The 72,089-nt window shown below is 38.8% G+C and overlaps 1 protein-coding gene across 1 annotated transcript; it reads right to left on the bottom strand.

Moving 5' to 3' along the window:
- Positions 1–15,130: 15,130 nt before the first annotated feature.
- On the bottom strand, positions 15,131–50,565 carry COL1A2 (collagen type I alpha 2 chain). The gene is made up of 52 exons (XM_082661524.1): positions 50,372–50,565; positions 47,860–47,870; positions 47,245–47,259; positions 46,563–46,598; positions 45,338–45,430; positions 43,979–44,032; positions 41,130–41,174; positions 40,987–41,040; positions 40,842–40,895; positions 40,472–40,525; positions 39,998–40,051; positions 39,413–39,466; positions 37,744–37,788; positions 37,397–37,450; positions 37,252–37,296; positions 36,535–36,588; positions 35,925–36,023; positions 35,755–35,799; positions 35,549–35,647; positions 35,075–35,128; positions 34,808–34,915; positions 34,385–34,438; positions 34,185–34,283; positions 33,209–33,262; positions 32,661–32,759; positions 32,228–32,281; positions 31,681–31,734; positions 31,473–31,526; positions 31,150–31,203; positions 30,129–30,173; positions 28,855–28,953; positions 27,560–27,667; positions 26,845–26,898; positions 25,862–25,915; positions 25,082–25,135; positions 24,931–24,984; positions 24,727–24,834; positions 24,297–24,350; positions 23,378–23,431; positions 22,223–22,384; positions 21,376–21,483; positions 20,598–20,705; positions 20,194–20,247; positions 19,998–20,105; positions 19,799–19,852; positions 19,318–19,425; positions 18,800–18,853; positions 18,571–18,678; positions 17,984–18,242; positions 17,382–17,566; positions 16,429–16,671; positions 15,131–15,587 (listed from the first exon to the last, which is right to left on the bottom strand). Exons 1-52 carry the CDS (start codon positions 50,439–50,441, stop codon positions 15,441–15,443), a joined length of 4,101 nt encoding a protein of 1,366 aa, XP_082517650.1. The 5' UTR covers positions 50,442–50,565; the 3' UTR covers positions 15,131–15,440.
- Positions 50,566–72,089: the final 21,524 nt, after the last annotated feature.

Raw genomic sequence — 72,089 nt, 5'->3', positions numbered from 1 at the left:
TTGTTATGTTTCAATGGTAATGATTTTGCTTGCCATAATAATGAGCTCTGTTATAATAGGCATTTGCCTTGCATCTCACCTATTCATTCATTAGAATGAAGTTTTATTTTATTCTCTTTTAAAAAGTAAATACACAATAAGATCAAATAAATTTTGATGATTGCCAGCAGATGGTGAGGGGTTCAAACTCAGACCATCTGATCTTTCGCTTTTCAATTCTTTCCGGCTGTTCTTTCTACTTAATTACCTTCCCCTCACTTCCTAATCCCTTCCATGTAATTTTACACCAAGATGGGGTCTAGCACTATCTATTAATTTTCCACAGCCTATACTGCTTTCTGATAAGATATTCGGTCTTTGTAGCTGTGTTGCTAATGTATCTAACAGTCTGGTTTTAGCAGAACCTTTCAATCCTACTTGAACCGTGTCTTTGCTCAATTTATTAATTCAATTTAATGTTGAGAATTTAAAACTTACTGTTTGATCTCATTTCACATCTGACACAATGGATCAACCACCAGTAATTTTACGTAATCAAAGAACTATTTTAATTGACCTGTCTTTTAAATCCTTATCATATGAGTCATTTATTTTTTTCAGTCACTGAAACAGCCTTACTAGAGTGATATATGTGTTTCACTGAGAAATTTCCTTTATTACATGAGTGCATCTATGCATCTTTTATGAATGAAGGAGAGAAAGTATTGCTGTAATAGGTGTTTTAATGATATTTTAGGGAAACGCATAAAGGATAGGAATTTATGGAAGCTCAGAAGGCACCTCCTAAGGTAATTTACTGTAGACTATGAATATTTATATAATCCATGTCTAGATAGAACCCTTCTTTTCTTTTGACAGGTACGTTTGAATGTCCAGTTCAACATAGGAGGCTGTTGTATAGTTCTGTTCAATAGTCCCTAATAGCACTGCTTTACTGAGGTGAACTAATAGAATTCTGTTTGTTGATTGAAATTCCTGAATTATAAATGTGTTCTTCTGTTTCTGTCATGTTCAGCAGTAGTTTGTTTAACCAAATCCTTGTTCTTTGGATACAGAAATTGCACACCAAAAACTACATATTGTTAAGCATTTGTAATAAAATAAGGCTTAGTTTTAAAGACATCATCTATGTTTTTTGAGTATCATTTAAAAATAATCAGTTTTCTTCTGATAATGGAAATATTAAATATTCATTTACATTTTTTTGAAAAATTCAGAAAGAGAAAGGAAAGAAACCTGACAATACTCAGGTCTCATTAAGGGTGATGGCTATTAAGATGTTTACATATATCCTTTCTGGATTTTTTATGCATGTCTTTATAAAATGAAAAATTTTAAACAAACTTGGACTTATATAATGATTTATGTAGATAGTCACTACTTTTTAAAAAAGTATTTATTTATTTGGTTGCACCAGGTCTTAGTTGCGGCAGGCAGGCTCCTTAGTTGCAGCTCGCCAGCTCCTTAGTTGCAGCTTGCGGGCTCCTTAGTTGTGGCATGTGAACTCTTAGTTGCGACATGCATGTGGGGTCTAGTTCCCTGACCAGGGATCGAACCCGGGTCCCCTTGCATTGGGAGTGCGGAGTCTTAACCACTGTGCCACCAGGGAAGTCCCACTACTTTTAACTTATGTGAATTTTAGTCTGCCTGTGTGAGAGAGAGAACAATTTAAATAGATTTTTTAAATTTCCTGTTCATTTTGTTCATGAGTGTATGCCCTGGAATAAGCATGAGATAGGGGATAGGAATTTGCTATTTCCTCATTCATTCTCAATTTCTCTGTCTCTTATAGTATGTGCATCTTGCTACACTGACTATGATTCTAATGGTAAAAATACACATTTTTCTACAATGTGGTCAAAACTTAAGCCAACTGCTTTGATGCTCAATCGCAGAAACAATTATCTATTCTGATACTAAAAAGAAAAACTGTGTTGAAGTTATAGTATTTGGTGTCCAAACTGGAGATTTTCAAGGGTAGTCTTAACCACATGAGATTTTTTTTATCATGTGCTGATTTAAAACCTATCTCCTGTATGAGATGCAACTTCACTGTAATCTACTTGTTTTAGTATATGGTTATTCATTTTTTCTCATATCATTAAGTATTCTTTGAGAACATTTTAAATAACTGCAATGCAATCCATTATATGGATGTGCCATATCTACTTTAGCCAATCCACTATTTTTTAGATATTTGATTACTTTCCAATGTTTTGCTGTAAATAAGGCTATGATGACTGTTGCACCCAAGATATGATGTGATGGTCAGTCATTATTTTTGCACATGTACCTACTGCTGTTGTAGTGTCTTTCCTTCAGGCATTTTTAACACTTTCATGCTGGTGAGATATAGAAGCTAGGGGAATGTGACTTTACAATAGTCAATTGGAGATTGCCTCCAATGGAAGAGGGGGCAATAAAACATACATTTTAAATACAATCTTTGGTATTGTGGAGGCTTCTTGCCATGACACCTCCTGTTCAGAGGATTGGATTAGCGCTTAGTCACATGAGCCAGTTCAAAGAGTGTATTTGCTGTGGCTTTTTTGAGAGCTGCAGTGTTCCAGTTCTTTCTGTTGGCTTCATTCTTCAGATGAAGAAGGACACGGCATTTCTCAAAGACTTCTGTGATTCATGTGCTTGTCCTTCAGACTGGCATAGCTCTCCTTCAAAGCTTAGGTTGCTCTGAACAGCTGCATTGAAGGATAGCTGAGCGTTGCTCTGACTTGCACAGTAGAAAGAAAACCAGGGTCTCACAGCTTTATGAGAAACTCTTCATGTGGACTCTCCTTGTCCAAAAATCTTTAGAAAAATCAAGGATTCATTTCCTAGGATACATTCCTAGATGTAGAATAATGACTTGTCAAGTGTAAACATTTTTAAGGCTTTTGATACATACTAATAAACTGCTCTCCAGAAATTTTGTACCAATTTATATATGAGACTATATATGTCATAGTCATATCATGTCACTATATATATCACTGTATATATCATGTCAACTATATATGAGGCTGATCTTTTGGCTAAAACATTATTATTTTCAAAAGAAGCCTAGCCATAGACCAGGTGAGGTTTTACTTTTTATTTCTTTAATTGCTAGAGGAATTGAACAGTCTTTTTGCATGTTTAATGACCTTTAGTCGTTTATTTTTTAACTCACATTCTTTGTCCCCTCTCTCACAAGGTTTCTGGTGTAAGCATTTTTAAATAAAAACTAATATGTAAGAACACTTAGTATTAAAAATAATACTCAAACCACATGAAATATAATATACATATTTTTCAAGAGAAAGAAGTGATAGGAAGAGGGTGAGAAGGATAGATAGGCAACATACGCTCAAGTAGAATGGCCTTTCATGCGCTCACCCCCTTTAAAAATTGCCCCACCCATGGCTTCTGGTGCCTAGGTGGTCACCTGTTATACCACATGACTTTAAAGATCATAGTTGATGGGATGTCTACTCAAAGGTCACAAGTTAATAGGCTGCCAAGGGATATATGAACTGCACTGGAATGTCTCCCTAGGGAATTAGAATAGCAAGTTTTTTAAAAAAAGATTGCCAATTAATAGCAGATCTGAAAGGACAAACATGCAGAATATGAATGAGCCAGATTAGTGGTGGAGCTGTAGAGAAAAGAGTCAAATTCCTGCTCCTGAGATCTCTAAAGCTACCTTAAACAGCCACATTCCAGCTCCAGTTTCAGCAGAGCTGTTTACCTTTCCTGCTCTTATTCCTCTATGCATCACCCTGTCTCTTAAACTTCCTTGAGTGGACCTCTATTATTTACATCTAAGTGAACCTGAAGAAACAGAATGATTCTGAGGAAAAGTACCTATTATACAGATTTAAAACTATCTTATTTACTACAGCTCTATACATAGCCCAGCAGAGTTATTTTAATAGTCAATAATTCTTTCATTTAATAATTTGTTCAACATAAAATCATTGAGCATGCAGTCTGTATTAGGTATTGGGCTAGGTGGTAAAGGAGATACAGAGATGAATCAAACAATCTCTGTCATCTAGAAGCATATAGTTCAATCACACTTTTCTACATAGCATGGTCTTTCATTACTGCAGATTGTCAGATCAATGGTGACCAACTAGTTGCTAGGCAACTTGAAATATGGGAATACAGAACTGATGCACCTTCATTATGATATGAATTCTTCTTTGAAATGTTTGTCAAGAATTGTGAAGGGTCTGAAATTTTCTCTCCTTTAAGGCTACAATGTGAGCCTGCCACGGTTTAATAGATGCTGGCAGAAGACGTGTGACTTCTGGGTCAGAGACAAAGGACTTTATTACTCATGGCAAGGCAAGCAACATGATTTTTATGTTTACTTCTGGTCCTCTTGACCCCAAGTCCCATGGGGGCATGCAGGGCAACTTGATGAATGTGTCACAACTGAGGAACACCAAGCATAGGGAACCCAAATCTTTTAAGCAAACCTGCCTGACATTTGCCCTGTAGGAAAACATCTTTATTATACTGGATAGTAACTTGCCCTCCACTCTGGAGGGAGACACTACCTCTGTCTTCCAAGGCTGTTCACTATCACTATATAAGCATCCTTGAAAAGATAGTCCAAAACAAAGATAGTCAGTGCTTTTGCAAGACATTTTGCAGAAACACCATAAACCCTTAGAGAATTGTATTCCAACAGTGTTCTTTCTCTGGATACTTTCTAAAACCATTCAAATGTTTGATTCTTATTTCTATTAACTCTAAGTATCTACTTAGAATAAGTAAGATTGTCCCATATTCCCCCATTTTTACCGTATTCTTTTTACTAGGTGTGTTAATCAAAACTGGTTTTTTGGTTTGTTTGTTTTACATAACAGAAACCAATTTTCTCTAACTTAAGCAAAAAAGAAAGTTTGTGGAAGGATACTGGATTATTTCATAATTCAAAGAACAACCCCACACTAGTACAGCTCTGGGACCTCATCAGCAGAAGTACATAGTTGTCTCTGGAGTATTGTCATTAGCATGCCTCAACTTCAGTGGCTGTCAGTCTCTGTCATTCTCCACTCCAAGTTTTAAATCCTCAGAGGAGAGGAGTGGAATGGCCCACCTTGGCTAAGCCTCTGCCTCTATCTTTTAAATTATGTCCAAGGGGGAGGGGCCATAAAAGCACACAGACCTAGTAAATCTTGGCTGTTCCCAAATTAGGAGAGAGTTTCTTGGCAGCTTTGGAAGCCTTCCGATTGCCTTCTGCTATATCTGGATTTGTTTGGATTGATATTCCACTGCTCCTAGAGAAATACAGTTATTGTCTTGTGCATTATTCTATTTTTTTAATAAATTAAATACAGCTTTGCTTTATGTGTTGTTTTCTTGGCCATCTTGTGCCATTTCTCAGTTTTGGGGGGGAGTCATTATGTGAACTGATCTAAGCCAGTTTAGTGATTCAAGAGTTTGGGGTAAATATAGGTAGCCTCTGGTGGTTGAAAATAGATTGGACTATTTGTCTTTTCTTGACAATCTTGCTATTAAGTGTTATGTTATAAGCAGAGTAAGGCTTAGCCCAAATTTTGTTAATATTAAATGTTTATTAGCTAGTCAAAATAGCTTCAAGACCATTTTGTCAACAATGAAAATTTATTTTTAACATCCTTTATGCTAATTAACATATCCTCTGGTATAGATTTCAATAATGCTATTTGAAATACCAGAGTAGCCACCTCTAAAGCTGTGGATTTTCATAATTAGGGTATTTCCAAGATTACAAAATCAGTCCTGGAATGTGAGATATATGCACATATATACATGAGACCTCCTATGGAATTATTATTATTATTTTTTTTTTGCGGTATGCGGGCCTCTCACTGTTGTGGCCTCTCCCGTTGTGGAGCACAGGCTCCGGACGCGCAGGCTCAGCGGCCATGGCTCACGGGCCCAGCCGCTCCACGGCATGTGGGATCTTCCCGGACCGGGGCACGAACCCGTGTCCCCTGCATCGGCAGGCGGACTCTCAACCACTGCGCCACCAGGGAAGCCCCTATGGAATTACTTTTTAAATAAATTACCAGACAGACAATATAATAGGTCAAAATATAGGCATTTAGTCAAGCACTCATGCTAATTTCCAAACTCCTTTGTAATTAACATTCCTCCTGACTGGATTAATTGGGTTTGCAATAAGTAAGCACATTTATAATGCTGCAACTGCTCCCAAATTAACTGCTCATGTGTTCAATGAGCCATTACATGTTCTCATTTAAAGCAGCTTAGAGAGCCCATGATTTTAGAGCTGTGGTCCTAATAGTTTTTGGGGAAAGGGGCACAGAATCATCCAAGAATATGTCAATAATATGATGACAGCAATAAACCAATGGTGCCCAAACTTTGGGAGTACATGAGAATCACCTCACTACTCATTGAAAATACCAGATGCCTTGGCTCCACCCCCAGCAGTTCTGATTAGGTAGATATTATGTGTGGTCTGGAAGAACTTTGAGAAGTATTGCACACTTTCTTCCTAGAAAAAGGCACATATTCACATACTTCCAACTTTACCAGTGATTTTACTGTGGCTTTAGTCTAGTACAATTTTTCTCATGACTGGCTGCATATCACAATCACCAAGGGAGTTTTAAAACAATATTTCAGACCAATTAAATCATAATACAAGTGGTATAGGGTGACTAAACTGTCTGCATGTTTCTTTCCCCAACCTAGAATGGAGACTAGAGATTTCTCCCAACGTATCAATTTATTTTACTGAATTAGACTCACTTGACAGATACCTAGCAGAAATGATAATAAAAAGAGCTCAGTTACCCTATAAATCTTATAAAATACACACTTTAATTTGTGTATTGGTGAGAAGGCACATCAGTTTTGGCATTGATTTGTCTTTCTCTCTTCAAAGGTTCAAAGGATTTAGTGGACTTTGTACTCTGTTTGATAGATAGCCTTCCCAAGCTTGAGAGAAGAAAAGCACGGCTCTTTTTATAATTTATGATGGCAAGGTGAGTGTTTATTGTAATAGTTTAGTTGAAGAAAATCTAAGAAAACATACGGCACTTCAGATTGACCGTAAGTTCACTCTATTTTAATAGCATGCCCAGCAATAAGTAAAAGTAAATATCTGTTGTGAATAATCCAGAAAAATGGTTAAATGGGCAATTTTCTAGATGTTATCTGAAGAAGGTCTTTTTACCTTTTTTGATTAGGAACATATCATGATGAGCAAAGTAGTAGATGGAAAGTTTAATTTAGTTACATTGATAAAGTTTTTGAAATTATTTTAGACTTCTGTATTATAAAGGAAAGGAGGCTTATAATCAGTGATAGAAAAACCATGTTGGAAATAGCTATAATCAGAGCTTCTTTTATGTTTCCTTGAAGTGGATCCACTTATAATATTACTCATATAGACATTCAAAGCACTGGCAATAATAGGTGATTTAATGATGTTAAAACCCTTGAGTAAATTTATATAGGCCAAGAAATTTCCCTGAGGACATGAATTTAATAATTATGATCATCTCTTGTGCTGATAACTCTTGAGTTAGGATTTCCACTGCCAGAGACAAAGTTTTAGAAAATCAACTTGTGAAAATTAAGTGTCAGAAGTTTGGATAATTCAACATGTATGAGTTATAGCTGATTTGTGTAGAAAAGCTGGCTTCCGAATGAGCAAAAGGGCCATTTCTATGCTCAGAAACTTTCTCTCAAAAATTGGAAGAACCTAATGGCATAGGGCAGAGACCAATTAAATGCAAGTTTGTTCTATTTGTCAGAAATTTTACTTCTTTTATTTTTTTAACTGTCAGAGTGAAACTATTATTATTTTGTTGTTGTTGTTATAAAAAATTGAAAAGATTTTCAAGCTTTTGATAAAAGTACTTTAAAAAATTGGATTGTGGAGAAGTATTCACCAAAAGTTGTGAGGGTTTGGAAGTTTGCTAGAATCTATTTGTGGTAGAAAAAATTGAAGTGTAGTTGAATTGTAGATGTGTTGCCGTTTTAGGCCACTGCTGTCAGAGAAGATAGTACCTGTAGAAAGGTGATTACTTTTCTTAGCAATGTAGTTAAAGGTTTTCAGGGAAGGATTTGGTTCAAGATGGTGGAGTAGAAGGAGGTGCATTCACTCCCTCTTGTGAGAGCACCAGAATCACAACTAACTGCTGAGCAATCATCCACAGGAAGACATGGGAACTCACCAAAACAGATACCCCACATCCAAAGACAAAGGAGAAGCCACAGTGAGATGGTAGGAGGGGTGCAATCACAGTAAAATCAAATCCCATAACTGCTGGGTGGGCGACTCACAAACTGGAGAACACTTATACCACAGAAGTCCACCCGCTGGAGTGAAGGTTCTGAGCCCCACGTCAGGCTTACCAACGTGGGGGTCTGGAAATGGGGGGAGGAATTCCTAGAGAATCAGACGTTGAAGGCTAACGGGATTTGATTGCAGGACTTCGACAGGACTGGGGGAAACAGAGACTCCACTCTTGGAGGGCACACACAAAGTAGTGTGTGCATCAGGACCCAGGGGAAGGAGCAATGACCCCATAGGAGACTGAACCAGACCTACCTGCTAGTGTTGGAGAGTCTCCTGCAGAGGCGGGGGCTGGCAGTGTCTCACTGTGAGGACAAGGACACTGGCAGCGTAAGTTCTGGGAAGTACTCCTTGGTGTGAGCCCTCTCAGAGTTCACCATTAGCCCCACCACAGAGCCCAGGTAGGTTCCAGTGTTGGGTCGCCTGAGGCCAAACAACAAACAGGGAGGGAACCCAATGCCACCCATCAATGCCCATTGACAGACGAATGGATAAAGAAGATGTGGTACACATATACAGTGGAATATTACTCAGCCATAAAAAGGAGCAAAATTGGGTCATTTGTAGAGACGTGCATGGATTTAGAGACTGTCATAAAGAGTGAAGTAAGTCAGAAAGAGAAAAACAAATATCATATATTAACGCATATATGTGGAACCTAGGAGAATGGTACAGATGAACCAGTTTGCAGGGCAGAAACTGAGACACAGATGTAGAGAACAAACGTATGGACACCAAGGGGGGAAAGTGGCGGGGGCTGGTGGTGGTGTGTTGAATTGGGAGATTGGGATTGACATTTATACACTAATATGTATAAAATGGATAACTAATAAGAACCTGCTGTATAAAAATATAAATAAAATAAAATTCAAAAAAAAGGGGGGGGGCTTTCACGAAGATCCAGCCTTGTAGGGATAATGATAACAGTGGTGCTGGGTACTTTCTCTACACCAACCTCACAAGCTGCTATGCATTCCTGCTTCCGATCCTAACAGTCCGATGGGTAGTGCCATCGTTATCACCATTTTATGGATGATGAAATGGTGGAGACAGGATTTAAATCCAGATAGCTCGGCTTACTAAGCTCCTGTTCTTTCTGGCACATCCTCTTCTCTCTGTTCCGTATAATCCTTAAAACCTCTTGCTTAAATCCTGAAGGATTACTCACGGTATTTGGGGGCAACATTTGCAGCATTGGGCAGCACTGCTCACCCAAAAGGCCATTCTCCTTTTGAGCTTTATGTTTTTCTCCTTGGGACTTCCATTTATTAGCTCTATGAGAGAGATATTAAGGATAGATTAGAGAGGGTAAGTTAAAAAAAGGGAGCATTGAGGACATAAGGTAGACCACTATGGACACTATCTCTCCATCTGGAAAGAAGGCTGTGTGTCTGGGGCAGACAGGAAATAAGCACAGGAAACTGTTCTATTTTCTCCTCCTAAATCCGAGTTTTCATTCTCTGATGTTGTGCATGTGGCAGTGTTAAAAGACTGGGGTGTTCTATTATCCAGTCAGCAGGGGGAGCAGTGAACTTGAAGTGACATCCAGTAGGGAGAGAAAGGCCATCCACTCAGCACAGTGGTTTGTGAGTGAGTGTTCTTATCCTGCCTGGCATTAATAGATTCCATGAAAAAAAAAAATCGTTTCTGTTTTTTTTCCATGCTGTTTATGGTTAATTATTCAGTGGACACCAACAGCAATGCTGCAGCAGAAAAATATTTACTTTAGCAGAAAAGTACATTTAGTGTTTATGATTAGTAATAATAAAGTACATCTTTAAATATGTAGTGAATTGTAGTTTTAAAGATACCTTTCTAGCATCCATTAGGATTGCTAATTCTGGCCAAGATTACTCTTACACCTTGGACTCAGAATAATAGCTCTGCTTGGGAGCAGCCAGATGAAGAGGAGACATTTTGGTTCTAAGAGGTGATTTGAGGGTCCCTGAAAAACATGTTCCTATTACTGTCCTTACAACCTCTAATAGTGCCCAGATTTTTAATCCCTTTTAGGTTAAAACTTCTTTTTTTCAAAAAAAAATATATAACTTACATTTGCATATTTTACCTAAAAGGCATAACTCATTAATTGATCTCCATTATTGACTTTGTTCTCATTTGAAGAAGTTCTGTGGACAGGTGCATTTTGATGTTGCAGAGTATAAGGCTGGGTCATAAAGCATGTGCGAAGACTTGTTAAAGCATAGGATAGAGGTCTATAGCAGCGAAGTGAAAGAATGAATGACAAACCTCTATTTTAATTTGGGCCATTGTTGGTTCATTCTCTTGGGTCTTAGGATAGGAGAAGCAGCGTGTTGAGTATGAGACCCAAGGTGAGCTATGAAAGTCTAGTTCAGAAAAGTCCAGGTTTAATGAAGTGGGTAGTACTTCTTTTGGTTATTGGTTTATAACATCTTTTTTGGTCATGTACCCCTTGGCTTAGCTGAAGAAAGTTGTGGACCCTTTTCCAATAAATATGCACACACACACAAAATTTAGCACTCTATTTCAGGAGTTCACTGATGTCCTGTTCTCCCCTGGAGCCCACCATGAGTCCTGTTTAGAGCAATAGTCTCTGAAATGGGGGTGGGTAGGTGATACATGCCAAGGTGTGTGCCAAATGATCCAACGGAGTGTGGAATTTTCTATTTGTATTTATTTTCTGTCTTTTAACATTTTTTTCCATGTAGGTTTTATATTGCACATAATACATTAGTGCAACAGTACACATATAGCATTTACATATAAATAGATTAACAGAATTAGTTGTAAGAGCTCACATTTTTACTGATAGGGAGGCACAACTCAAAATTGATAGACTACCAGTTCGAGAATGGTGCTAATTAAATTTAAATTCTAGTCTCTCCTCTCCCTAAACTGGAGGGCCAGGGATAGGAACTTAAATCAAGAGGAAATTACAAGTGACTGGAAGTTTTAGACCTAATGATGACAGGTAACATTTGCCTACACTTCATTAAGCACTTTCACATATGCCCCACTTAGTCCTCCCAGTGGTTCTGTGAGATAGGCACAGTAGGTATGCTGATGGAAATCTCTTGAGAGCAGATATGTTAACCAAATTCTCAGAAAACTTAAGAGACTTTCCCAAGGGCCCGTGGCTAGTCGGTGGTGGAGCTGGTGCGCATAACCTTGGCTGCCAACCACAAATTATATGCTCATTTCATTGAACTGCAGGGATAAGTCAATCATTATGGGCTGTCTATGGCCCCATTGTTGCAGTTGCTGGTGCTCCCCCCAGGCCACTGAGTTGTTGAATCCCTGGCTGATCCAGGCACAGGGATAGAAAACATATTTAGCTCCTTGATCAGAGGGCCAGGAAGCTGAGCTAACAATTGAGCATTAGCTCTCTCCTGTTGGTACTGTAATACCAACATATTTCAAAACAGATAGAGGGCTCTGGAAGGGTTTAGATACATCTATGTACAAAAAAGATTTACAATGGGTTATTAAATGGGAGTTTTGAGGCTGGCTTCATGGGAAGTGCCAACCACTGCTTCTCCCAAATTTCCCCTGGTGCCACTGTCAAAGGCAAAGTACTTATCTAGATGGATTGTTGTTCTGACCCAAAATGACATTTCCAACTTTTCTTACATATAATCCAATTTCTGAACTTCCTTTTCAGTGATATTAAGTGGAATAGCATAAAAAAGTCTTTTGGCATTAAACATAATAAATGTGTTCAGCATTGCTCAGGTGTCTTTGCTCTTTGCCAGTGCATTAGCTGTATTGACTTTAGAATTTTAAATGACCCTTTTTACCAGACTTCATTAATATCTCTTCCCCTCATCTTGGCTACCTAGCTCCTTCAACTCTCTCATGTGCAATCTTCTTCCCTCTCACAGTAACACAAGTTAGAGGCAGCTGACCTTCACATGACCAAGGGTCGGGAGATGTTATGAGGAGGTTCCCTTGAGTCTGGTGATTAGCCTCTGAAGAGGGGACCTGCCGTTCAAAGGCCAAGACTTCAGGACATTGCCCAGGCCCTGGAAACACTAACAGTGGACCTCCTGTCTTGGTAAGTACCAGACTGTTCTAATATGTGGCTTCTGGAAAAGAAACATTTAGCCAGACAGAAGGCTAGAAGGTGATATGAGATCTCTGGCAAGAGCTGGCCAGCTCAATCCAAATATCACTGTTACTGCATGAGGCTAAGGTCAATTTCCTGGGATTCCATCTCCTTAATTAATAGTGTCCTCTGCTATCCTCAGAGGACACTTCGTTTAAAATTGTGTTCAGGCATTATTTTATTCTCTCTCTGCAACTGAGCTGCGAGATCCCTGAGGATGCTGCTGCCTGGTATGGCTTTGTACACCCCTCCCCAGTGTCCCCCAGAGTGGCTGGGACATGGTGAATGATGACTCTTAGGTTAGGATTTTCCTTCTCTTTCAGAAAGTGGGTGGGCAGGAGGGTGACCACCCTTCCCCTGGAGTTGGTCACTCCTCAACCAGGATTGTTTTCACTTGTGACTGCTTATTTCTTTTCATGATATTTTAAGAGTAAATTTGTTGTAAATGATAAAAGTAATATAACTACATTATAGCAGATTTGGATAATTAAGACATAAAAATCATTTCTATCATTACTACATAAATGTACCTACTCAGTATTTTTACATTGCATTTAAAATATTTTTAATGACAGTGTGCTTGAATATTATATTTTAAAGATTGTAACATTCTATTACATTTTTTCTTTTAATTATCCTCGTAAATGTTATTGAGATACAAAAATTTATTTCACTATTTTCCTATTATTATCTGTTAGATATATCATTATTTTTTCCTCATTAGTATTTATTAGATATTCTATCATTTATTTCCTTATTGTTATCTATCAGATATATCATTATTTAACTATTTTCCTATACTATCTCATAAGGATGATTAAATGATTATTAAGTGACTGCTTGCTTAGGAAATCTGCCTATTTGGATACAGTTTGACAAAAGTCATTACTAACATGTAGCATAGTTTTGGCTCGTAGTTGGTACTCAATAAATGTTGGTTTTCTTCCTTCTCTTTCTCCCTTCCTTATACCAACTTTATCAACTTTATGGTTTGTTCTTGTACTGCGAGCCTGAGGGCATAGCATATGCTTTATCCAGAGATTTCTAACTGGTTATTATGTAAGTTTGTCTTGGCTGTTTCAATTAGTAATTTGTGGGGAGTACTAGTACTCTGATCCCAGAGGTTCAGTTTTATGTTGCTTGGTTAGGTATATTGATTTGTTCTTGCCAGACATAAAATGTTAAAACTACAAAGGATTGTTGAAATCACCTTATCCAGTGGTTTCCCAATTGGTGCATGTCAGAATTTTTCAAGGTGCTTAAAAGGATACTGATTCCTTACTAAATCTTAATTTGGTGGTTGAGGATTGGGAATCTGCATTTTAATAAGCATTCTAGTGTTCTGATTTAGTGGTGGAAGGACCACAATTTGAAGTTACCATTTGGTTAGCAGACCTTGCTAACTTTTTTAGAGTTAATTTTAGATTTTTATCATGTTCAGTCTTTTGCTTTAAAAACTAATTGAATCTCGAGATGACTTATAACAGGAGGCAAATATTACAATCACAATTATGTTCTGTAACAGGAAATAAGCTCTAAATGAATCTTAAGATTATACTTGACACATTACTATGTTTAAGTGTATTAAAGATGTCATTGAAAGGTGCAGGGGGGAAAATGAACTTGATTTGACAGGTAGGTGTTCGTGGTACTATTATCCACAACTGTCTGTGCTGATTGACAGCACACACATTACCTCTTAACAGGCATTGTACTCAGTTGCATCAGATTTAAGTGTATGGCATTTTTACTGAATATTTGAAACTGTTTTAGTTAATAGTATTAATTGTGCATAGACCAACTTTCAGCCACTGTTTCAAAGTGCTTAATGGATAATAAACCAAAAAGTTCTATGGACCTCTACTTAGAATAAACTTAGGTCAACAATTGCCACGTTGCTTAGGTATTATGTATTTTGAGTAGGGCAAATGTTTAACAGTTCAGAGAAGGAATCTTCCCCCATGTTATAGATAAACTGAAACTCAGAAAGGTAAAGCACTCAAGGTCATTTAGCCAGAAGGAGCTGAGCCAGAATTGGAGCTCAGATCTCCAGGGTCCTTGTTCTCCGCTCTTTCTACCATACCAAACTGCCCTTTTTGCATAGTTCCTATCTAATGAGAAATACTTGGTCTAATGGCTGGTTAGAGATGCTATAATCCATATTTATACTGCAAAGAGCATTGAAGCAAGGAATTCTACTCAATATTTTCTTTGGAAAACCAAACATGCTTTATTTCATTTTTTGCACAATTTATTTAAACATCTCACATATACAAAATAGGTACAATTTAATTTTTCTGCTTGTCCGAGAAACAAGGCTTCTTTGGAACCATGGGAGAGGATGAAAATGAGACTGGCAAAGAACAAATGCTGAATTTAAAGAAGAGGACAATGTTGGGCAAACGATCCACTTACTTTTATTCGGGAATAAGATGTAAAGTACTGATGTTAAATCAAATGAAAAAAAAAATACACAATATAACTCAACACAGAGGAGTATTTCTTCTCAAATTCTCCTAGCACCATCAACATTCTTCAAGTATCTGAAATACTATTAGTTAGCACCTTTGTATTTTGAACAAAAAACAGATACCTCAGCTCAACTCTGTCTAGGTCAGCACCTAATGGTGTGGATCACACTCACAGGAAAGTGTTTTGAGGTAGTTTACACCTTTGGAAGTTTGGGTTTTAAACTTCCCTCTGTGGAAGATATTCAAAAGCCACAAGTGGTGCAAATGTTCATGGTTTTTATTTTTCAATTTTTATTTTGGTTTTCTTACAAAGGTTGACATTTTCCACAACAAGTTTAAGACTGTTGAAAAAAAAAATTCCAGATTTTTGGAGAGGGGGAAAGGGAAAGGGAATTAATTAAATCGTATTGCACAATGCTCTGATCAATCCTTCTTCTTCTCTTTTGCCCACAATTTAAGCAAGTAGATGTGCAGAAGAAATGGAAGGATTCAGCTTTCAGTTAAGAAAGAAGAAAAAGAAATGGCCAAGAGAGAAATTTTTCAGATTTCCTTTTTCTTTAATTTAGGTTGAGTTCATTTATTTGAAACAGACTGGGCCAATGTTCAATCTGATTTCTTGGTCAGCGCCACCGATGTCCAAAGGTGCAATATCAAGGATGGGCAGGCGAGATGGCTTATTTGTTTTATATTCAATGATTGTCTTTCTCCATTCATTTATCTTTTTCTGTTTAAAAAGAGAAGAAAAATATACATAAAGCAGCACTATTACGGAACCTAACCATCTTGTATAATATTATATAATTATATATTGCATACAATTGTATTATATAATATATAATTATACAGAACATATATTTATATATAATTATATAATATATTAGATAATATTTATATATAATTATATGTTATATAATATTATATACTAGATATTATAATAACCACTTTTTGGCTTATGTCCTTCTGAAGATGTGTGTCTCAGATCAACAAGTGTATCTTTGAAACAGTAGCATCAGGGCTGTCTTTACAGGGAGAGGTTTCCTACCAGTCTAATTTTATAAAAAAAACCGTTCCAATGCATATTCCAAGCGGCTTATTTCTACAGTATCTTTTCAGGATGTGTGTGGTAGGGTGGCTATGCAGTACTACTATTAGTGAATTTAAATTTTCTTCAATTTATAGTATATTATAGAGAAGGCATAAAGAAAAATTAAATATAGGTCATACTAATAAATAAAATAAAATACATATAACTATAAATTACAGTTTGGGCCCTTTTAACCTCAAGTAATTTTAAGTTATGGGTATACATCATCATTTAAGAAACTCATGTTAGAAGACAAATAACTAATACATGGAACAGAGTATATATTTCAGTATTTCAGAAAATTTCAGAAGGCAAGATCTGATAAGAATATTCTGAATTTACCATCTGAAGTTAAACAAATACATTTATGAAAGAGAAATCAAATAAGTTTGGTCTCTCATTCATCTGTTCATTTAATGGTCTATGCTCCACTATCCCACTTCCCAAATAAATGTTATTCCCATACTTCACTATTACTTACAGAGCAGCCATCTACAAGAACAGTGTAAGTGAATCTGCTGTTGCCCTCAGCAACAAGTTCAACATCATTGGATCCTTGCAGAATGACAGCCTTTTTCAGGTTGCCAGTCTCCTCATCCATGTATGCAATGCTGTTCTTGCAATGGTAGGTGATGTTTTGAGAGGCATGGTTGGCCAGCAGGCGCATGAAGGCAAGTTGGGTAGCCATTTCCTTGGTAGTTACTCCTTCAACATTATATTCAAACTACAGAGAATAAGATGGGCATTCCAGTTAAATGAAGAAGGGCTCAGATACTAAGAGTCAAATTTAAAAAAACAGTCTGGTATAGAGAGGAATAATGGACTCAGATCTGAACTTGTACTTTTAAAGGAAACTCAATTCACTTGTCTTTGAAATATAAGCTACCTAGAAGGAACATAAGAACTACCAAGCTGAGGCAAGTCATCTCAAAAAGGGACCTGTTTCAGATAAAGCCCAGATACACACACACGCACACGCACACGCACACACACACATATATACGTGTTTCTTTTTTTAAAATAAGAGAGCAAGGATCTAGAGATTCAGACCCCTTTAGTTTTCTATAATTCCCACCAATAAAGTTGATGAAAACTTTTAATTAGAAATTCAGAAAAGCTCATATCTTGAAAATACATGTGGCATGAGTACTGGACTACATGCTGGCCAGTACTCCTTCACACTTAATGACATTAGTCAGTTTCTCCAGCGATTATCAATTAAGTCACATTTGAATAATTATTTTTGAATTATATGGATATGTCTAATCAATCCATCTTTAATGTGCAATCTAGGATATAACCAAACCCAAGAACAGAGCAGGTTCTTTTAAAAAGCCCATTTTGGTAAAGGGCTAAAATGTAGATAATTAAAAAACGAATAATCCGAACAAGATATTATTTAGTAGGAGAAGGAATGTTTGTAGGATTCCTTACCTGGGTACCACCATTGATAGTTTCTCCTACCCAGACGTGCTTCTTGGCCTTGGAACTTCTGTACCAGTTCTTGACTGGGATGTTTTCAGGCTGAGCCCGGATGCAGGTTTCGCCAGTAGAGAAATCACAGTATACTTTGATAGCATCCATAGTACATCCTTGGTTAGGGTCAACCCAGTAGTAACCTTTTAGAAAAAACAAGACCCAGATCATAAAACCTCTCATTGAGTAGCATATAGGTTCTAATAATTACTAGTCAAAGATTCTGATTCCCATAAGTAACAGTTCTGATTGTACTGTTATATTGTCTACTCCACATTAACAGGAAGAGGGTGGCTATTTTCTAAATTAGACAGTTCCTCCTCTCCCCTCCATGAAAATCAAATCAGGGTACATAATACCATGAAAAGGGCAAAAACAGATATCAAGACAATCTTGAAAATGGGTGCTGGTTGGGAGAAGAAAATGTTTTATTAAGTGGGTATGATTTCACATAATGCAGTTTTTACCCAAATACCTTTTTCCTCTAAATATCAGTGGGAACTGATTTTGAAAAGCCTAACTTGTGAGAAGGGTCATTCTGGTTGGACATCTCAACCTACCACTGCTCCATTCTGGGTGGCTGAGTCTCAAGTCACGGCATGTGCGCGCTGGGTTCTTCCTAGAGCCTTCTGGAGTAAGAAGAGTCTCAATCTGGTTGTTGAGAGATTTCAGAGTAGCATCAACTTCATAATCCTTGGGTCTGAGAGATGGTGGTGAGCGAGGCTGGTCAGCCCTGTAGAAGTCTCCATCAAAACCGAAGTCATAACCACCACCACTGGGGCCAGGAGGGCCAGGAGGGCCAGGAGGACCAGGAGGGCCCTGCAGAGTGTAAGTAAGAAAGAGGAGGCTTTGTATTTGGTTACAGTGAGAGAGAATGAGAGCAGGTTTTCCGTCGAGATTCACACAAAAGCATGTTCTAATAAGTAAAAAAGAATCAAGTTCATGTAAATAACAACTTGCTCCCAGGCATACTTGCAGGGATGGGTTTATAGAGCTCATTGCATACAGACAATTTTTATATATTTTAGAAAACATACAGAAATGGGGGACTACTTTAATGTGTTGTTGTAATTGTCTTGGTTTAGTCTAAAGAAGATATTCCCTTAGGTCAGTGATGCCCTTTATTATTTCCCTAAATCATACTTACAGAAGGACCTTGGCTACCCTGAGAGCCACGAATGCCAGCAGGTCCGACTGCACCAGGATGTCCAGTGCGACCATCCTTGCCAGAAGGGCCAGAAGGACCAGAAGGGCCCTAGGGAAGAAGGAAACCAAGTCTGTGTGAGCCAGCAAAAACCCCAGAAGCGAGAAGAGGTCTGGGGCTCACTGCCTGCCATAGGCTCCTTTCAGAGATGAACGTCTCTTAGTTGACCTACCCTAGGACCAGCAGGACCCACAGTGCCAGGAGCACCTTGATCGCCATGATGACCCTTTAAAGAGAGAATAGGAAAATCACACTTTCAGAACATGTGTCGATACACAGATTTCAAAAAACTGAATGGAAAACTTTAGTTTCAATGGACTCTGGATTGAGAAAATTGAAAATGTAAAATGGGGCTCTTTTCTCTCATTATGTCTATTATATTCAGTTATTTTTTTCTACAAGCCACTTCAGAAGTGCAATATTAGTCATTCCTCTGATTATATTTATTTTAAGTGGGGTTGAAGGACATTGTTGCCAGGAGATTTTAATATACGTATATTTCTATCTCCCCTAACGCTCACCTTTTCATGTTGGGATGAAATAGCATTACCTCTGAGCTATGGAGTTAGAGAATGGGAAGTGAATATGATGTAGGACATTTTAGAACAATAGCAGTGAAATTGTGAGGAAGTTCATTCTGTGTTGAAGGACTTTAAGATCTGTGTACATGGATGTCCACACTGTACTTACAGCAAGACCAGGAAGACCCTGCAATCCATTGTGTCCCTTTAAGCCAGGAAGACCTCTGGGCCCCTTATCACCAGGCTCTCCCTTATCACCTCGAATACCCTGTGGGCCCTATAAAGAAAAAGGACAGATAGGACATTTACCTTTGAAAGATGACACTCAACTCTCCACAAATATTGTTCAATCTGTTTACAAAGATAATTCAAGACATGCAAAGGTCTACAAGCCATGTGGGTGCTACTCCCAACTCTTAATCTGCTTTAGTTGAGCTGTCTGTAAAGTGGCTAAGCGTTGTGATAATTTAATACAAATAAGAATAGATTTGAAATATAAGAGATTAAAAGGTATTTGTAGCAACTCTCCACATGGACTAAATTTTCAAAAAATATATAAAATCCAGTCTATGTATTATTTATCTTTTTTAATGTACAGTGTGGACTGATCCTCCCTAACTGTTGTACAGAAATCTTCACCATGTACATACACTAGGACCTCTTGGACCAACAGCACCGGCCAGACCAATGGGACCAGAAGGACCCTGTGAATTAGAAAAGAAAAACACAATTTATCAGCCAAGCCCAAGATCCTCCTCCCTAGGCCACCACAGTTCCCAGGTGTGGGGAGGTCAGAGGTAAAGCCTGCTGAGGATGACAGCATTAAGGGACTGGTATTTATAAACTTACAGGTTCACCGCGGTGTCCATGTTTGCCAGTTGGACCCACAGGGCCTTGAGGACCAGGTGCACCCACAGTACCAGTGGGACCAGCGTTACCAGGGTAACCACGATCCCCCTGCCGAAGGCAGAAATGAAGCTTAGCATCAATCTGGCCTGTAGTTTAGTCCCTTTTAAGTTAGAGAACAATGGTGAGGTGTACTGACCTTGTGTCCAGCTTGACCATCGCGGCCTGGGGGACCATCATTCCCAGGGTTGCCCTGTGAAGACACCATGCCAATTAAGGTGCTTAGGGAGGCTCTGTAGCTCACTGACCCCTACAGTTCAGCTATCTGCCTTCATTACTCCCAGTGCCCAATGGAGAACCTGCTCTTCAGGCTGTTAAAAATAGGAACAAGAACTTGCCAACCTAGATTTTTATAGAATTTTCTTTTTAATATGTTGGCCAACTTGAAGTATGCTACTTAAAGACTCATTCCCTAGCCCAAGTTATTTTCAGGATTGTCAATACTGAGAGTGGTGAGTACATGTAGACCTCAGCTCAGGATACAAAGTTACACACAAGGAAGTACTGCTAGGTTACATTTTACAAACCAAATGTTGGACTCACATCACGACCAGCTTCACCAGGAGCACCATTGACTCCAGGATTACCCACAGCACCAGGGGGACCACGGGCCCCAGTTGGGCCTGCAATGCCGAGAGGGCCAGGTTCACCCTAAAGAGGCAGAGAAGACAAAATTCCTCTCATTGGATTGAGTGCCACTCCCATTCTCCCAAAACAACGTTAGCCAGGGGATTCCAGGTTTAAGCGAGAAGGTAGATTGAAAGTGAGTGGGCCACATAATGGTAAGAAGTGTCATTAGTGTCATCTTTGCCCTTCTCCTACACACTTAGATGGTCAGCTTTATGTACTTTTGGAATGTTGCTCTGTACAAGGTGAGTCTAGTTTCATCTGATTTTCCAAATAAAATGAATTCATAAAGTTGAGAGAGTTTATGGAGATTAGATGGTTCCTAGTTGCTGTCATGTATTAGGTTTAATAGAATGATTCAGAACTTCTGGAGTTTCATTCTTCCTACAGGATAGATGATGCTAGCATTTCATACTGCAGAGGAGTAAATGCAATTAGAGCTTATATTGTTTTTAAGCATGTAAAAAGAACAAAAATTGTTCTGCATAATGTTAAGCTGTGTTTTTATAGCATGTGTCTAAGTAAGGTGGTATTAAAGCTTCTTAGATAAGTGACATGTGATCTGTATAAAGAAAATGCTATGAATAAAAAATCTTAAGTGGAGTTATTCACTGATCAATCTGTCACAGTTGAAGTGGCAGCTTTTAAATCTTTTCTTATGTTAATGAGAATAAGAATGGTGTCAAACACTCACCACAGATCCAGCAACACCTGGTAGACCACGTTCACCTCTAGAGCCTGGGAGACCCAGAAAACCAGGAGCACCAAGAAGACCTTGAGGACCTGGGGTGCCAGGAGATCCCTAAACAACAGTAAAAATACTGAGTATTACTGTAAGACCCTAGGAGACAACACAGGTTGGCTTGACGCTTCTGAGAATGAGTTTATCCTCAGTTTAGAAAAAGGCTAATGACCTCCTATTAGTAGAACATATCTTTGGCTGTCTTTTCTCTAGTGAAGACAATGAGTTTACATCTTGGCATGTTTATTTCTTTGTACCTGGTTCCTCCTTGAGACCAATGGAACAACATTTAAAAATATGTGGTTGGGATTAATGAAGCCATCTTGGAGTGAGGGAACAGAGTTCTTATAGAATTTATGCTGGGAAGCAAATTTTGACCTTGGCCTCTAACTGCACCAGGTCTAGTAAAGTCACATTTCAGAGTAGCAATAATACTGCACATTGCATGTTTAAAAAATTGGTAGCTTACTGATATTGATTAATTTACAGTAGAGTGACCACAGCAATGGGATGCTGTTCTAATCCCAGTACCAGTGAGGTACTCTCACAACAGCTTAAAAGGCTGTATTGATAAAACAGTGAGTTCCCTCACTCATTGTCATCTCCATCTAGTGCCTTCTGAGCATCTGCTGAAGCCATGACACCTCAATATCTGTTGGATAGATTTCCTGGCTCAACTGAGCTCTACTTGAGAGCCCGCAATACTCATCAACAAATATATGCCACCTGAAGATTTTTACAAGGGATTTATATTAATTCAACACAAGGTATTAAGAAAGAGGAGTTTGAAATCACTTACAGCAGTACCAGGCTCTCCAGAGGGACCCTTCTCACCAACAAAGCCAGGGGGGCCAGAAGCACCTGTTTCTCCAGTTCGACCAACTGGACCTTGGTCACCACGAGGCCCACGAAGTCCTTCTTTACCAGCAGGACCAGGGGGACCAGGGGGGCCAGTGATACCCTGTGAGCAAATACATGAGGTCATTTACTTTCTGTTAATCATCACAGATGGGAGAGAGCAGCTGAGGTTCTAAATATTAAGATGCAAACAACTTGAAGCAACAAAATAATATCCTGGTCACTTTGGAGAAATGTTTAGAAGTCTTAACAGTCTTTCTTGTAGAAAGAAGCAACTTTCATCTTCCTCTCCTGGGGCTGTAATAAAGTGAACAACCGAGGCAGAAGCTATGGCAAATGTCTGTGAGAAAAAGCAATGTGGTGCCACCAGCCACCTGGCATACTGGAATCAGAACTACGTCGAATTATAAGAGCTAGCTGTAAATGAATGGGAATTTGGGTTTTGGAGGACTCTGCTTGTTTCTTTTTGAAGAAAGCCAATACAGGCATTTTGCTCATAATTGAGGAATCACATATGCTCTCAACTAGGTTTAATTAAATGCCTACAGGGAATGAAGATTTTTCTGTTATGAACCTGTGAAAGGATTCCAAGAAATCAACATCTTCGCTATTTTTTTTCCCTGAAACCTTAACCAGAAGACTTAATCCTTTGTAATTAATTAAATTCTCTTGAGTCCTGACAGGAGAGTCTGAATCAGAATTAAATTAGAGGCCAAACCACCTTTAAATTCAGGAACAATTATACTTTAACAACGGAGGCAGAATGTTGGCCATAAAGGGTAATTAGATATAGAAATATCTGATATGTGACTAAAACTGTTCTGTTTTTTATTTTTAACAAAGAGACCATGCCCCTAAAAGGGGACAAGGGGACTTATGTTCACATGAATAAAAGCCTCTTAAACTGATATTTCTAATATAATTTCTGATGATTTTGCCTTAATGATTCAGAAAAACTGATTTCAGATTAGGAAAGTAATAGCAAAATATTAGTAGCATGTTTTTCATAGGGAGTTTCTTACCAGTTTCTTACTAGAGGCTAGGGATTTTGGCTAGAGTAAATAAATGCAGACACATTTTGAAGTGATTTACTTACAGAGGGTCCAGGAGGACCAGTCCTTCCAGCAGCACCAGGGAAACCCGTAGCACCCTAAGAACCAAGCACATTAAAATTCCACAGTCAGCACCAACTCCAGGAATTTGGGTAAGATGGAAATTTCTCCCTTGGAAAATCCTCAGTACACGTGACCAAGGATGGACCAAAGAGTAGGCAGTGACAGCCTCAGGTAGGGTATTATGTTAAATATACCCAGGACCCCGAAGACCCTCCATCTCTACACAGCTTCCTGACCAGCATGCCCCCAGTTGCAATGCCTATATTTTGCATTAAGGCTCTGATAGTTCTTTTTTGAAATGCTAACATTTTGCCTGATGGTTGTAAAAGCAAGAAGACAAGACACTATACTATTATTATATATGATCTGTATATATTAATAACTTAACCACCTGGCTGGCTGCTAAGGGAATGGACACTAAGTAATTTTGTTTACAGAAGAAGGTATAATAAAAGACCAAGTGTATTAATTGCTGTCCAATGAGAGGAGGAAGAAGTCAGTGGAGTTGATTCCTGGGGAGCTTTGGGTCTCTAGGAAGTCAGTGTGATAGCACTGGACACCAAGGGAAGGGACCTAATCAGGCAGAAGAAGGGGGGCATCAACAAAATGATAAAAGGTACCAAAGAAATATTTTACCCATTTCACAAACTACTTGGGGTTAACTTTGGTTATCACTACCTCAAGTGAAGTGGCAGCAACATACAGTGCACTGAGTTCCAGCTGGGATTAAGTTAACATTCCATGAATCTGATCTTGACTTCATTATCAGAATTTCTTTAGTTAGCTTGACTCTCAAGACTCTCATTATAGTCCAAATTACCAAAAATTTCCAAACTTTCAAGTTGTCCCTAATAGATTCTGAAGAAAGAAAAATTATCAGAATACACTGTAAATACTCACAGGGGGGCCTCCATCACCACGACTTCCAGCAGGACCAGGGGGACCATTTGGACCCTAAATGGAAACAAGAAAAGATGGTCAAATCAGAAAACAATCTTTATAAATGTTACTCTTTTCTTCAAATGGATCATTCCCATGTCTATTAGAATCAAATCTAGAAATGTAAAATGATTATCTGTGTTATATAAAATAAATGTCCTTACTTCAATATTACCACCTTTATGGGTAATCAAAGAAGTGAGATAAAACAATATTTATGAAACTTTTATAATGTGTAAAGTGGTATGCAAATGTTAACTCTTATTTTAAAATTGTCTTCTATCTGGTATGTTTCCTGATGTATAGCAGGTACTTGATTGATTTATGTTGAGTTATAAGATTTCATGGGTAACTGCAGAGGCTGTGTTTACCATCAGTGAATTCAACTTACAGCTGGGCCAGCAGCTCCAACGGGGCCTGTGGGACCAGTAGGGCCATTTTCACCCTTGGGTCCTTTGGTTCCTCTCTCTCCTTTAGCACCAGGTTGACCAGCAGCGCCCTGTTGGAAAGGAACAGTTATAGTTCAGGTGTTCCAACTTACTCTACTTGCTAACTTGGAATGTTTTCAGATTAACCTGTGTCACATGATACTCACAGCAGGACCAGCAAATCCATTGGGGCCAGCGGGACCAACCTCACCACGTTCACCCTAGGTGGGAAAAGGGATTTTAAAATGTCTTAGCAATCTTAGATTCATGAGTGTCTAGAAGTTATGAGTGTCTAAAACGACCCAGGTTTTTACTTACAGGGCTTCCACGAGGACCAGCAGGACCGGCGGGACCAGCAGGACCAGCTTCACCCTATAAGGGGGCCAGAAATGAGTTTGTCAGTGTTCCTCACACAAATGCTCAAAGAGGTAGGAGGCAGAGGGAACAGGCGTAGACAGTGGGCTCTTGCCAGAGTTTGCAATTGCATCCAAAGAGATAACTAATTCACATCTCACAGAGAAAAGTGAAATGGATTCTTACTCTGCATAATATTGTATTAATTTTGGAGGGTGAAATGGTATTGGTCATACACTTGCCAAAACACTATAAATCAGTGCCCACAATACCAGGAGGAGGACATTTTAATTTTTAGATGGACACAGGGCTGATCTATTTGCTGCAATTTGTGCTATACAATAAATAAGGTCTATTTTAAGTGGACTGTTCAATGTGAAATGGGCACACTATGTATTTTATTGATTTTTTTTTTTTTTTTACAATGAAGGCTTCAAGAAGGCTCAGTGCATTAGGATATTGTTAATGGGCAACCCCAAAAGACTTTAAAAGACTTTAAAACAAATGATAGGGATTGAAGTATAGATCAGATACCTGGCACGTGTACAGGAAGGGAAAGAGAACTTTCAACACACAGCGTTTGTTTCTTGCTGCCCCATACTAATGGATAAGTTTTTAAATCAATGGGCTTTAGACCAAGCCATAAAAATGAATTGCCAGGGCCCTTTGGGGCCAGGGTGGCAGGGAATTTTAGATACCGCCATTGGCTCAGAGAGCTGCAACTCAGTGAAAATGCATGCTTACCCGGTCCCCGTTGGCTCCAGCAGGACCAGGGGCACCTACAGCACCAGGAGCACCCTAGTACCAAAAAGAAAACAAGTCTTGTTAATAACACCCCCATACCGTCAGAAGTGACCCTTGCTGTTTCCCCTTGCTGTGCTTATACAGTGACTGAACACTCTGGGTGGACATCAAGAAAGCCTTTGAAGCATTTCAGTTCTAATTATCAAGACTATTAGAAGCCACTCTCAGGAGGGGAGTACCCTAGTGGTGAAGGTTATGGAACTAAGTCATGGGCAGGTTAGGAACAATGGGGAGATCTGAACTCTCTGCTCTTGTAAAATTCCCTGGAGAGTAGCAAATGACTAGCCTTGCTAAGAACTGTGAGGACTGTGTGAGTTGGAGAAAGGATATGATGAATGTGCCACAGGGAGTTATCAGGCCTGAGGGAGAGGTGAGAAAAGCCCAAGTGGCTTATGGCCTGGAAGAGCCATGATATCAACACTCTAGGTGAGATTATTATACCTTTATGGGATTATCATTGGCATCTCCATGGCATTAACAGTTAATCTTTGGAGCTGCTCTTTGAGTGATAAATTCTTAGGGTATACATTTGAATAAATAGGACCTTATTAGAGGTTCTGGCTTCCTAAAATGTAAGAATTATTGTTTTTTCTAAAGCCCTATGATAAACAATCATTTAATGTTCTATTAAACCTAGAGATTTTGGACTGTAGTTTGTACTTGGTATAGTTAACACTAAGGAAGGTAGAAAATTCAGGCTATGATTTTCAAGGGGAAAAGTCCTCATTTGAATTTTTCTTTTGGAACATGTAAACTGATATTATTAGTCATAGGTCCAGGAAGGAATGGAATACTCTTTTACAAGACTTGAATCCCTCTTTTGTCAGTTCAGTTTTGGAAAGCTTCTCAACTCAAATTGAGTGAAATGTAAAACAAAACAAAACAGAACAAAACAATCTGAGTACCAACAGAATTCTACTCACACGAGCACCATCTCTGCCGTGGCTACCAGTATCACCTCTGAGACCAGTTTCACCCTGAAAGTAAAAAGCAAGAGCAAATGTTTGTTTTCTGACCAAATTTTTGAATCAAAATTAATCCACAGTGTTTTTACAGAAGATGCTATAATACTTTTATTTATTTAAGATCTTTAGTAATGTTTTGATTCCCTACCATTCTATAAAATATTGAATGAGGAAAAAATAATTCAAGGCCCTTTCCAAGTTAGTGTTAAATATTCTTTTCTAATTTCCATACACCCTCCTGAAGCGTAATCAAGCAAGGTACAAATTCATGTGGACAGAATTATAAGGCAACATCACAATGGGCTTCAGTGCCTGATCACTCTTATGGCATAACTAATGCAGCAGCACGGTTGACAGCTGTTCAATATAGCTTCTTCCCATTAATTAGGGCAGGCTGAGGCATTATTGTTAGTGGCATTAAAATGAGCCTCATGTATTACTCAACACCATCTGTTTGCGTGAAATTCCATGGTAGCAAGGAATTTTGCCAGATTAGTGAGTTTAGCAATGCGTAGGTGCTAGGTGGCAGAGGGAAACGTATATAGATAGATATCAAAATGCTACCAGACCACCTGCCAAGAACTGTAAAAAAAAAAAAAAAGTTGACCTTGCACAGCCTTCTTTGTGAGAGTTCATCAACAATATGTATTGAGGTCAAACACTGAGAGGCTACCTTTTCTCCCTTGCCTCCAGGTATGCCAGCAGCACCCCTTTCTCCTGGGAGTCCATTAGGACCAGATGGACCAGCAGAGCCTGGAGCACCAACCACACCAGGTTCGCCCTTGAATCAAACACATGTGAAATCAGTTATTTCTGTGGTACAAGAAGAAAATGAAGAGCCAAACTCTTGAAGCATTCCAATTTAAACATTTAATGGATAGCATGCTCGCCTGCTTAGACACAAAGGAGGCCTACTGAAAGGAGGGAGAATATAACCGAGGAAGCTGCTGTTAATGACACAGTGACTAAAGAGAAGAGGGTAGTAGGATGGGTGCCTGTGATTTTTCTATAACCTGCTCCCAGTCCTCTTAAGGGAGTCAGGCATGGGAGAGAAGAGGGTACGACAATGGAAGGCAGAGAGTGAAAAATGCCCACAAACGTTTTTCAAGGTGAAGTCTCTTAGCTCAGACAGGAAATGTGGAAAGAGACCTCATCAACGGGGGAGATGTTTACATTCTAATCTTCTTAAGAGTGTGGACTATAGCTTACATTTTTTTATAAAACCTTACAATTCCACATACTTAAAACCTGTTGACTAGCTCCTGAGATAAAACCCTTTGAAAGTACTTTCTCACAGAACCAATATTTCCTTTCTTACTTCCTCTCTCCCTCTTACCTTATTTTATTTTTTCCAATATCCTTCCATATACCAAAATAGCCTTTTATAGCAAATCTTTACCCCTTAAAGGTAAGAATCAGAAGTAATATGTTACCTTCTCTTTATTGTGGTTGAAGTAATCTGTTTTTCAGAAATGTGTAATTCCATCTATTTTAAGATCTAAACCACAGATTCTATTTTGAAACACAAGTTTTCAGGCTTATGTTTTGGGGATGAATGTACTGTCCAGTTAATTTTTATCATCATAAAATTATCTTATTAAAATTTAGATTACTTTTTGAAATTTTACTTTATGAAGTAGGACGTTGGGGAGGTAAAAGTTCATTCTCTAAAAATAGTGTTCAAATGTATATGATGTTTCTAGATTAAGACAAAAGTATAAATAGTGTGATGAGAAAAGAGTGAAAACCCATACTAATTCATTTATGTGTGTAGAACACTGAGGTTTTGCCTCTTTTGGAATAATTCAGGTCAGTTGGAATCAGATTGTTATTTACTGAGGTGGAAATCATCACAGAACTGGAAATAAGTTAAAAAAAAATCTGAGAAACAATTCATTTACTACTGTAAAGGATTTACTTATTCTAGAGCACACTGGGCCAAACCAGCAATATGTAACAAAGTTTTACCTTGTTCCCATCAGGCCCTGCAGGTCCAGAAGGACCTCGGCTTCCAACAGGACCAGTAGGACCAGCAGCACCACTTTCACCTGGGGGACCACGCTCCCCCTGTGAAAAGGGGATTAGAAGAAGTGTTACACTGTTCATCATTTTCAGAAATACCATTTTACACATTAGAGTTCACACTTGTTTAGCTTTTGAATCCTAGTTCTGCCAAATGTCTAGTTTACTAGCAAATTATAATTATTTTTCCCTTAATTTCTCTACTAGTAAAATGAAGGGATGGGATGAGATAATCTCTAATGTCTCATTCAGCTCTAATGTTCTATGGCTACAACTCCAAAATTTGTTGCTTTTAGAGTGTAATATTCAACTTTTGGAATTCATTTCCTTTTTTTGTGATAGGTCCATAGGTAAAAATAGATGCCAGTTATGCACAGTACCATCATTTTAGGTGAATAGCAATGCCAGATGTAAATAAGATTAGATATTTCATATCTATGCTCTCTTTATACAATTGCATGCAATAGTGATGTAACAGCTATAATATAGTTAACAGAGAATACATGTATGAAAATGTGTGTATTTGTATGTGTGTCTATCTTTCTATCTATCTATCTAAATATTTCCCAATTTGCATGTAAATATCACTACAACATAGTATTCTATGGTCCAGAATATTTAACATTTAAGCCCACATTGCAACTGTTTCAAAGGCCCTTGTCATAATTTGGTTCTATGATACTATGGTTCTATGACAGTAAATTTGTTTGGGCGTCCTAGCTATATGGTAACTAGCCACATAACAATATACTTTAGGGGCCAACTAATCTTTCCAGTTATTCTAATGACCACAAACAAATGACATCAATTTATTTAATATTTAAAATAAAAGTAGGCTCATGATTTCCTCTTTTAGACTTTGAACACCAACACACATTGGAAAAATTGATTTTAAATCTTAGTAAGATATTACTTTTCCTTAGCTCAGGTCGAGCCACTGTCATAAATATATCATACTTGTTTGTATAAATCACTGAATATAATACCTATATTAGTTCATTTATGTTTCTTATAATCCTGTGGTTTTTAAATAAGAAATATGAGCAATTACATAAAAAGTCTACTGTCAATTTAGAAATTGAATATTCTCTGCAGATTATGTTTGACTACAGAAGAGTGTCAGGAATTTGCTGTTACAAGGTCACCAATAGTTTTTAGGAGAAGGCACCATTTGTTTTAAAAACATTGCGAGAAGTTTATGGAAGTTAAGTAACACTTACTCTTGGACCAGCAGGACCAGGGAGACCAAATTCACCAGGGATACCCTAGGCAAAACATGAGAAAAAATAAAGTGTGAAACTTATGTATGTTCTCTAAATCCACATATGTTTATGATATTTAGAAAAGTTTTGAGAGTGAAATAAAGCCCGATAGGCTCTACCTACATGAGTGTATAAGTACACAGGCTATTAGGAACAAGAGAGCTTTCAGTGGTGTATGGAAAGATTTTAAAAAAGTGAGAATTTCACTGATATTAAATATATATCTATCCTAGAACCTGGTATCAGAAAATTTTAGTCTCTCATTATTTGGTTTATTGCTTTTTAAAAAGTGAAAAAAGACTATCTCCTTTGATAATATAATAAATAATGATGATGAACAATATCAGACATTGCCTATTTTTAGTTATATAACAGACTGCTTTCTTAATAGAAATGATCATATTCTGCACATTACCTAGTTAATTGTATACCCAAGTGTATCTCCTTTATTACTGACCAGCTGTCTCCTTAATGTGCCCCACTGTTGACAAAGGAGAGCAGGCCACAGAATGTAACTGAATTGAGGCACATTCATCACAATTACAGAAAAAATGACTCAGAACTCATGCCCTGATTGTGAATAGCAGTGTCATGTCTGAATGCCAAGAAAAACATTAAAAGCAATTTTTCAGGGTCTAGTTTGATGGAAAATCAGTGCATTTATTTTTTTTACTATGGAGAGGGAAATAATTTGTATTTTAACATTACCAAGAACAATACAAAAAGTAAGGCTATTAAATGGAATGTTCATGATATTGTACTTCCATAATGTGATGTTTCATTCAATCCTTAAAGTAATTTGAATGAAAATGAGTAACTTGGCTCATTCTCTCCATCAGTACCAACATATGTAGAACACTATCATTAACATATGAAATATAAAGTTTCCTTTTGCATATTATAATTGCACTGCAGTAGGGTATTTAACAGAGGGAAAGTCCCAAGTTTAGGCGAATTTACTATCACTTGCTTTACTCACCCTTTCTCCTGCTTTGCCAGCTTCACCAGCTGTACCTGCAGGGCCAGGCAGACCCTAGATGAAAAAAAGACAAACCTCAATCTTTATGGCTATATTTGGGGGATTTTCTAATAATTGTTTTTTTGGGGGAAATACCTAATATCAACATGATCACTAACTATTATGTGTTATTAAAGGATTACAGAAAAGTTTGCCTTGAAAAAATGTACGCTTCTTTGCTTCAGTTCTGAAACCACGTACTGTGTGGTGGGGAGAGTGTTATAGTTATTTACAGCTGGAGAGTCTGACCAAAAGCAGTAGTCTGTATGTTTTAGCTGACTTACCTGGAAGCCTGGAGGACCAGCGGGACCCTGTTCACCTTTTCCACCTGAGACACCCTGAAAGTGATAGGAAAGATTACATAAATAGAGATATATGCCACCATTGCTATCGAGCTACATAACTTTTAGACTGGAAAAAAAGAGATGGCCATTTTTGTGGGACTAGATTCATTTTAGTGCAAAATAGAGCAAGAGTGAGAGAAATACTCACCTGTGGTCCAGGAGGTCCCTGAGCACCATTGTTTCCATCAGGACCTGGAGCACCCTAAAATGTTCAACAGAAAGGCTCAGAGTTAGTTGCCTGTGAGTCAGACAATTTAAGATACCCCAAAGCCTCCCTCATGTATTACTTCCTCACAACAAAGCTTGTTATTTCAGCATGAATTGAACACATTGTGGCCAAGGCCCAAATACTACCTACTAACTTGTGATATGGCTCATAGGAAGTCCATGGATGAAGGGCAATTTATGAAAGTCAGAGAATGCTACTAGCATATTCATAGCCTTTTAATCATAAAATGAATTAAATAAAAACCAAATGCATCCATAAATATTTTTGACTTAATATACATTCTGATTCATCATAGCTCACTGCCTTCTAAGTGTAGTTAAAGAGAAAAGACATTTTGTGATGGTAAAAGGAAGCTTGGGGATGCCATCTTAGAAAGAAAGTGATGGAATGATATCAGATGGCCTCAAAAGATGTGTATCCTACGTGAATACTATGTGGATAGAGCCGCATAGAAGTTAGTACCTACCCGAGGACCGGCAAGACCAGCATGACCTTTTTCACCATTTTTGCCAGGATCACCCTATAATAAACATTAAAAAAAATACATTTAATGTCAAATTAACCATGACAATTTTGAAATGTGAATTTCTTGTCTTTTTTCTTTTTTTTAGATTCCTAGTCCTTGAATTCTGTTATTTAAGGCATGATCCATCGTCATGCAGCTCCAGATACAATAAAGTACACTTATGTCTGCAGGAGCATATGACTCAAGATGTGGATTTTCAGCAGGAACAATGATACACTGGAGGTCAACTTTTGTTGTGGTAAGTGGCTTGCAGTTTTCTTGTGTTGAAAGGAACCCCCTTGAGGTAGAGTGGACTGAGGCAGGAGAGAAATAAGAGTTCTGGTGAAATGTGGCAAAAAAGTGCCAAGGGAGAAGAGGTTCTGGTGGTTCTTACAGTGGGGCCTTTGGGTCCAGGGAATCCGATGTTGCCAGGCTCTCCTCTTGCTCCAGCTGGGCCAATTGGTCCAGGCCTGCCATCAATACCAGGGAGGCCCTGAAACCAGAGTTTATTTAAAGTTTACTCAGCACAGGATCTCACAACCTCAAGCTTGTGATGCTGCCACAGGATGAAACAGAATCATTTTCTGATTGTATAGAGCTTCCTGTATAAAGTGTCAATAAATTACGAATCCACTTTCCTTTTCTAAATAGGATGTCGGTACATGCACATCCAAGTCAATCTCATATGTACACAATTCCCTCTTTCTCCTCTCTTTTCATACCCTTGTCACCCGCTTCAATTTTCCCTGCCATGTTTTTCTTTTTCCTTCTCTCCTTTTGCTCCTGTGTTCATTTGGCCTCTGTAATTACAATCTATTACTTTGCATTCTCAGATATGTATGTGGCTAATATATATTTTCAATATGTTCACATATAAATAAGCTACAGGAAACACTTGATAAGGGTGCAATAAGTGTCCTTGAAAATATAAGCGATACTTACCATCGGACCTTCTTTACCAGCTGGGCCAACATTTCCAGGGGAACCAGGAAAACCCTATAAAATAAATGAGGATGCTTTCCTATTGGCACTCTAACACATATACTCAAGGCTCCAATTAATTGAAATCTCACAAAAGCACTTTCCCCCCACTTTTTGTTTGTTGACTAGGGCAAAACATTAGGGGTATTAGCCACTAGCTGGGAGGTATGAAAGAGCTCTGAAAACTTTCTTCTTTCTATTTTTAATGCCTTTCCTTTTACTGAATTTTAGTGCAACTGATCCATTTAAAGATATCTCAAGAAACTGTTGAGCAACATACTATATGTGCAAAATGTATATATTTTTTTACCTTAGAATAGAAAAACAAATACTTCTAGTAAGTAATCTTCAAAGTGGATTTTTTTAAATTGCTATATTTGGTGTCTTTATTACTTGTTTATGGTACAATGACAGTTGATACTCATCCGTAAGAGATAATGGAGGCAAAAAATTACTCTATTGCTATGGATTAGAGTGTCTACAGATCTAAAGGTCATTTCTCCATAGCTAGTGTGATGCTGAATACATTACAGCACTTTGTGATCGCTGGAAAAATGATTCACTTATGAATCTAATAAACTGATAATGTATAGTCCTAATATATTTCATGAACACCTTATATAAAACTCACAAATTGAGATAAAAGATTCATGCTGATAGGAGAACCAACCTAATTTGGATATATTAAAATAAATCTATTCTTCCAAAAACCTCACAGCCATTGTATCAAGTAATAAATAGGAAATTTATGAACTAACTAAATTCGTCAAAATATCTACTGGGCTTTGATAAAGTTAAATTAAAAAGGGAACCATCAGCAAGTCTACCAACAAATTAATTTTTGGTTTTTTTTATTGTTGTCTTCAAATATTAATCATCCCTTTAGGAAAGGAAACAGTGCTAGGTGTGACTTGCTCAAAATCAATCTGAAACTTACTCGGGGTCCCATGAGGCCAGGCTCTCCAGGGCGACCAGAATCTCCACTGGGACCTCGCACACCAGCAGGGCCAGTTCCACCACGACTACCATGAGGGCCCTATTAAAAAGAAAGGGGAGGGGAGGTTGTTAACTCCAGTGACATACCCACGGCCAGAAGCATCAAGTTCCTTCCCAGGATGTGAGTAATAGACAACTTACCATGACACCAGCTCTGCCATCGGCTCCAGGAAGACCACGAGAACCAGGATTTCCCTGTAACAAAGTACATGAAATAGAAAAGAATTGGAGAGTATCCTTATATCAGGTAGGGCAGAATTTATTGAAACATGGCATGCATGCAAGAAATCTTGATGACCTTAAGGGAGAGATACAATTACAAACCAAACCAAAAAACTTCATCCAAACCCCAAAGGACTGTGTGGAGGAAACCTTCTGAAAAAGTAGGTCAACACTGTTTCCAGACCAATTTTATAACATATCAAATTGAGAGTCAGTGATTTAATAAAGCAGATGGAAAGCAGATGTTTCCTTCATCTAGAAAATGCACTCAGTAATTCTGACCAATTCCCAACGAATGGGTGCCTCTGGTGTGTCTGGGTGTCAAGAGCATTTGGAACCTACCCTCAGCCCAGGAGGTCCTGGGGGGCCAGCGGATCCAATTTCACCAGTGCTGCCTCTCTTTCCTTCTTCGCCACTGGGACCAGGAGGACCTGTGGGCCCAGCAGCACCCTATTTAATGAAAAAACAAAAGAAGGGGTCACAGGAAAAGTAAAATTTGTGTTCATATCTAGCTAGAAAAAAAAGTAATAACTTAAAAAAAGTGAAAGTATTACTTTTTGGATTGAAAAAGTAGTAACTCCATAAAATTGTGATTATAGAACTACTTACGGGCTCGCCCTTGTTGCCACTCTCTCCTTTGGAACCAGCTGGACCAGGCTCACCCTAGGGTCCAATACAAAACAGTGGTCAAATGACAAACATTTGTCACAACTCTCTGGAAGACAAACATCAGGGGCTATTTACAAATCAAAGTAAAGAGAGCTTTAGTTCTCTAAGAAATATGCTCAGTTCATATTTAAACGACCTACAGGGGAATGGTCTTGGTTGAAAGGACAAGACTGATATAATAGAAGTGTGCCTCACTGACCTTTGGGTAATGTTCTAGGATAGCAGAAGGGGAGTGTCTGTGTGTGTGTGAGGGAGAGAGTATACATAAGTGTGCCTGAACTTACAGAAGAAATACACACTGAAAACACTAAGGAAGAAATAAGGATAAGACGACAAGATGAAGTCTAGATGGGGATGAAGTGATGGTAGAGCTGGTATTTCAGAATGATGAAAGCATCAGCCATGACCACTTACAACAAGTCCTCTGGCACCAGTAGCACCAGCAGCACCAACAGGGCCAGGAATACCCCGGGGTCCAGGGAGGCCAGGAGCCCCAGCAACGCCTGGAAGGCCCTGGGAAAGAAACGCAGCATGGTCCCTCATGAGGCAACTGGCAGGAGAGACAGCATCCGTTAAAATACCTTTAAAACCACAGCAGCACATTTTAGCCATATACTCACGGCAGCACCCTTAGCACCATGAAGGCCATTGGCTCCAGGGTTGCCCTGTGATGAAAAGGAAGGGAGAAAGATATGGTTCACAGGAGTATTTCTGCTCTTCTTTGACCCCACCTTCATTCTTTTTGTTTTCTTCCTTCTACTCAATGAAGTTAATGACAGTGGCTACTTACAGGAGGTCCAACAGGGCCAGAAACACCTGGAAGACCCACTTCACCACGGGAACCCGCGGGACCAGCAGGACCAGGGTTACCGACAGGTCCAATTTCACCCTAAAAACAGGAATGACGTTGAGGCATTAGTCAGCAAATAATGAAATAGCATATCTCTGTTTTTAGGTGGCCAAGTTTTATGAAGGTTCTTCAGAATTACAATAATTTCCCTTATCTGATCTGGTACCACAGGTTGGGGTTTGTGTTCCTATTTTCCTGGCCTGGTTCTGCCATCTTGGCTACCATTGCTGTCTTCACCTACCTCTGTCTCTCTTGGTAGAGACTCTGGTTCTCAGCCAGTCAGTCCCAGCTAGTTTGGGAGTATCCCAGAGGAACCCCAGGGAATCAGTTTCCATGTTGCCATCTCTACCTATGCTCATAGTGCTTGGGTACAGAGAGATCATCTATTTCAAGTTTAGAGTGAGAAAACTGGTCACTCTGTATCCATTTCGAAGGAGGGACTAATTAAGCTGCCTGTTCTGTAATTATCTATATGCAAACACAGTCCCTATCTTTCACATCACAATAAAATGTTTATCAAGGTAATGACAATGGTCACCAGCATTTTTACCTTGGGGCCAGGAGCACCTGGGAAGCCTGGAGGGCCAGCAGGCCCAAGAGGACCCTGAAATCAAAGAAGAAGGTGGAAAGAAGTTTCCTCTCAGCGAATTAACAAAACAATGGGATAGGGAGGGTGGGAGGGAGGGAGATGCAAGAGGGAAGAGATATGGGAACATATGTATATGTATAACAGATTCACTTTGTTATAAAGCAGAAACTGACACACCATTGTAAAGCAATTATATTCCAATAAAGATGTTAAAAAAATAAAAATAAAAAATCAAGTTATTAGTGGAATGTTTAACAAAATACAAGTATGACCTGTGCACTAAAGCCTACAAAACGACATTGGAAAAAGAAAAGCCCTAAATAAAGTGATCATCAATTGAAAAAAAAAATTAACAAAACAACAACAGAAGATTGAAGTGGCTTAGAGTGGCTTGATCTTACTTAATGTTGGCAAAGAGAAAACTGACAGCTAATCTGCTGTCATTGGTATGTTATCCAAGGGAAGACATTCCAGGTATCCCAGGTGAGGTAGATTTTACTTTATTTATCAATTACAAACCTCAGGGATAGTAGTTCTTATAAATAGAACCTTTAAATGACCTCTTAGAACGTTTGGTAAGGTGTCTAAAATGGTGTTATTTCATAGGGAATTAATAAAGAAGATAGCTCCCATCCCACACTCTCAGTCCCTTCCAAATTCCTCAGTGTCACCACTTACAGCAGGACCCACAGGACCCACACTTCCATCACTTCCACGGGCACCCTATGAAGAAAATAAAGAAAAAAGTCGAGTGGAAAGTTAAATGGAACCTATTAGAAGATTTTTAAAAAGAATAAAAATGAACAAACGTGGAAGCACTCACAGCTGGGCCAGGGGCACCGACACGTCCTCTCTCACCAGGAAGCCCACGAGCTCCCTAGAAGCAGAAATATTTCCATTGAAATCCAGAATGCTAATTTAAGAAAAAGTTGCAGGCATCATTTCCTTTTTCCAATTTCCAACATGCACAAGAATCCACTAGAAATAAATAGGTCTTGTTCTAATTCCAACTAAAAGGTAATGATTTCAATTAACTATGCAGAAGGCTATTAGAAAAATATCAAAGAATACAATGCCAAGGGAAATGGTAATTAGCAAAAACATTAAAGAAGTTCCAGCTTGCAAAGAGTGTACACATTTTTGATTTATAGTAAAGTAATCAATACTTACTACTTGACCTGGAATTCCATTTTCACCAGGGGCACCAGGTTCACCCTACATGGAAAAGAAAGATTGAGTTTTTTTCATTATATATATTAATTATTTTCTTCTGATTTGGTAATTTTTACACTATTACTTCAACTTCAACCATTCATATATTTTGTAACATTTCTTACATAGATTGTTTCTCAATTATGCCAATCACATACATTTAAAAAATTTATAAAATATGGGTTTTTATTTAGATAATACCAAATATCACAGAATCAGGGAGATGTGGTCTAGTGTTATTCACCCTTTCCCCAATTTTCCCCTTAGATTTTGGATATCATTTAGACTAGCCTTATATATTAGCAATGATAACATAAAAAGAGATGATAGGATAAATTGCTTTCAACATAACCATATTTACCCTCTTTAAAGTTATTTTGAACACTCAATATTTTTATTTTTATAAAATATGCATGAAAAATTAAAGCTTCATAATATTTTATAAAACTGTCTTATTTACTTCCAATCTACATTCTTTTTTTTTTTTTTTTCCAATCTACATTCTTATCTTGAGTAAAAACCATGTTGGTGGGGTAGTGGTGGTAGTGATGGTGGGGTAGTGGTGGTAGTGATGCTGGTGCTGGTGGTAATTTAATACAATGGCACATGAAAAGGAACTTTCCTTCAAGATGATCTAATTTAGATATAGAGGAAACCTGGTTTTCGAGACCATTTAAGGACCCTTCATTTCTAGGATTCTATCTGAAGTGTATTCTTTGTGAGTAAGCACTAGAGTGGGAGTCAGGAATTCTAGCCTGTGCCCTTCTAACTTCTAGATGTGTGACTTTGGGCAAGTCATTCACTCTTTCTAAGCCTCAGTTTCCCTCATCTGAAAAATGAGAGGGTCTCCAAAGCTCCTTGCAGCCCTAACATTTTATGATGCTGTGATCAGTAGTCTGAGCTCTTATATTAGGCTCCAGGGAGAATGAGTTTGACCTTATCCATTGGTGTGGCAGCTGGAAAGTTAGAACGGATTCTCCATATTCATGTTCATTTCTGGTCCCACTAGTATTCCTTACTCATTAATTTGTGATTACGTTGGTATTCACTTTAATATCACATTATCTCCTTAATAGGAGAGAGAACATTTTATAGTTGAAAATGCTGTCAGAGAAGAGCCCAGCCAAGAGATAACACACTTCTGAGACTTTAATTACCTAATTAAAATTTTTTTGAGTGTGCACAGATAAATCACAGGAAAGAGGTTGAAAAGTATATTGTGACATGAATGTACCCATCTAATTAGTGCATGGCAAAGGAGAATTTACTATTTAAAATAACATAGTGTTCTAGTATCTGATTATATGTTTATTTACTTTTATTTTGGCTGCAGAGATCGACTAAAATTATAGGAGGAAAGGAAATGGAGGAAGAAATTATTGACATGTTTTTTAATCTCAATTGCTTAATAGATATTGAATTAAATAAATATTATTAATAATTGGCCTTTTGTTACAGAATCCCATAGTCCTCACCACTGAAGGATTTAAAGTATTGAAGAGGAAATAAGATATGCTTCAGAATATGATTAGCCTTCAGTAAAAATATACTTTCTGATGGCGATGGGAAATTACAATCAATTTTTAAAAATTTTTTTTAAAAACAGTGCTTCTGATTTAGTATTTACCTTCACACCTGGAGTACCAGGCTGTCCCTTCAGCCCGTCCAGACCATTGTGACCCTGAAAGGCAAATTCTTATTATTAAAATGCTATTCCATTACAGTGTTTGGTCAACTCAAACATCTTGTATCTTTGCAGTTAATATCTCCTGCGTGAATCTTGTGACTGCTTCTGTAGAATGGAGTCCCATTGCCCCAGCTCCCAACAAACTCCCTCTGCTGCCCTAGGTAAGTCACTAAACCTCCCTACACTTGAAAGGGAAGGATAAAGATCTAGATGCTCTCTCATGTACTTTCCATCATTAATAATTTTATGATCTTCAGAGGGCTTTAAATACCTCTTAAGTTATACCCATTTTATACCATTTTCCCTGTAGGGATCCTCCTTTCTTGGAAGCTATGAACAGACTTAAAAAAAAAAACCTACACCCCACTTTACTTTCCGGCCCCCTTACCCTTTAACTCTCTCTCCACTCCGGCAAATTCCAGGAATTTGGAAGCAAATATGTGTCATCCAGGAGTTTAAATATAGTTGAGGTTTTTACTAAAAGTAATCAACATTTTCTCTTCTGTGGGTAAAGAATGTGCTCACCCTAATGCCCTTGAAGCCAGGGAGTCCAGGCGTTCCAGGGAAACCACGAGCACCCTTAAAAAGAAACATAGAAGACGACGAATGACATTTTTGTCCTAAATAAAAAGACGATGATTTCTTCCCTCCAAAGTGTTTCTTCTCATCAAAGTCCAAGCTTGGAATCAAAGACTAGTATATGTGTAAGCACAGAGCAGCAAATAAGTTGCTCTAATTTGAGTAACTAATACTATGGTACTTGTAGAACACACAATTTAGTTGTTTAAAGGATGCTCACCATCATTAATATTACATTATTTGCATTAATAAAACCTGTATGCATTCTTAACTAGGCTCCTTTATTTGTCAGATGCCTTCAGTGAGTGTTATAAGTATGACTTCTATGTTGCCACTTAGTCTGATTCTAGTTTTAGCAACAATCTTATATACGAGATACCTCTGATGTTTGGACTATATACTGTTGTAAAGAAATCTCACCTGTGGCCCAACAACTCCTCTCTCACCAGGTCGTCCAGGTTTTCCAGGGTGACCCTAAAACATGAAAGCATCATAGGGTAAACCCTTTCTTGGTAAACTATCAGATGATAGTCGGTGCATCTTGGTTTTTACAACAGGGAAAAAAGGCATCATGTAAAAATGTGGATCCAAATATATATTTAATTAACAATTATATTTCCTTAAATATAAGAAAATTAATTATTATTTCATTAAAATGTTATTATCCATATGGGGAAAATTATGTCAGGCATATTCAGCTTTTGGCAGAATACTTAATTTGAATCTAGAAATTCTGTTGAGGCAGGAGTATTTAAATGGCATTTGGAAATGCTTACGAGTAAATACTTACATCCTCACCAGCCTTGCCAGGAGGGCCAGGTGGACCACGAGCACCTGCAGGACCCTAGGAAAATGGGAGACCCATTGTTTTGTTAATGCTATATTAAGAAACTTCTTGAAAAAAATATTTATCACAAAGGGGGAAAAGTACTCACAGTTTGACCAGGCTCACCAGGCTCACCAGGAGGTCCTTGGAAACCTTGAGGGCCCTAAGAAAAAAGAGTATGTCACATTCCAAGCCTTTATTTAATTCTCTGTCTTTTTTACATAAGAGAGATTACAAGCTTTTGGTACTTACAGGGACTCCAGATGCACCAGGAGGGCCTCTAGGTCCCATCAAACCCTGTAAAGAGGACAGATATAGTTAGCCCTGACAAGTCGTCATGGCCTCGGGTTGGGTTAGACAGGACTAGCTTAGTAGTGCCATAGACGTTTTGTGATGGACAAATGAACAGAATTGTCCTGGTCTCATTTCACAGCTTTTGTTCCTCTCAAGGAAGCATTTAAGGACCCAAGTTTCCTCCACTGTTTTCTCTGCCTTTGCTTTCACCTTTGCCCCTCCTAATCCAAATCAGAACTCAGGTAGATGAGGTGGCCACAGGTTGCTTCAAGTTGTGCACAATTGGGCATATTGAGATTGCTCTAATGCAATGAAGTGACTCAGTCTTTGCACAGTACAGAATATACAACTGCCGTTCATGCAGCTGACGAAGCATTTCCATTTGGATTTCCTTATCATATGTCATCTCCTCATATCATACTCAGCTAAGAAATTGATATTTCTATTGCCACAAGGGGCATAAATTGAAAAGGATCAAAAGTCTTTCTTAATGATTAGAGGGAGGTTTGTTATAACCTTACAACTCCTTTAAGGGCTATTGGTGACTGATGAAAATGTCAAGCAAAAGTGGATATAGTAAGGGGTGAAGGAAAAATAAAATATTATTGAAACATCCTACTGGAAGAATCTATTATATGCTACTATTATTGAAAATATGGCCCAAATGACAGCAGATTGTTTTCGCCTTTGTTCTTCATTCTGTAGCACACAGAGTAAAACAGAGTGTTACTAGTTTGGAAGCTAAATACACATTGTGACTCCCCTTTGCAAGGCCTGTGCAAACTCTTCTGTAGGGGCCATTCCTCTAATGCTGAATATATTGCACAGACAAGTCTCAGTTAATTTGTTCACGACACATCAAGCATGGGGACTCTGCAGTCAAGTCTGCCCCACTGTATTAATGCCTAGAGTCAAATAATATGGATTTTATTAAAAAGCTCATCATCTTAATTATGAGTTATTTATTTGGTTTTAGAAATTGCTTCAAAGTTAAAAGAAACTGTCACTTTTCAATCAAAATAATATTTTTAGGTGTACATTAAAAATAATTTTCCTTGACACCATGAATTTTTAATTATATTTATTCATTTTTCCATGTATTTGCAACAATTTCATTTACATAAAAGGTAGTTTATTTTGTGGAGGCTGTGAGATGGATGATGATTATTCATTAATTCAGAGAAGGACCCTGTGGGGTTTTATAGTTATTGATTTTCCAACATGGAAATTTATTTTAATGCTTTATTGCTGCCTACCTCTCCTATTTGTGAAGCATATCTGTTGATTACATATGTCTGTGAATGTGTGTGAATGTGCAAGCTTAAATTATATTTCACTGATATTTAAAAGTAAAACACTCTGCTATATGCCCCCCAGAGAGATGTTCCAAAGTCAGGGGAATGTGAAATCCATATTAATTTTCCAGGCTTATGTAGGCTTTTTTTTTTTTAATTAATGCTTTACTTTTTTTTCTTTTTAGCTTCTTCTTGAGATATAGGTACTGCTTTAAAACTGACTAATGTCCAGCATTAGCTGAAATGGCTGATTTCAAATATCCAATATAAACAAAGCCAAAAGAAAATCTCTACTTCTTCATTTCAGATATGAATGTTTTAAATTACCATGCAAAATCAGGAAATTGGAAATCATCAATTAACGGCATATTACTTCTCAAGTGAGAGTTTTAATTTACAGAAAATATCGTCTTGCCCTTACCGTGTATTAGCTTATTGCGGACCATTAGCTCCAGCAGAACATCTTCTGAAGACAGAGCACTGAATGCATTGTCCAGGTAAAATTTATATTTTAAAGACTATCTTAACTTGGGCATATAAATACCTTTGTTTGCAAACAATTAATTAAAAATCACTAAATTATGTGTGGGTATGTACTAAACTGCAGTGTTTAATCAACTTAACATTTTTATTTCCAGCAATTTTCCCCTCTATTTTTTACATACTAGTATATATTTTGCATGCTCATATCAGTTTTTTTTCCCCCTAACACATCTCACTAATGCTTGTTAGAAGGTTTACTTGTTAAAGATAGACCATCATCATCATAGTCATATTCCCTCCTATACTGATTTATAATTAGACTTTAAAAAAGAATTTTTTATCAAGGTGGATAAAAAGAAACATTTCCTATGTTGTTAATTCCTTGAGGGAGGGTGGGAATCTGTCATATTCACTGCTATATCCCAAATGCATAATATAGTTTGGGTCTTACCGAAGACCAACTTGGTAAATACTTGTTAAATAAAGTAATGTTTTATTCAAGTACTGGATACATGAGCCATGATGTTGAATATCAGACATCTTGCCTGGCATTCTGTCATTAACCACATATATGACCTTGGGAAAGGGCTTAAACTCTCTACCTAGAAAATGAACGGGCTACTCTAGAACTTGCTGATCCTTTCCAGCAAGTTCATAGAACTTAATAGTTCTGCGTCTCTGTGGGTTGCTTCAAATTCGAGGCAATGTTAAAGTGAATAAAAAAATTAGAGTGATTACTTTTCTGAATTAAGTTGGTTTACCTAAATTATGATTACTACGTCCAGAGATTATTTCTTGGATATATAAATATCTGATCTATCCTAAGGAGGCATGTTTGTAGAAAAAATCAAACCCCCTAACCTAGGCTTAGATTTTTATAGATTTGAATACAAAGAGAGCTGCTGCTTTTATCTGATCTGAGTATTGAGTATTAAAGTAGGTAGCTAAATAAATGGCAATGTGAAATTTAACATAAAGTAAATTCTCTATTCAGTAATTTTTTGGCTAGATAAAAAGAGATAAGCATACCATTGGTCCAGGGCCGATTCCAACTCCTTTTCCATCATACTGAGCAGCAAAGTTCTAGATGGGGGAAAAAAAAAAATATATATATATATATATATATATATATATATATAAATAACTATTGGCCATGTAGTTCATTTTCTCATTCTACTAAAGATTTTTCTGTTATTGTTTAAAAGGAAGCAGTATTTCTGACATAATTATTAGTTTAGACTTCCATATTGAGCTAAATTCCTAAAAATTCAGGAGAGATACAAGTTTAAAATTTAGTCCACACCTAGTTTGAAATAGGGAGCTTCCCTACCTTATTTTTGAAACTTTTCCTGCCCTGTTAACCCTCTCACTCAAATCCCCACCCCCTACCTGTACACTGAGGAAGACAGTTTTCTAAACTTTAAAAGTCAGTGAGGGCCCCTGATAAATTAAGCAGAACCCAAGAGAACAACTTTATATTTCTACCTGTTGCCCTGCTCCTCCATGACTACACAAAATGACTAAGAGACCTTTTTCTTGCTGTAGTTTCAAAAAGGATATAAAGAGTTTTAAAGTTTAGAGGAAAATTAAATTAAAATGCCCCTTGGAAGATTAAACTTTTAAAAAATAGTTCACAGTAATAGCTTTACTGTTAAAGATCTCTCTTACAGTGGTAGACCTATTAAGAAAGGTGCTTTTTAATGCACTCAGTAGATAAGCAATCATAATAAGATCTTTGGGGGAGAAAGGTCTTATTTTACTGGCGTACAGTTGGGTATTAGAATCAGGCTTCTGATTCATAGTGCTAACCAATGAAGCAAATATGTTTTCCTTCCTGCAGTGAGGCCATTTGGCGCTCATACCATTGTTAAAGCATAAAGCTAAAAGAAGATATTAATGAAAAAGAGAAATGTACTTTTCTCAAATTAGTTTCAAGCAAATTAAACCAAAAACTGCTTTGAATGTTGGTTCAGTAGACTTCAAGCCAAGGAGAATAAAAAGAGTAGGATGTTTGTGAAATTGCTTAAGATCAGGGATTTCATTTATAATTCAATCTAATCAAACTTTTTAATAATGCAACACCTCTTATTTGTGCCCTACTGATAAAAGATATTAAATTCCCAAATTAAATAATGGTCACGAGGGCTGCAGCTACCTTCAGCGAACACAAAGACCTGTCCTGTAATTGACAAGGGCTCACAAAGACATCGGGCAAAGCAGAATCTTGAATGAAGAAACCAAAGAAATGAAATAAAATACTATACTAATATCCAAATAGCAGACTCTCCCTTAAAACTACTAAAAATAAATTCCACAATGAATCTTCTTCCAACACAGGTGTAAGAAACTGAAGTTAGCTAAAAGTTAAGGATACTTAAGACACCTTACCCCACCAAGACCAGGGGGACCAGGAGGACCAGGTGGACCAGGTGGGCCTGGGATACCATCATCACCATCTCTGCCTGGTGGGCCTGGCGGACCCTGTTATGTAAAAAGTGAATTAAGTCAGGGTTAGACAGACTCCGCAGAAACCTAAAGGAGACCTCAGAATACATGTGGTAAGATCAGTTGGTCAGAATGTACAAGTGGTGTGGAAATTTAAAATGCCATATTTGCCACTATTGACATGTGTCTATTTTAGAAGGAGGTTTAGCAGCTGGTGTCCGAAGAAGACACAAGACAGGATAGTTCCTCTTGGAAGAGGACTATGTCAGCCATTGGATATTAATTCATAACGGAGCTCCAGTATTCAAATGAAGATAAAAATTATAGCTAAAATTTATAGCTATAAATTCATATGGTTAACAGTGCACAGTGATGTACTGTGTACATTGATTGTCAGTTTCTGACTGATGAACTTACTCAATTGTTTTGGTATGTTATGTGTGAAAAGCAGGTTAATTGATATGATAATTAATAGTTATTTTATCACAGGGTAGAAAATCCTGCAGATTTCCTACTATTAACACTATTTATGTTGTTAAAGTAATTTACTGACATAACCCTACCTCTAATAGATTGCTTGAGTGGAATACATTTAAGTCTGCACTTCTCGATGGATACAAGGTATAGGTATTTATATACTGATGAAAGTGTCATATAATGAAACCATGTGGTTATACCTGCCACATAAGCATAGCAAGGAGATCTAAGAATACGATGAATAAAATGCAAGCCTAACTTGTACATTTATTAATTTAGACAGAAACATGTTGTTGGCTGCTGTTTAACTATTATTCCCAGCCTAGATAAGAGATCTTACTTGAAAAGCAAACAAAACATGTTAAAAAGAGAAGGGCCATGTGGTGGTAGGTAGATATATTTCCATTATGTATGTTTTAGACAGGTCAACTAAAAACAAAGGAAGATAGACCATGCAAAGAATATGGCTGTCTGTAATAGTTCTACTTTCTTAAAGGATAATCTTGACCTAAAAAGAATATTGATTATATATAATAATGCTTATTCACTTTCTGTAAGGCATTATTTGCTTGAAAGGTAGGCAATTATTTGGATACATAATATCCTTATAAATTGTCAGTCTCCTGTAGTTTCTAATATGTAGTTATTAAAATATGGGCCAAGGCCCTTTAATAGTTTAAAAATTACACACCCTTTCTCCACGTGGTCCTCTATCTCCAGTTGGGCCCTATGAGGAAGGTAGAAACAGCACAGTAATAAATGTCTAGGCAATTTCCAGTGAATGAGCAAAACATTCGTGATAATAATTAGTCGGTAAGGCTGATCTAACCATAATGTTATTAGATAGTGGCTATAAAAATGGCACAATACAATAAACAAAAGTATTTTGTTTTTATTATAATTACATGTAATTTGTTTAAACTGGGAGATTGGAGGCTATAGTCTCCAGCATTAGGCCAATATCATGACCACTATTTTTAGAAAGATGATTTCTGTGGATAAAATTATCATTTTGTAACATCGATAACAGCATATTTATATAGTCAAAGCCCTTTAAAATAAACTTTTGTTTATCACGTATAATTAACATAATACTCATTCCATCTCCAGAACAAAAACAAGTCTTTTCTTTTCCTTTAGTATGTAAATCACCAGTTGTATAATATAAGTATAATTAGAGATGACTCTGGAAGATAATAAAGCTTTGTTATCTTGCACATCAAAGCGATTTTATTTTATGGTTTAGCTAATGCATATTCATGTGGGCAAAATCTTGACAAAGTATTTTCCTTCTGTAGTGTACCATAAATTTAGTTAAATTGTAAGTTATCGCTGATCATTTCAAGTACTATGGAGAAGTATTGGATTCTTACCTTTCTTGCAGTTGCCTAGAAAAGAATAAGTAAAGGATTATTATGAGGAAGATTATATAAATTTTAAAATGGCTCCCATTTCCATGTAGTGTACAAACATACCTACAGAGTATATATATTTTGCATTACTATTATCGTAATATCTCAAAGCACAATTTTAAATTTTACCAATAAATAAAATAAAATACATATAGAATCCAGATATATACTTATCTGTAATTATGCCTCAAATTCAATTCATGAACTAAGAATTTGTTCATAATAATCTTGCAAATGATTCCAAGGGAGTGATAAAATTCTCTAGCTTGGTGAAGTCTTCTAGTTCGTAGCAGCTGATGCTAAAACCCAAACTTCCACTGGATAATTTACTCTCTTTTCTTATGGGTGTTCGTTTTAGGGTGGTCTTATTCAGTAGCCCCGCCCATTTCAGAAATTGGGGTGGGTACTTTCTAAGGCAGCCAGAAAGGATTGACTACCATAACTCCTGATGATTATTTTGGAAATTCGAGTTGGTCAATATCAATACAGCCTCCTTTTCCTTCCCCACAGAAGACATTACTGGGGCCAAGGCAATCAAAGTCTAAAATAACAAATTCAAAAAATAATTTTACTCACCTCTTGTAAAGCTATAGAGGAAAGGGGAAAGAAAGAAATAATTATTAGTATTATTTCATTGATCACTAGCAGTGACTAACAAATGGGTATATTAGTCTATAAAATTGACTTACCTAATTAAAGGACAAATTGTATTTTTTATTAAGAATATTCTAATGACTTAGAAATTATGCACATCAAAATTATGGCAGGGATCAGCAGGATGATTTGTTTTCAATATTAATATGTAAGTATATTTTGAATTAAATTGTTAATTATTTACTACTTTATAAATGCTGTGAAATATTAATGTGTCTAATGTTTAGTAATTAAGATGCTATATTGCACAGGTGAATCACTGAATATGAGCAAAACCAGTATATTGATGAGGAAATAATTTGTATTAGACAATTTTTGATACTTAAAAATTTTAAAAGGGGGAAATTTAGGAAAGTACGTTACCTAAAGTTTTTTTCTAAAACATTAACGTTACAGAGTTTGTACCATTCTTAATGTCCTTTTTCAAAAGGTCTAATTTGCAAATAAGTCACCATGAAAATGGATTCATTCGGACATCTGAAATTTTGCTTTAAATAGGTTCACTTAAGTTAGGTAAGGTCATTTTACCAATGTGTATCACTTTTGTCCCCGAGGAAGAATTGCTCTGTATAAATGGAAAAACTGTGGATTAAAGATCTAGAAAAATAATGGGAAAAATACACTAAAGGAATATCCTCCCCCTTTGCCATAATTGCTATAAGCCTTTAAAGACTGAATTCCTCTCCTACGGTATAAAAATTATAGGTTAACACAGGATATAAGGCCAAGCTGGCAACAAAATGAATCACCCCTAAAAATTGCTTTAATTAGGTGGCCAAGAATTGTGTCATTTGGAGTGGGAACAGCTGCTGCAACAGTCACAGTTCAGGAGGGTGGACCATATCCAGCACTGACATTTAAGGGCAATTTATGAGAATTACTTTTAAATTAGGAAAATGATATGTTTACTTCATTGTGTTCATCAGTAGGAAGAATAATTATGCCTGGACTTGATTAACAGAAGTTCTTATGATTTTGGAAATTTGCCTTTTAATTATTCAGACTGAGCCACTTTGAAGAATGTGTGTTTGGTAACTTTTATTCAGACTGTAGTTGGATGTTGATCAGAAGGTGAATTGCCCTTTGTACCTTCAAACTTTCCTAGGTCTATTTTCATCTTTTCTCTAGGAGACAACTCTTTCCCCCTGCCACCCTCAGATCTCATTTAAAAAAATGAACTTGGTAATATGAATTTGTTCAATGCAACTATTGCTTAGCATTCACAGTGTGTATACTAAAAGTGGATGAAGGGAGAAAACACACATACACACACAAATGCATCAGTAATACACCGTGGCATGTGGGTGGAGCAAACTTTTAGAGTGTTGGATGTGGCCAGATCCCCCTCTTACCCCATCAAATCAGTGTCTTTGGTAATTAGTCAGCCATTTTCAAGGCAAAACCAGACTGATTTTCTTCATTCTATCTTAACATGGAAATCTGGTCATAAAACCTACAGCTGGAAAGCAGCCTTGGAGTCCATCCAATTTCTATCCTGCATTTTAGAAAAGGCTCGGTTTGACTTGCCCAAGGTCACATGATAAATTGTTGGCATGGGAAAAACCGGGTCTCCTGAATCTCAGATCAGTGTTGATATTTCCCAACTTGCTATGTTCAGAATGCCTGTCTTTGGGAACATATTAAAGAGATAACTCTGGCTCAACAAAAGGCAGGGCAGATTTTAGCTAAATAATGTTACCATTTCCATGACCAGGTAATGAAATGAGAAGCTAATTTTACTTTTCAGAATGTATCCATTTTTCTTCCCAGGATACACTGACTAGCTATTGGGATTGGCTTCAGTGAGAAATGCAGATCATTCTCTGTATAAACCTGTGGAGTCTTTAAATGGGGATTCCATAGACCTTAAGCCCTGGACCCCTGTGCTCTCATTGTCCCCCTCCAGAGGGCGCCTGGTGGTCGTCATCATCATCATCGTCATCATCATCATCATCCAGACCAGTCTTAAAACACCCAGAAGAGAAAAGCCTTTAGGAGGTGAGTTTTTTTTATTACTAAATTAAGGGCTTTCTAAACCAGGCCTCAAGTTTCACAAGGTGGGCATCAGTGCAGTTTTGGGGCCTTTTAGGCTGAGGCCTCTGCCTTCCTTCATCATGTCAGTTCATATCTCATCCTTAAGGAAAAGGATTTCTGCTCCCTTTGAGCTTCACTAACTGGAGGATCCAGATCAAGTTAACAGGTTCACTCTGAGTTGAGAGAAAAGTTCCCTAACTTTTGGCAAGAGTCGAGCCTTTTTTGTTTTCATTTCTAAAGTATTTTCCATGTTTCTCATAAATGCCAGCGTGTCTCCACATGCCAGAGAGCCTTCCCTCCAAGCTGTACCTAGAACTTTGTTAGGTTTTCCTTTTCAGACCAGGTGCCCACCCATCTAACCTCTTTCCCAGACTGCCCGAAACAAGCTGAAGGCACTTACATTGGCATGTTGTTAGGCACGAAGTTACTGCAAGCAGCAACAGAGTCCGCGTATCCACAAAGCTGAGCATGTCTACCACCTAGACATGCAGACTCCTTGTGTCGCAGAGCCCCTGGGTCACCGGCGGAGGTATCACCTGGCGGGCGCAGGCATACAGTCGTGGCGAGTACCTCCAACTTCGCCGAAACCTCCTGCCGCCTTGGTGCTAAAATAATAAAGCCCGGATCTGCCCTATTTATACGGCCAAAGTTTCTCTGGCCCGAGGGTGCTTCCAAAAGCGCTTCCACCAATGGGAGGGCTGGGGCTGGGGGCCCGGGCAGCCACAGCTGGGAGGAGACTGCGGGGGCGCAGAGGAGGGAGCGGAGGGGGGAGGGACGTGGCCACGGGGCTGGCTTCTTAAATTGGTTCCATCCTTTTTGAGGACGTGGACACTTTTGAGGCTTTCAAGGGGAAACTCTGACTCGCTGTCTGCATACCTCCGCCCTCCCCATCTCCCCCGGCCCTACCCCGCCCTTCCCAAGTTTGGAAACACTTCTGTACACGTCGGAGAGCTCTGCTGACACCGACGTGGGCAGAGTTCTCAGATCTCCGGGCAGCCGGGCAGCCGGGCAGCTGTAGAAGGGACTGGAGCCCAGAGATCAAAGCAGGAGCTGTCCAGCTCTGCCTACCTGGTGCCCCGCGGGCCACCGGCAGGGCGGAGGGCCGGCGGGCGCGGAGGGGGCAGGGGACCAGGGAGCAGGATCCGACTGCGTGGCGCAGCCCGAGGCCGCCCTCCCTCCGCCCCCTCCACCCCGCCCCCACCCCCGCCCAGCTTTTCTCCCTCTCTGGGGCGTCTGTGCGCCCACTTTTTCAGCAGTAACGCTCTCTCTCTCTTCTGGCTCCGGGAAAGGGTGAGAGGGGGGTTCTGTCGGTGGAGGGTTTACTTGGAGTCCGAGGACGCCCACCGTTGGGAGGGTGGGGAGGGAAGAGGGCTAGGGTCAGCGTGGCATCCAGCACCAGGGAGGATGTGCTTTGCGCACACCAGACTAGACCGAGCCACGGGAGAAATCATACGACCTCCTCGCTTCCCTCTGTTGAGGCTGATTCTAAACCGAGGCTTTGGGGATTATCTGGCCCTGCAAAGTGACTGCAACTGACCAACACGGACTCCTTTCTTACTTCGCAGTCTCTTTCTGAGGTTGCGGTGGAAAAGTCCACCCCCTCCCCTTCGGGTTTCCAGTCTCCCCCTCCTCTTCTCCACAGACTCCTTGTCTGGATTTACCAGCTACAGCCCGAGCCTAGACTTAGATAAGCCCCCAGTGAGGCGCCGCCCGCCATCCCTTTTGTCCTCTCTGCCCATTCATTCACCGACTCCACACTTACGGGAAACGCCCAAGCACCTCCCAGCTGATCTCCACACCTTGGAGAAAACGCCTAGGCCATCTAGAGGGACTTCTAATTTGAGTTTGGGATACAGGCTGTCTTCTCTGGTAACACCTCAAGCGGAGCTCCCACCAACGTGGGTGTTAGTTCTCTCCCCACCACCCACGTTAGGGAGAGAGCTCCTTCTCCCCTTGAGGACGCTTCCCACTCTCTGCCCCCCACCAGGGAGAGGAGAGGACCCTGAGGCCTTGGAAATGCGAGGCCAGAACTCTTGAGAATCTAGAATACTGAGTGCAGTCAGCTTCAGTGGATGGCCCTTTCCCCAACCCTTCTGAGATGGCATTCCAGGTCCAGAGGAAAGGCCATCGGTCCGCGCTGTGCCTCTGCTTGCTCAGCCCCCGCAATGAGGCAGCCATTCTCTCCCAGAAGTCAGTGCAAAAGGGGCATCTTTAGGTCAATTCTGTCTCCACCAAACAGAAATGAGTGGGCTGTAGTTCCTTGCTCATCTTTTTTCCTTTCTTTCCCCCATCTCTCCGCTCCTCCTTCCCCCCCCCGCCCCCGCCCCCCGTACTTTAAGGAAGAATTTCTGCCTAACTCTATCAGCAGCTGCTATAAACCAAAGGGATTGAATATTCTTAAACTGGTTGCTTCCTCTAAGCTTATAAACTAACAAACAGCAAAGTTAATTGAAATAAACGAGAACAACCAAAAACTATATATATATTAAAAAAAACCCTCTTCTTTTATTCTAATTAAGAGCACTGACTTGGGAGATAACTTGAGAAGACTTTTTGAAATTGTAGTACATTTTTTGGAAATGTGATTATAATTTCCCTTTTAGCATAACAAAATGCTCAACAAGGTTTTGAGAATTCGAGAAATTCAAGCACACATTTATAAACTAAAGGAAACATATCTCTGCAGAGTAAACTGGTAACTGGAAAAGCATTCCTGGAAACTGATGCAAATACCAAACGCTGCCGGGCTCCCTCCCTGCTGATGTGGCAGGGTTTGAAGCAGGCAGTCATGAGCGTTTGGTGGGAGGCTCTGGATCTAGAGGAAACAATGAAAATGGAAAAAACTGAAGGGGAGTTTTTCTTTTTTAAGCGGGAGACAAATTTTTGTTCCAGCAGTTTTTACACATTATTTTGCCCTTCTCTTTCTCTTACTCATCACTTACTGGGGAGGATAGTTAATTAAGTGTTTGTGTTATTGGAGGAGTTCTTTAATGCTTACATTTAGGTCTCTGTTAAATATTTTGTGCCTCCAAACAAAGCGAAAAGCTTTGTGAGTGGATAGGGGTGGGGCTGGGAAGAGGGCTGACTCAAAGCCTAAACTGAGTGTCCTGGCAATGGCTGGGATGATGTATGTGAGTTTAGGGGAAGCCTGGGTAACTGGGTGGGGGGCAATTGGAGACTGAGTAGGAGGAAAGAAGAGTAACGGAGTAAAGTGGGGTAGAGGCTGAGAGTGGAGGAGTGAAGGAAGAAGGGAGGTAGAGATCAAAGACCTCTACATTTTGCTGTTACACAGTTAACACCTGGGTTCCTATTCCTAAATCATTCTCTGCTGAAAAAAAAAAGATGATCGCTTTAGCTCCCTATAACCCACAGATTACAAACTGGGCCACACCGTAAAGTTTGGCAAGAGGAGGGTTGAGAGTCCCACTGATTAAAAAAATGCAGGGCAGCCTGATAAGACTATGCTGCCTTATGCGTTTATTCCTTTCTCTTCTTTGATCAAGCATCAAACTGACATCTCCTTTCAAACATTTTTGAGGATCCAGTCTGTGGAAAGCACGAATACTACACTATCTTATTCTAGTTCTAGTTGAGTTGGTTTTTTGCTAAGAAGGTATTAGCTGATAATTAAGGTGGAAGCTGAGAAGGTTTGAAGGCTGACTTCTGTCTGTGATATTTGTTTGGAAGCCATGGAGATTCCTGCCCTACATCACATCTTTTGGGTCATTCGGTTCTCGCTGATTATTTAAATAAGACCAGATGAATATTCACTCAAGTACTATTTAGTGTTGTAGCAGGCATTGTGCTAATTGGTGGGTATATAACATGGTTATTGCCCTCGGGGGCCATATAGTCTGTTGGAGATTAAGAGTGTGGGGAGTACTGCGATGGGGGAGCACAGGGTGCTTATGTGTTTGGAGGACGATTAGATGGGCACCTAATCTAGATTTAGGTGGGTGGAATCAAAGAGGGCTTCCTGGAGGATGCAAGAAGCTCAAGCCTTAAATATGAATAGGATTAGAAGAGATGAGGGAGAGATCCAGGCACAGAGGCATTAGAAAACTTGGAAGTTCTGAGGAATGGAAGCATTTCGGCATGGTGGGCTTGTGGAGGGAAGTGGGGAGAGCAGAGGAAGGAGCTGGACATGAGATTGGTGGATTTAGCAGGAACCAGAGCAAAAAGCACCCTTTCAGCTGTATTCTGGTGTCTGTGTTTTCTTGACTATGTTATGGGGAGTGTTTGGATGATTTTAAGCAGAAAACTTGTGTAATGAGAGAGTGTTTTTAAAAAAGATGACTGTGGCTGCAGTGTAGGGAAATGATTAGAAGGAGAACACAGTGGAGACAAAGAAACCAGTTAGGAGGCTGTAGCAGTAATTCTGAAGGAGAACGATGGTGGCCTAGGGTAGTGCTGGTAGAGATGGAGAGAAGTTGGCAGACTTTGTAAATATTTTGGAAGTAGAAGAAACAGACAGACGTTTGGTTGTGGGGAGCGAGGGAGAAGGACTCAGGGAGCACCAGGAGGTTTCCTGGCTGAGCAGCTGGCTGCCTGGAGGTATCGTCCATCAAGCAGGGAAACATTTGAGGGGGGGGAAGACTTGGGGTGACGGAGGGGAGGATAAAGAAGTCAAATCTGGGCATGTTCAGTTTTAGGGGATTGTGGACGATCCAAGTGGATAGGTCTCATAGATGATTAGATATTTAGGCCTAAAGTCCAAAACCTGTACTGGGCCTAGATTTATCAGTAAGGGAGTCAGCAGATTACTGATGTCATGGGAGTGGATGAAATCCCCCATGTTGTACATGTAAATGGAAGAAGTTGACGATAATAAAACCTAGGACAAAAGCCTGAAGAGCTCCGGCATGTAAGCAGTGGACAGTAGAAGAGGAAAATCCATAAAGGTGAGTGAGAAGGAACAGCCACGTGGGATGGAGGAAAACCATAGTATTTCCATCACAGAAGGCAAGGAAACAGGTTGTTTGGGGGAGGAGAGCAAGAGAGGTCAAGTAAGGCTAAAAAGATGACATAAATTAGCAAATTGGAGATCACTGGTGAGGCCTTGGTGAGGGTGGTTTCAATGGAATGAAATCCTACCGAGAGAAAGTGGAAGAGTGAGGAAATAAATACATCTAGAGTAGGATTTAAGTTACATCAGGAGTATAATAGGAGTCGGGAGAGAGCTGGGATATAGTTTAAGGGTGATATTAGGATTAATATGGAAGAGAATTGTGTGTGTTAGAATGAGACCATCCAAAGCAGATGTTTAATCTTCATACAAACCCCATTTTAAAGCCTTCCATTGAAATGTTCTCCTTCTTGAGGTTTCCTACATTATATTTCTCCTCATTTGCTTTTTATTACTGAAGCAAGGAGCCCTTAAGTGCTTGCAGATATTTTTTTTTAAACTTGGTAGTGAATGATCAATTTTTTTTCAGGAGATCCCTTTAAAATGTGTAGACAGAGTCAATTTATTTCATGGTTTTTGAATCCCAGTTAATCTGGGAGATTCCTCTGGGATTCAGTGCCCCATTTTTCATGTCTAGAAATATGAAATAGACAACCACTTCTTTATAAGCACAACTCTGAGTATTCTAGAGTGTACAAATTGTATGGATATAGGTGTTTTGTGATATCTTGTTACTGACTGTTCCAAGCCCTGTAATTCAGAGGGATATATTAGGGCACACAAATTTCTGCTTTGAAGTCCACCTTTTTCTTTGAGAAGATACTGATTACATTTCTTCAGCTAGTTCCAAATCCATCCTTAAATTGAAGAGCACCAGAATGCTAATGCATTCCAAAAGTCCACTCTGGGTTCTTAGGACTTTGGTTGGCTTGGTTTCCAGAATTATATTTTTCAAGTGGCTGAAAGAAATAAGGAGACTTCTGCTTCAGCTGCAGCTGAAGATGCTGGGTGTTGGTACCTGATTGATTCACCCATTAAGTTGAATTGAGATATATTACATATAGAAAAAGAATTATAAAGATTTAATTATATATACCATATTTAGAATTTATATAATTTATATTTCATCTTTTAAAAATAACTAGCAAATTAAGTTAATGGTATTACTGACAGACTCTTTAGAGTTTAAATTTGATTTTGACCTTTAGAATTCTCTACTTGCATAGATAATCTTCCAGTTAGTTAATGTGACATCATAACTACCTATTATATAGTGTGTTAAGTACTGTGCTAGGAATTTTACATAAATTCTCTCAAACCTCCAAAAATCATTATCTAAATCTTGGTGGGGTATGTTTTATTATTCCCAAGTTTACAAGTAAAAAAACTGAGGCTTAGAGAGATGACGTAACTTGTCTGAGGCTTCCCAGGTATGCTAGAATGGGTCAAGCCCATTCTTGGGCATGGATCTGTTGCCTACTGTACATTTTTAAATGCCTTGTACTTCTAATATCTAGTATCTATCACCATGATAACTGATTAATTAATTAAAGGGGCTAGTTGTTCATTGACTGGCTTCATTTAAATGTGAGGTCTTTAATGACAGAAACAATGCCTATTTTATTCACACTTTCAACTCTAGATCCTAGTACAGTGCCTGCTGAATAAGAGATGCTCAACAAATATTTACTCAACAAATGAAGACTGATTTGCATGACATAACTGGAGAATATGGAACTAAATGTAAATTCTGGTTGTTTTCTTCACTGACAGTTTACCATTTAACCCGCACCCTTAAAAATTTATTTTTGTTAATAGGTAAGAGTGGCAATCAACATATGAAATTTACTTGAATAATACGTGAATATATTTTAGCTAGCTCACCTGATAATAACACCTAATTATTCCTTGATATCTCATAAAGATTTTATTTTATTAAGTCAAATTTATGAAGGACGAAGTGATTGAAGAATAGGAAAAAGCTAATTTTATTAATGATAAAGCCACACAGTTTTAGAGTTGGAAGATAATTTAGATATCATCCAAATCATAATCGTAATTATAGTGTGTGGAATCAGGATTTGTTTTACTACCGTATTTCTAATGTCTGGCAGATGTCAGTTACACATCAGGTATTCAATAAGGTTTAGTTGCATGAAATAATACATTTTATAAATGAGAAGACATGCCTAGAGAGGTTATGTGACTGGTAGCTTATGGTAGACCCATAACCAGGGGTCACCTGATTCCCACTCTCCTGCTCTTTTCTTTAAATTAAAATAATATCTAGCATTTGTCTGGAATATTTTGCAATATTTAACCTTTACAACAATCTGAAGATTAGTTATGATTTTACAGAGGATAAATTGAGGCTCAACAAACTTAAAGGTATTCTCCAGATCAGTAGTTCTCAAAGTGTAGTCCCTGGACCAATAATACTAGCATCACCTTCGAACTTGTTAGAGAGAAAAATTGCATGCCCCATCTCAGACCTACTAAATCAGAAGCTCTGGCTGTGGGTTAGCAGCAATCTGTGTTTTAATAACCCTCCAGGTGATTTAGTATTGAAGATTGTTACTGTTAAGTTAAACTTGAATTAGATAGATCTAAATCTAGTATCATGGAGAATAGCTGTGAGCATAACAGGATAGAAAAGTGGGAAAGTCCAGTTAAGAAAATGTTAATTCCTTTATTCTCCTTCACTCCAAAGAGCCTCCTCCACATCCATTTTTGCTCTCTAATACATCTGTTGACTTAATATGTCTTTTCTTGATTCTCCTTGCTTCAAGAGGATGGGTAGCTGAACATTCTGAAAGGCTATTAATTGTTCTTTACTCACAGTATTTTTTAACATCGAAGGAAGACTGTTTTTATCCTTTTTTTTTTGCTGATCCAGACTTTATTTAAGGCTATTAGGGTAACATAACATTTACAGTGGAAAAATGTGTGTTGAAGGATATACCTTAACTCTTCAAGAAAGCTGAGTGTGATTTGCCTAATGGTTAGAACTTCGTGCTAATGAAGTCTGGTTTGTAGCATCAGTTACCCTCTGGAACAATTAACTTCTCCCTGTTTCAGTAGCTTGGAATTCACTGCTCTGTGGACCTGGGGTGTAATTCCCTGGGTAATTAAATAGTTCAGGTGAGGCAGGAAAGATTCATGGTTTCCTGCAAATCCATTACTCATTCTAGAAAATGCTCCCAAAAGTCCGGGTGATGTTGTGAAACATTTTATTTCTATATTGACATCACAGACATATATGCTCCTATTTCCTGTAGTTCCCATATCACGTTTTGATACTTGAATTAATATGGCACTCCACAGCCTTAAAAAATGGATTTTCCTTCTGAAGCACCCAAGAGAGTAAGTAAGAGGATAGATCTTCCTGTTCAGAACTTCAGAATGTGCAATATGCTGGTATAAAACAATCACAGAAGTCATTGTTTTTGCCTGTGAGTCCCTACTGGGTTTTCTGACAGGCTCCTTATGTTACAACTGTAGCCACTTAGGCACAACTGCAAACCCAGTCCTGCCTAGACTCTGGAAATAGGCCCTGTCCTTGTACATGATGAATTGAAGAAGCTCCAGTTCTAGCATTTTCTAACTACCATTCATTGGATTTGACTCTGTGGCACTCTTCTTTTATCTGGGCTTCATATATCCGAAACCCAGTCTACATGTTAAGCCCATTCTTACAACATATGTCTTTATCTTGTCTTCTTGCACCTGAGTTCCTCTTTTGATAATGTGCTTGTTTCCTCTCTAATTGGCTTTATTCACTCTATTCACTCATTCATGCATTCATTCACTCAACAAACCTAATGTCTATGCAAGATACAATGTTGGAAACTGGACCTGAGATACGATCTTGGCAATCCAACCTTTTCTGACAACCTGGAGACTGGAGTCCTGCCCCTAGACTTCGGCACCATGTCTCCACATTCATGTCTGCTACTGTTGCAGACCTACCTGCCTGTATCTGCTTCCTCAGGTATCTGTGTTCCAGCAGCTGTTGCGACACCTGCATTCCTTTTTGCAGGACCTCACTGATGGCACTCCTGGCTTGGCCCAGCACATACTAGTTATCTCTGTGCTTTCCCTGCTTCTGACTTCCAGCTATTGCCTGCAGCTGATTCCATTGCTGTTGCACCCGTTCCCAGTCTTCACTTTTCTCTCAGAATCTCCATCTGCCAGATGAGGATGGGTTTTACCAGTTCCTCTAGCCACATCTTGTTTTGGATTGCATCCTCAACAATCAGTGATGGAGTTCCAATTGTGCCAGGTGCAGATGCAGGGATAGAGGGATAAGATATAGATTACAATCTCAGGAGACATCACAAATGCAGTAGATCCTCCCCAGTTGTGAGGGGACGGAGATATTTCAGTTTGAGGTACTTAAGATTTTAGGGAGAAAATAAGGTTATAGAGGGGTTAAAGGCAGGCCCTTATAAATCTTTGTATCATCTCTAGAGCATCAAGACAGCATGCTAAATGAAGAAAGTATCAGTGACATTTTTCACGTCTTAAATTACTAATAATGGTTATGGTACAATTGCTTTCCATTTACCATATCTTGCTCAGTAGAAATTTCTCAGGGTCTTTCTCCCCTGCCATTTCAATGAAATGCCCATAAATTTGCTTTGCTTTGCTGAAGATAATATGCATGTGAAAGGATTTTTCCCCCTGTATCTCTTTTCTCCATCCAAATGTGCAGTGCCTTTCAGATATCGTGATTCGAATTGTTGACTCCTGCATCCTCAGTCCCAGAGATAACTCTCTAAAGCACATGCCATCAGGCCCCTCTCACACAAATATCACTTTCCTCCTTCCTTGCAGCTGTAGGAGTACCATTTTAAGGTCCTGGTTTATGTCTCCTCAGATTCCCTTATTTCCTAAAGCCTCAAGGCAAAAACCTCTGTTACTGCCATGCCATCTGCTTTACTTTACTTTTTTATTCCCAACACCCAATTTCTTCTTTTTCTAATTATCCCCAACAGGAGTGACTCATAATTCTTATATACTGGAACTAAAAAAAGTACACAAAACTAAATCTGCATATACTGAAACCCCTTGTTTACTAAAATTTGAAGTAGGGGCAGTTCACTAATGGGGAGGGATTACTTTACCTAACTGGAGAAAATAAGGCATTATCTCATTAGAACAAAGATATTTTGCACTTATTCAGTGTACAATGTATTAACAAGGTTTAAGGGAGTCCATAAGGAGGATCAAAGAGCAAGAAGTAACTGATTCTACTTGGGAAGGTTGAGCAGGGAAAGGGAATGTTGAAATTGACTCTTGGAGGAAATTCATCAGGCAGAAAAGAAAAGAAAACCCTTTCTAGGGAGATGGTACCACATGTGTAGAGGCAGGTGACATTTATCATAATTTGTACTCAAAAATAATTAATGTTATAACAATTATTATCAACAAGGTGTGTCGTGTGCTACTGGTGTCTAGTGGATAGAGGCCAGGGACGCTGCTAAATATCCTACAGTACACAGGACAGATTCCATAACATGTGGTCATCCACCTCAAATGTCAACATTGCCTCTGCTCTATAAGGTAGGTCCCATGAGAACTGGAACCTAGCCTGTCTTATTCACCCGTGTGTCAACAGAACCTAGCATAGTTTGAGGCAGAGTTGGTACTGATTTAACATTTGTTGAGTGAATGGAGGCATGAAAGAAGAGCGGAAATGTTTGGGGAGGGAAAATACATATTCAGAGTTAGAAGTTAGGGTATAGTTAAAGAGCAGTGGGAAAATAATAAGGCTATCAATAAAGTAAAGAGAAATTAGGAAGGGCATCTTGTGCTATCTTAAGGAGTCTTCTTTTAATGTATAGTCCATGGAGAACTGCTCCATGGAGGGTTTTAAGCAGGAGACTGATGCCATCTGATTTATGTTTTAGTAGGATGACCAAGCAGTGAGGAAAGAGTCTGGAGGCTGGGCAGTCACTTAGAAAGGCATTGTAATAGTGCCAGAATGATGAGGGCCTAACCTAAGGCTGAAGCAGTGAAGATAGTTAGAGAGAAGAGGGCAGATTTGAGAGATATTTAAGACTTAGAATTCTTAGGACTTGGTGATTAATTAAATATAGAAAGTGGGGGAGAAGTTTCTGCCTTGGGCTGCTAAGTGGATGTTGGTATCATTACTTGAGATGAGGAAGATAGAAGGAGAAGCAGAATTTGTATGTGTGTGTGAGCTTGTCTCTCTGTATACTCATTAAAACATTAGCTTATATCAGTACACTCAACAGACATTTGATTAACCAGTTTCCCAGGCACTAAGGGTAGCAAGGTAAATAATTCCAGTTTTTAAGAAGCTAACATGTTCATAGCAGCACTGTTCACAATAGCCAAAAGGTGGGAACAACCAAATGTCCATCGACAGATGAGTGGATTAACAAAATGTGGTGTATCCATACAATGGAATTTTGTTCAGCCATAGAAAGAACAAAGTAATGATACATGCTTTAACACATATGAACATCAAAAATATTATGCTAAGTGAAGGAAGCCAGACATCAAAGTTTGTATAATGTATGATCACATTTATTTGAGATATCCAGAATAGGTAAATCTATAGAGACAGAAAACATACTAGTGGTGGCAATGGAGAATGACTTCTTAATGGGTATGGAGTTTCCTTTGATGATGATGAAAATGTTCCGGAGCTATATAGTAGTTATAATTGCATGACACTGTGGATGTACTAACTGTATTTTATACTTTAAGATGGTTAATTTTATGTTATGTGAATTTCACCTCAATAATTTTTTTTAAAAGGAAGCTCACAGTCATGAGAAAGATAGACTAGTAAAAAATATGACAAATCAATGTGAGCCATCTATAATTGCCTCAAATAATACCAAATGTTCTTCAAGCTGAAGAAACTGTCCAGAAAAAGCCTCAGTGGCTATGAAAGCCCATGGCAGGAGCAGGGAGCAAGAAGGGATTGAAGAGACCATTTGCTCTATTTTTATAGTCCTAATTGCTGCACTTCATGTAAGGCGTAATGGAGTTACTCCAGAGACCTAAAGTGGTTCCATCAATGCCTTGTGACCAGTCAGTGGCAAAGGTCTGAAATAGTACAGTTCATCAATTCTCGGAACTTGAATCTTTTCATTATGTAGACTTCATCTCCAAAATATTTGCAGGAAGTAAAGTCAGAGAATGAGTGATAAGTTGAAGGATTACAAATAGAAAAATAATTGAGAAAGAATAGTGGAAACTCATGACACAACTTAAAATCGAATGGCCTTTAATGTATTAGACAAATTTCCCAAAGAACATTAAGGAATCTCCACTACTTATGTTGTTTTTGGAAGTAAAGAGTGGGCCAAAAGATGCACTGTAGTGACCAATAAGGAATTGGCAGAGTGGTGTCACAAGTAACTGAAGGTGTTTTCCTAATGTAAAATTACCATATTTACCCCCTTATTTTCTACACATCTTTTAAAAGATAGAATGTTGTTTTGTACATGTTTACAATACCTTCCAAATATGGTAATGAAGAACTGGAATCACTTAATAGTTAGGATAGCTCCATCCTCAACATTGGAAGAAATATTGCTTGACCTACCTCCTTCTCAAGGGAATCATTTGTCCATTCATTCAGCAAACATGTATTGAATCAGAGGCACTGAGAAGAGAAGGATGCTTAAGATGAAAATTGCCTTCAAGTTGCTCATAATTTAGCGGGGATGTGTGAGAGAGAAACAGAACAATGTGACAGAGATCTTTTTGTGGGAAAACAGAACTGAGGTATCTAACTTTGCCTGAGAATATTAAGGTGAATCGCCAAGAGGAGATGATGAGTCCTGATGGGTTAGAGTTTGTTAGGTTGGCACTGCATGAAATAAACAGGAATATATAAAATATAGCACCATGGTTCAATCGAGTTATTCATTCATTTATTAAATACTAATTTTATGCCTACTCTGTCTCAGGCACTGTGACAGGCATTGATAATCTAAGGTGAGAGGGTTCCTGCTTCATAATCTTATAGACCAGTGGAAAAGACAGGCATTAAGCATGTCTGCATAATAAACTAATGAATCCTCTGACAGGAAATATGTGGGGTGCTATGGAAGTACATGGCAGGGGCCCTGACCTGGCCATGGGACACAGGGAAGAACTCTGAGGAAATGACAGACTCAGAACTAGAATGGTGTCTTGGTCAGCTTGGGCTGCCATAACAAAATACCATGACTGGGAACTTTAAAAAAAAGTCATTTTTTTCTTACAGTTCAGGAGGCTAGGAAGTCCAAAGTCAAGGTGGCTGCAGATTTGGTTCCTGATTAGAACCCTCTTCTGGCTCACAGATGGCTGCCTTCTTGCTGTGTCCTCACATGGAAGAGAAAGAAAGAGAGAGCTCTGGTCTCTCTTTCTCTTCTTAAAAGGACACTAATCCCCTCGTGAAAGCCTCACCCTCATGACCTCATCTAAACCGAATTACCACCACAAAGTCTCACCTCCAAATACCATCACACTGGGGATTAGGGTTTCAACGTTTGAATTTTTTTTGTGGGGTGGGGGACACAAACATTCAGTCCGTAAACGATCGGTGCCACGTAGCCAAAGCAAGGGAGATGGGTGAGGTAGGGGTTGAGTTCATAGAGGGATATTCCAGGTTATCCAGAGGACAGTCAGGGAGGGCCTTGAAAGGCATCTTAAGGAATTTGTCTTAGCAGCAGTGAGAATCCACTGAAGATTGTTAAACCCTAGTCCAAATATTAACCCTAACTCTCACTCTAATGCTAAACCTGATCAGATTTTGTTTAGAAGGATAACTCTGTCTGTAGTCTGGAGAATGGATTTGAGAGAGGAGACTGGAACATGACCCTTTAAGAGACTCTTCCAGATAAGAGATGAATGGTAGTGGGGTCTGGGGTGATAACATCGGGTGAGAAGAGAATTAGGTGGATTTGGGACGTGAGAATCAGAAACGGGTATACCTACCAGGTTTCTGCCTTGTTGTGGTAACATTTCTGAGACAGAAGAATGGATCTGAGCTTGTGAAAATTATCAATTCTTTTTCAGGCATGTTGTGTTTGAAATATCTGAATATGATTTCCCATGGCCGGAACATGTGGGCTGCTTGCGGTAAAGAATCACAGGTGAAGCAGAGAAGTAGGCAGTATCCATGTCATGGAGGACAAAGGTATATCTTGCAAGGTATGGAGAACCACTGAGGGATTTTCAGTAGGGCACTTTTGTGTTTTAGAACAATTATTCTGGCAACAGAAAAATACATCGTAAGGAACGGATACTGGAGGCAGGCGGTTAAAAAGCTGCTATATCACATGACACGGTGGTGGTAGGCTGGACGGGAAAAAGGAGAATCATATTTCAAGGACACATTCATAGAATTTGTTGTGAGAATGTCAGGATTAAGAAAAGAATTGTGAATGATTCCTAAATGTCCTTTGGAACACTGAGTGGATGATGATGTCGTTAACAGAGATGGGGAAAGTAGGGGGAAAGGCAGAGTTGTGAATTTGAACTTAGATTTGCACATGGTATCTTTGAGATGGTGCAGGATATCCATCTGCTGCTGACTAGCAGGCAACAGCTGCTAGTTTCTGTGACACCACTACTGGTAGCCTTATTAATGCTGGCTTATTTCAGTTTCCCTCTGTAAGTCCTTTCTTTCTCTTGGTCCATAAAGATGAGCCGCCTCTTCTCTCTGTACACTATTTCTCTGAGAAGACCTTTTATCAAGGAGATAACCAAATATCACCACTCTAAGGTAAGCACTACCACTAAAGGTTGATTCTTGTTCTATGAACTCAACATTAGCCTTATATATACAACTAGTTCTAGATATCTCTATTTGGATGTTTTGTCATTTTCTCAATTCAACATACTCACATCAAAGCTTTCCAAAATTCTTTTATTATGTCCAGAATCCATATCATTTTTCCTGAATCTCTTTGTGCATTAATGTTCTCCTAGTCATACATATCTGAAACTTCAGGATCATCTCTGGTTCTTCCACAGTCGTCATTCTCCAAATTCAATCAATCATAAATTCCTATTTTTTTCCTTTATGCTACTTGTTTCAATCTTTCTTATATTGTTATCCCCGATGTTCTAGTTAATAAAAAGAAAAGAAAAACACTTATTAAGACACTACTGTGTGCCAGGTAATCAAAGGTGCTCAGAGTGTAGTACCACTGGAGAGGCAAATACGTAAACCTACAAATACCATTTAATATGATATGGAATCATTGCTGAGTGCAATGTATAGTGGAGGTCCTAAGAATTCAAACTATGAAAATCAAGGAAACATTTACAAGAGAAGAAAAGCCCTAGCTGAGTCTTGAAAACGAATAGGAATGGCATGGTAGAGAAGCAGAGAAAGATGTAGCGGTAGAGGGCAGAGCATGAACAAGAGAGTTGAAGCTTAGGAAAGGTATGGCATGTTGAAGCTACCCTCCATAGTTAGTATGGCTAGAATACAAATTATGCAGCAGAAAGTGGCTGGAAATAAAGCTCAAGACTGACCAGATCAATCATCCTAAGTAAGGAATACATCACCCTACACCCAGATTGCTATCCCAGCTTTTGAGCTGCTTTTGATGCCCCTAGTCTCTCACTCACATGACTGACAAAAATTTATTTTATGTGGTATTTAGAATGAGCTTTCAAAGTACTGTCATGTATATGACCCATTTACCCATCACAACAACCCCTTGAGGTGGTAGCAAGCTGAAATTGGTAATTTTCTCAGTATTAACAAAGCTAAGTTTAGACCCTAGATCTTCTGTATCAAATTGCCAAATGCTTGCCATTTGTCTATGCATTTTGTGTACTTCTGTCAAACTATCTTGTATACAAAGCTATGATTATCATCCTATTGCTCAACAACTTTTATTAGCTCCCTATTATCGTACATTAGCAAGAAAAGCTTCTCTGCTTGACGTTTTCAAAGCTCTCCATAATTTGGAACCATCCTACATATATAATCTGATTTTTTACTTCTCAAGACAATTTACCTTTGCACTTCGGTTATCAATTGGTGCCTAATAAACTAGCCCAAAACTTAGTGGCTTAAAACAAATTCTTTATCTATAGACTGGGAATTCAAGTAGGGTTTAGCTGGGTGATTATCGTATTCTACTTTTTATTGAGTGAGGTCACTCAAGGTTCAGCTAGCAGCTGGTCTGGTCCAAAGAGTCCAAGATGGCTTTGCTCATATATCTCTTGGCTTTACAGAGATGCCCGAAAGTCTGGGCTCAGCTGGGACTGTTGACAGAAATGCCTACATGAGGCATCTCTAGCACAGCAGTCAGTTTTCATATTTGGCTCCCACAGAGAGCATTCTAAAGGACTAAAGCAGAAGCTGCAAGACTTTTTCTGTCTTAGCCACGGAAATTACACAGTGTCACTTCTACCTCATTCTGTAATCGTAAAGAGAGCCTCAGTGCCAACTGAGATTCAGTAGGATGGGATTACACAGGGGTATGATTACCTGGATGTGTGGTTTATTAGGGAGTAAGCTTTGGAGACTAATACACACATTTAGCTTTAGTCAGCTTCTCATTGCTTGTGCACACGCCATAGTTATTCCTGCATCTGGACTTTTACCCATGTTGATCTTCCCACAGATTCCATTCCACCTCTCCTTTGGCTTACCTAAATCCTACCAGTCTTTCAAGGATTGTTCAAGTCTCATCTTGAGCATTTTGAATCTTTCTCTGAATACTCTTGTTCTCAAAAAATCTTCTCTATATTTAAAATACAATAGTATTTATGGTCTGGCAGTAGGACTAGAAAGGAGGAGACTGAGTTGGAGATATCTGGGGGGAAGAACCAACAGGGCTAGTTACCCGTTTGAATGTTGTGGGCTAGTGACGGGAATCAGTCAGAGATGTTGTGGATTCGAAGCTCGATAGGTGAGAGGATTGAGCTACAATTTACAGAATCACGAAATACCAGATGAGCAGTGGTTTTGGGGAAAAGATTAATTCCCTTTTGAACATGTTACTTTGGAGGTGTAGTGGAAGAGCCAGATGAAGGTGTCTTGCAAACAATAAAGGGAAAGGAGTGGAGATTGGGAGAGAGGTCAGAATTAGAGAGAGAGATCTGGGATCCGCCTGGTGAGGAGGTGCTGGTTGAAGCTGTGGGGTTGAATAAGCTTGCCAGAGAAGTTGTGGAGATGGAAATCAAAACAGCCAAGGGCAGATCTGAGGGGAATTTTTGCAGCAGAAAGAATCTGAGGATCCAGAAAAAGAACAAAGAGACAGGAGGAGACTTGAGAGAGTGCAAAGCTCCTTAATCCAAAGGAGGAAGGCAAAGATGGTCAAGTATTAAGGCTGAAAATGTGTTTAAGAAGCAGGGAATAAAGAAGACCAGCGAACTTTATCATGAAGAGGTCACTGGCCACTGATCTAGGAATCATTAGGAGGAAAGCTAGACTGGACCTAGTATAAGTGGGTGGTAGGGTTAGGGAGCAGGAGAGTAGTGAGGACAGACTGGCCACTTTTTCAAGAAGTTTAGCAATAGAGAAAAAATAGGATATCCTCTGTAATAGAATTACAAATAGAACTCTTAATGATGGCCATTCTTCTCTGATGCTGGTCGTTATGTGGGAGTCGTGTGTGTGTGTGTGTGTGTGTGTGTGTGTGTGTGTGTGTGTGTGTGTGTGTGTGTGTTGGCGGGGGGAGGTATATATTATGTAGCAGTATGTTACCAGCCAGGTTCTGTATTAAAATCACCGGAGGACCAATTATACTCTTTAAGGCCCCAAACCAGACTTACTGAGAATTTTTAGAGGTGGGTCCCAGGCATCTGCAGGTTAAAAAAAAAATCTTATAGACACTGACTTAAGGGTTTAGGTATATCCAGGGACCTGGAGCTTCACAAAATAGTTGATATCTTCATAGGGGGTAGGGCTAAAATGGAATTAAGTTTTTAAAATGGAAAATTGGGAAATAAAAACTACAGTAAGAATTCAAGATGCAAAAAAGTGAACATAGAAGACAAATATCTCTATATTGAAGACAAACATTTTAGTAACAACAGAAGAAGTCATATACTTCAGATAGACTTTTTTTTGCTTCAGCAAGCAACACGGACAGTTTTATGAAAGTCTATCATCAGAATTCCAAGCCATTTCCCTTTTCCTCTTTTTTTTTTTTTTTAAACTGGACTGGGGGAGGAGAGTAAAAAGAATGTGGTTTGCGAGGCCAGTTAAAGCTCAGAAATTATTTCAAGCCGAACACTTTTTCTAGTTTACACTTTTTGAAGTCTGCAAGTCTGGATATTGGGGGCAGGGGAGTGAGGAAAACTGTGGAACCATTTGTCATTTCCTGGGAGGAACCCTACCCTTAACCCTTAAGGGAACCACATTTGAATACACATACTTCTGGGATTTGACCAAGAGTAGGTCCAACCCTAGCCATTTTCTTTCTGTATTTCAGATTGGTGTTTTCCTAACCTATACCTCAGGGGAAAAGAGTGGCTTTCCTTGAGAAAGAAGCAAATAGCAGTACCATTTGGGGATGTCAGTGAGACCAACACTGTTGAACTCCTTTCACACTTTCTTATGACAATCCAAAACACAGACACAAACAGTGTCACATTTTATTAATCTTATTTAGATATGAATTTGACTCATAGTGTTATGTTGTTTGTATGTTTTCATAGGTAAATCTTTATCAAAACGGAGTGTTTGGCTTTTGTTTTGAACTAGCATGCCAGGAAAGGGTTACAGAAGCCTGTCTCTTCTTGATGTTTAACAGCTGGTAAGAAAGCACAGCCTCTCCCTCAAGCTCAGCCCAGTCATATACTTAACTCAGGGCCATCACCATCCCCCACTGCCTTGCTTCTCTTAATAAAATTCCTTGCAAAAGTTGAAATCCGGTGGTAAGCAAAGGAAGCAGCTTTGGTTCATTAGTTTGGGGAGGACTAAGGGTGAGATTGTTGTAGTTAAAAAGGAGGTTTAAAATGCAACAACTGGTATGCAATCTCCAAGATTTCATGGTTGGAGTGTTGTTCCTGAAAAGGAATAATTCAGGATGAGGAATAGTCTTGGCCTTACTGAGAGCCCGAGCTAGAATTGGAAGCCCCAAACTAAAATCACAAAATCAAGTCTGAAAGCTGGGCATCTTCAATTACATGAACACTACTTGGCGGCTTTTTGCTGTATGCAACTTGCAGTAGATAACAACTTCCATTGTGACTCTAATCAGTGTCTTAACAGAACTGAGCTTGCCCGATACAAATAAACAGGGACACAGAGATGAAGTGTCCACAAAATGGCACACCCTTGGGTCAGCATAATAACCACTTAGGTTTTAGAGAAATCCACATGATTCATGAGGTCCTTAACTAAACACATTAAGGAACTACATATTACATTTTCTCCGAGTCGGAATAAGTGCTTTAAATAGCAATCAGGAAGGAGAGGTCGAAATGTTGGTCTCGGAATGGCCTCTCTCTCTCTGTGTCTCTCTGTCCCTCTCTTGCTCTTTCTCATGAAGATAAAGTGTCAGAGTGTAACCCTCAACTTTTGAGTAAAATTAAGTCCTCAAGGAAATAAAAGGAACTCATTTTTCATTTAAATCCAAGGACAGCTGGGTGGATCCAACACACTAAAATGCTCACGTGAAAGCCATAGGACTGATTTAAAAGATAGGAGTTGGGAAGAGAGAAGGAGACAGAAAGGAAGAGAGACAGAGACAGAGAGACAGGGCACAAAAGTTTTATAAATGCATACACTCTGCTATGTAAAGGACAGTTGGTTCCTGGGATGGAGGCTGAGGGCAGGTGCCCTCTGTGAGGGCGCCTCTGCTGAGCCACGCTGGCTTCTTGCTGGAAGGGAGGGCTGCGGGACCACAGCTGGGCTGGGCTCCAGCTGGTCAGCTATGTGGCACTGCTGCTATTGTTGAACAAAATTCTTTCCTCATTACACATCTCTCTTCTCAATTTGATAGAAAGTACAGTTCTTGGAATTTTTCTCTTCATGAACTTGAAGGAAATCAGAAAAGAGAAGCTTATTTTCCCCTCATTTAACAAGGGACTATTTGCTGAATCGGTAGCTTGAAGCCCCTTTATATAAAATTAGTTCTAAGAACACAGAAAAGAAACAGAAATTTGATCAATCTTATACAATGAATATTCAGGCAAAACCCATAATTTACCGGTGGCGATGTATGATAGGGCCGATCGGCTCTTTTTAACGGACTCTAATTCTGTGGAGATTTACTTTAAACTGGTTGTGTGAATTTAATAAGTCTAATATTGTTCCTAATCAAATATGTTAAGGGGAACTTCTGGAGCTGGAACATTAATCATTTTTGGCAAATTATTAAAATCCAGGCAAGAACAGAAATGAGACAGGGTAACATCCTCTTTCAGCCTCATTTCTTTTATCTGCAAATTGGGGGTAATATTTTTCATCTACACACATAGAATGTTGAACAGAACCATTATTTGTGAATTCACCAATTGCTCTGGAAAATCAAACGGGAAGGCTTTATATTATAAATCAGTGATGCTCAATCAGGGTGGGGAAGTTGGAGGAAGAGCAGTGATAGTCACCTAGGTTTTTTAACTTGAAGAAGACTGTAGCCAGACTTGAGGACACCAATTCATAATCTTTCCCCTCAGTTTAAGGGTCTGAAGCTTCTAATTGCTTGTTAATATGGCCCCAAATAAGATAGAATTTTGCATGATCAATTATCATTGAGTTGGCACTCTTGTGTCTTTAACAGCTTGGATAATTCAGGCCAAAACAAAATCAAAAGCAAAAATAAACCCTGTTTTTGCCAAAAGCTAAACTTAAAAAAAAAAAAGATTAAAAAAAATGGGACTTGTAGCCCAAATTCTCTAGAGCACTATGGCTGTGGCAGTCTAGCCCAGTGATTCCGACAGTGTGGTTCTTAAACTGGTAGAATCAGAATCACCTGGGAAACCTGTCAGAAATAGAAATTCTGGGCCTCTTCCTCAGACCTACTGAAACAGAATCTCGAGAGGTGGGACCCAGCAATCTGTGTTTTAACAAGCCTCTGGGTGATTCTGGCCCACACTCAGGTTTGAGAACTACAGCTCTAGTCTAAATCCTGCTGACAATTTGGTCACATCAACTGTTTGAAAAATTGCAATGGTTGTTGTCTCTTGGCCTCTACTTCTCTCTCTATCTAATCCCTCCTTTGCATTGTCAGTAATTATCTTCCTAAAGTGCCATTTTAATCATATCTTTCTTTCTCTCAAAATGTCTTAGGGGATCCTATTAACTACTACATATGTTTATACAGACATTGTAGCTAAAAGGGGTCCTCATTATCAAATCCAAACAACTAGTTTTACAAAGGAGACTATTCTGGGGCAGAGACGTAGAGTGGGGATGCCTGGGCAAGTCAGGTGATAAATCCTGGACGTTGAATCAGCATCTTATATTTGGTTAAAGTGTGCCTGGAGGCAGCTTTGGGGACGAGGAGATACAGGAGAAGAGGGAGATGACAGGAAAAGGGAAACAAGCAAACCAGGGTGTGTGTTTAGAAGACGCAAGAAATCTCAGATCCAAGCCTACTGCTTTTTGTTAGTTGGGATGGTCAGACCTCTTTTTAATTTTCTTGGTACTAGCTCATGGGGTATATTTGTTTGCTGGTGCTACCGTAACAAAGTACCCCAAACTGGGTGGCTTAAACAACAGAAATTTATTGCCTCCCTGTTCTGGAGGCCTGGAAGTCTGAGTTCAAGGTGTTAGCAGGCTTGATTCCTTCTGAGAACTGTGGGGGGGAGGATCCATTCCAGGCTTTTCTCCTTGGCTTGTAGATGGCTATCTTCTGCTCCCTGTGTCTTCACGTCACCTTCCCTCTATGTGTATCTCTGTCCAAATCTCCCTTTTTATAAAGACACCAGTCATATTAGATTAGAGCCCACCTGAATGACCTCCTTTAACTTGATTATCTCTTTAAAAACCCTCAGTTTAATGACCTCCTTTAACTTGATTATCTCTTAAAAAACCCCATCTTCAAATAAGGTCACATTCTGAGGTCCTAGGGTTTCCGATTCAACATACACATTTGGGGGGTTACTACCTTCTCCTTTGTGCTTGGATGGTCTAGCTCAATGAGCCCAAATGGAGTACTGTGAAGGAGAGTGGTGAGTGGGACAGTTGCCATTCAGAACAATTAAAAAATTTTTTTTCTACTTGGAAAACAACTCTGGTGTTAACTACTTCTAGAAATGAAGAATG

The sequence above is a fragment of the Grampus griseus genome, assembly GCF_964374135.1.
Source record: "Grampus griseus genome assembly, chromosome: 9".
Taxonomy (NCBI): Eukaryota; Metazoa; Chordata; class Mammalia; order Artiodactyla; family Delphinidae; genus Grampus; species Grampus griseus.
Note: the sequence above shows the minus strand (reverse complement) of the source record. Positions and strands in the feature narration are given on the sequence as shown.

What these genes read in the sequence shown, in the direction of transcription:
- COL1A2 (XM_082661524.1), bottom strand. Translation starts at nt 50,441, where the DNA reads ATGCTCAGCTTTGTGGATACGCGGACTCTGTTGCTGCTTGCAGTAACT. An exon ending in ATGGAATTCCAGGTCAAGTA is followed by an intron (nt 37,451 to 37,743) that starts GTAAGTATTGAT and finishes TTCTGCTTCTAG; the next exon opens with GGAGCTCGTGGGCTTCCTGG. An exon ending in AGGGTAGCCAAGGTCCTTCT is followed by an intron (nt 18,243 to 18,570) that starts GTAAGTATGATT and finishes TACACTCTGCAG; the next exon opens with GGCCCTCCTGGTCCTCCTGG.